At 33.1% G+C, this 68,737-nt stretch overlaps 2 protein-coding genes across 2 annotated transcripts in view; both read left to right on the top strand.

Moving 5' to 3' along the window:
• Positions 1 to 8,485: 8,485 nt before the first annotated feature.
• On the top strand, positions 8,486 to 35,590 carry LOC108912872 (multidrug resistance-associated protein 4). Its single transcript, XM_018718286.1, has 12 exons — positions 8,486 to 8,730; positions 8,792 to 8,930; positions 16,102 to 16,335; positions 18,721 to 19,151; positions 19,843 to 19,999; positions 20,050 to 20,687; positions 20,758 to 21,346; positions 21,401 to 21,737; positions 21,829 to 21,979; positions 25,751 to 25,981; positions 28,601 to 28,909; positions 34,943 to 35,590. The coding sequence occupies exons 2-12, from the start codon at positions 8,854 to 8,856 to the stop codon at positions 35,548 to 35,550; spliced, it is 3,762 nt and encodes a 1,253-aa protein (XP_018573802.1). The 5' UTR covers positions 8,486 to 8,730; positions 8,792 to 8,853; the 3' UTR covers positions 35,551 to 35,590.
• Positions 35,591 to 58,885: 23,295 nt separating this feature from the next.
• The window catches only part of LOC108912876 (probable multidrug resistance-associated protein lethal(2)03659), a 23,705-nt gene continuing 13,853 nt past the window's right edge, over positions 58,886 to 68,737 (top strand). The window contains exons 1-4 of the mRNA XM_023455420.1: positions 58,886 to 59,133; positions 61,746 to 61,982; positions 62,048 to 62,475; positions 65,694 to 65,850. Coding sequence (XP_023311188.1) covers positions 59,057 to 59,133; positions 61,746 to 61,982; positions 62,048 to 62,475; positions 65,694 to 65,850 — 899 coding nt within the window. The 5' untranslated portion in view covers positions 58,886 to 59,056. The remainder of the gene's footprint in view (positions 59,134 to 61,745; positions 61,983 to 62,047; positions 62,476 to 65,693; positions 65,851 to 68,737) is intronic.

Raw genomic sequence — 68,737 nt, 5'->3', positions numbered from 1 at the left:
ACACACACACACACATACACACCCCCCATACCCTCCTTAACCCTCCCCTCCCGCGCTAGCCTAAGGGCCACCTTAGCAAAGCGCATCCCAGGCTGCATAGCCGCACTACCCTACCCAACCATACCACACATAAACATGACACTACCCCCGGGGTTTACACAGACGAGCCGGCGAAGCAAGAAGAGCGCCAGAAGAAAGGGCCCTAGCCGGCGGGGCCCAGCCAGGACAAAAGGAGGTCCCACAAAGCGCCTACACCAGCCGCATTTGCGGTCGGGTTAGACGACGGATGGGGCCCACCTACGAAGGCTGTCCAGGCCTATATGAGATGAGGCAGGATAAAGAGAGATAATCCCTCTCGATCCCAAATCATTGATGCCAATTTCTAGCCATGGAATAATGGCGTGTCACTTTTTACCTCAGAAAGTGCGTCGTTGCTGATCGGATAGAAGGTGAAAGTTCCGTAAAGTGACATAAGAGTTACATCAAAATTTGCATTAAAAACAAGAAACGTATAACAGATGTCTGTCATTAGAAGTTTTTTACGTTTTGACGCTTATATTTTTCATCGATTTGACAGTATTATGGATGGAATGTAGAGAGAGAGAGAGAGAGAGAGAGAGAGAGAGAGAGAGAGGATAAGGAGCCAAGTTGTAAAGTATGATGAAACTAGCCTCATGTCACGTGATTTAGGGATTATCACGCGCGACTTGTTATAATCCATTACATGCTGTTACCACAGCTTATACAGCTCCCCAATTGTCTTGGCGGGCACGGTTAGTGTCGATTCCGACGCGCAGTGTTTATGCCCCGCCTTCCAGCGGAAAAGACGGCTTTGGCGTTCGTTCAGGCGAGTAACGACAACGGGTAGTGAGAATTGCAATCATAGGCGTGGGTATAATTTCGTTTATTTATTTTTATTTTTTATAATAATGAAAATGAAGATACCTTATTTGGACAATTGCAAATGCCAAGCGATAACTTTGTTGAGCTCATTTGTAACACTGAAAAGATATTTCAAGATAATTTTGAACAATTATCCTCAAAAAATAACATTTGTAGCACATTTCTTGAATTAATTAAAAGACTACCTTTTAGTCATCCCTGTCATTCTTTTCCGAAAGAATTTGTACATGGTTATATTTAAGGGTTAGAATTTATTATACGTTATAAACTATAAATCAAAATTTTAGGAATATTCAAAAAATAAACTTATAATAATGGAGAAATCTGTAATGATTATATTTTTAATACTATATATTATGTTATTATATTTTTTTGTATATTATATTGTAGGTATGTTTTATAATATGTATAAATATTAGTCCTAGCTCCCGCTAGGAACATTCTCATTCGATTTTTTTCCATAATCTTACTAAAAAATGACCCTTGAAACATATCCGCATATTGCCAGACGTTACTAATGGTCAAAAATTGTTTAAACAATTTTTTTTTAAATAAATTCGTAATTTTCAATTTTTTCGCTCATTTTTAAATGCTCTTTGGGATATCCTGAACAAAAAAGTTCATATGCAACTTTTCTCTAAAATCTACCGTTTTCGAGATACTAACGATTTTTTGTGCGAAAAAAACGCGATTTTAACCATTTTCTTCTCTAAGGATTACGTCAGTAAACAGGAGTTTCCAACAAGGAATTTTAATTACTCTTCAAGTTTTCTTTTAATAATCCGTATTAACTCCAAGACAAAACCTATTAGGTACCTATCTAAAAATACCCATTTTCTACTTTTAATGTCGTACCACCTAATATTTTAGTTCAAATTTCATATTATTAAAATTACCTACTACATTACTGTCAAGTAAAAAGTAAATATTTTATTTCAATAATAAAAATTCTTTTAATCCAGCCCCGACAATTCCGCTTAATCTGAGAGAGTTAGCACGATTCCGTCTCGCTTGGTTCTCGACCGCCACATCAAAGGCGCCGACATGGACTCTTCTAGATGTATTAAGCTGTGGTGTTACTGGGTATTTTATATATAAAATTGACATTCATATTTTTAATTGTTGTACCGAAAAAAGTCAATTTCCTAATCGGAAACAAAATTTCTTTTTAAATCAATGTCGCGCGATTTGTAACCTAGGTCACGTGATGAATAGTGATGAAAGTGAGGAAGAAAACATTCCATTCGATACCTATTAAAAAAGCGGCTACAAAGAAATTCAGGGAAAGGTACGAGAAAGCATATAAATTTTTTAAAGTGACGCAAAAAGAAAAATGTAACGGTAGTAAATTAACATGTTCTTTTAGCTTATTTAGCTGAAAATTCAACACGCTTAAGCTATCATGGGTATGGAATTTGTATTCAATGCTCAAAACAATGTTAATATGTAAGAACATTGATATCAACAAATTTCTCAAATTAATACCTGTTGTAAACAAAAATTATTCAGATATAAAGTTTCTAGAAGAGAAGTAAAAAATTTTTTATAAGCCTCGAATCACGATTATCTTGTTTTGAAGGTATGTTGAACACTTTTATTGATTGCATTCAAAATTTTGTCAATTTAATTCTTGATAGGTTATACTAGTAATTAGCTTGGGTGGCACATGTCGTCGTGGCGAGTTAATAAAAATGACCGTAGATGATGTGGAAGAAAACGTTTGTCGTTATCGACAAATTTAATTTCGAATCCAAAGAACATCACTGATCATATATTATACATATATACTATTTAAAAACAACAAATGTACTACTTAACATATTGGAATGCTTTTAATAGGAAATATTCCTTGCAAAATAGCTACCTATACACCCAAAGAATTTACTAGTCACTGTTACCGCAGGACTTCATCCACATTACTAATAGATGGAGGTGGAAACCTCAGTAACACCACGGATAATGGAATGGAAATTGTACTTTCCATAACTTTTAAGAAAATTAATTACCATTAATTAATTTAAGGTTCGATGAATGTGAGTTTTGGTATTTAATATATTGCTCTCTTCTCATCTGTAGTATCATGAATAGTCATTTTAACTAATTCTTCTCTCCTACAAGACCTGGTTACGCCCTTTGTCATTACCATCTAAAAATATATAGACATTCACCTTGCATAGTCCTCCTAAAAATCAATCTATCCTTCCACTTTCCACATCAAATTTCATCATTTCTTTCTTAGTGGACGTGTTAGATGTCTTGTATTTCACTTTTTCAGAAAAGCTAATCGGGCACAATTTGAACGTTACCCTTTGAATACGTTGTTGTTTTTAGCTTCGAATATTCAGCCTACAAACTTGAAGGAGATATTAAACTGGCACTGTTTCTTACAAAACACGCTAGAAAATTTTTCTCCTCATAAATTACACTATTTTTCTCGAATGTTGGAATCCCTATATCCACTTTCATATCTTTTATGTGATTATAGTGGAATTAGCTCTCCAAACTACCCGAGATTGGTCAACATATTCTGCATCATTAGGATTTCTTCCTCAAACATTTTTAAATCCATTCCGTATTTTAGATTTATTACTGAATAAAAAAATACTGAATAATTGGAATCAAATCAAAACAAAATTGTAAAATTAACCAAATACAAAATAAAAAGTTATAGTTAATATAATCACATAATTTCAAATTGTTGGAAATAAATGATGTTGAATGCTCTATACCTCTACCCATAATGGATCTTAATCAGTACCATTCAAGTCTTGTAAAGCTTCTTCTTCTTCTTCTCCTAGTGGTTGGTCCTAATAAGTCCCATAGCACCGCGGCCTAATTAGGCCTATTGTGCGTCCCACTACTAGTCCTATTCAGCAAGTAGATTTGTCCCTTTTTCCAAAGTCTAAAAGCTTGCTTGCTGGCACTTCTCTCAGTTTCTTGGGTTCCAAATAAGGTCTCCCCAGGAGCGTCATTCTGCTACGTGCAAATCCCGGGCACTCGCCCAGGATATGCAGAGAAGTTTCATCCGCCGATTCACATCCTCGGCACACCGGACTGTCTACAAGCTTTAGCTTATGTAGATGTTTCCTAAAGTGACAGTGCCCCGTTATGAGTCCTGTCACTCTCCTGAGCCGGATTCTGTTCAAGCTCAGTAAATCATTCGCTCTTTCCTTCGAAGGATACTCCATGAGCTCCTTAGAATGGCTATGTCCTGGCCTTGAAGTCCAGTATTTCCTGTGTTCTGTCTCAGTCCATTTGCCCAGAGCCCGCCTGACCACACTGGGAGATGTGCCACAGAAGGGCTCCGGGCCAATGAACTCTGTCTCGGATCCCTTCCTAGCAAGTTCATCCGCTTTCTCATTTCCACAAATGCCTTTGTGCCCTGGCACCCAACACAGTCTGACTGTATTGTTGGTGGCCAGTTCAGTCAGCATTTGTAAACAGTCCCACACCAGTTTTGAACTTACCTTGTGTGCGGCTAAAGCTTTAATTGCAGCTTGACTATCAGAGAATATATATATGAGTTTACGTCTATAACCTCTACGTACATTCTCTGCCAGACACGCCATTATCGCGAAGATTTCTGCTTGGAATACAGTAGGGAACTCCCCCAGACTGTAGCTTGCACTCCATCTGGGTCTGAGTCCATATATTCCTGCACCCGTCCCTCTGGTCATTTTGGAGCCATCTGTAAACCATACTAGGCTCCACCTTTCCAGGGTATTAAACCTTTCCTCCCACTCGCTTTGATCCTCTATTCGAGTCTCAAATGGCTTGTGGAAGTGAAACTTTGGAACCATCTTGTCGGATACCATCCCAAGAATTGGTTCCGACATAGATGTATCTTTGATCCTGGAGTGGGAACCACCCCTCCAGTCATTATTATTCCTGAGTCGATATGCTGCTAGCCGCGCTTCTCTCTCCACCACTATATGCAGCGGTGGCAGATTTAGCATGACTTCTAGTGCAGCTGTCGGGGTCGATGCCATCGCCCCCGTTATACCTAAACAGGCCAATCTCTGAATTCTATTCAGTTTTTCCTTCGCTGTGGTCTGTTGTGTTTTCTGCCACCATACCACCGCGCCGTAAAGAATCCTGGGTCTTACTATCGACGTATACAACCAGTGTGACATCTTTGGTTTCAGTCCCCAGGTTTTCCCAATAAGGCGGCGGCATACACACAGTGTCTGCTTCGCCTTACTCACCACTTTTTCCAAGTGCGCATTCCAGGTAAGCTTATTATCCAGTATCACTCCTAGATATTTTACTTCCCTGGAAAATGTAATGCCCCTCTCCCCTATTATAGGTTCAGAGAGTCCAGTTAAATTTCTTCTCCTAGTGAAGGGTACTACGACCGTTTTGTCAGGGTTTACTGACAGTGCCTGCCCCTTACACCAGTCATCTATCCATTTCAAAGCCTCTTTCATGAGTTCTGAAACGATAATATTATGTTTCCCGACTATGAGAACGACTAAGTCGTCCGTATAGCCTTGTGTATAAAATCCCTTTCGATTAAGGCCCTCCAGTGCGCCGTCCACCACTAATCCCCATAACAAGAGAGACAGTACGCCTCCCTGGGGGCAGCCCCGGCTTACCTTACACTTGGATGTCTCTGGTAGCTGTTACTGTTCGGTTTCTCAACATGGTATCTATCCAACGACATAAAGTGTCATCAAGGCCCTTGTTGCGAATTGCCGAATTAATAGATTCGAAAGGTGTATTATCAAATAATAATAATATTCTTTATTCATACATAGCATAAAAAACAGACACATGTACTAAATACAAATATATGAAAGGGCGAAGTTCAGCTGTGTCGTCCAGTGGACAACACACTGTTCTTCCACTTAACCCATGCCCCTTCAATATCTAAAAAAGCTGCCAAAGCTAGATCTTTGTCGTCCATCGCCCTCTCTATCCTAGAGACTAGGCTGTGAAGGGCTGTGTCGACTGATCTGCCTGCCTGATAGGCGTATTGGTACTTGTGTAGAGGATTTACCCTCAACACTCCGTCCCTTATATGCCTATCAACTATTCTCTCCAACGTTTTCAGGAGGAAAGATGTTAAACTTATCGGGCTTGTAAAGCTTAGTTTATCTCTATAAGAGATTTTTATTAATTAAACTAGCGGCCCGTCCCGACTTCGTACGGGTGGACATTTATTATTTAATATTTTTTTTGGGATAAACGTATTTACGAACGAAGACGGAAACGTTAAAGCTGGTATAAGAATCCATTGGATTGGGATTTGAAAGAGAAGGACTTTGAACACGATTGATCAAAATTTTCGTACCACCTTAGCCTCAGCAACACGTGGTGGTTATGCTATTAAATTGTAGCTTATATGAAACGTTTGTATTTTTAACATAGCGCCATCTATTGAATACTAATTGTGTAATTGTCAAATAACAGACAAATAATTTGCAATAAAATAATATTGTGACTATAAATTGAGATGTAAGCTATCCTATCTTTCAAGTTGGATCAAATTGCACACAAACGTGACACGTAATTTTTATATATATAAGAAGATAACAGCAAGAGAAAATTGCATACTCAAAAATGTCTTAAACAAGTTACAAATTTTAAGCTGGCTGAGCGAAAAAAATTTAAGAAACAAACAAACTTGTGGTTGTTTAAAGGATTTTGTTTATTCTACACGTTGAAACAATAATCGAATAATAGATGACTACGAGTTATTGGACCTGACGAATTTTCCTTTTTGGTGAAGAATAAATTTATGCCTTAGAGAAAATGGTGGTCATTTTGAACAATTTATCTTATAACTAATAACCTAATAATTTATTTCTGTACATTTAAATTACATTGTTACCATAACTATTTTGTTTTCTTATTAAATCGTTTTTACTGAAATCATTCTGTATTTTCAAAAATATGCGTTAGTTTAAAAAATTGTACTTATTTCTTAAAAGAGAAGACTGAAATTAAATTTGTACTTGTTAATTATTATGTGATAAATCTGTAACTCACTATTGACTTTCTTGGCGATTCTAATTTACAGAGCTAGTAAGGTATACTTTGATTAAACATGTTTTTTTTGGAAAATGGTGAGAGGACGGTTTCAAATTGGCCAAAGGGCAAACAAATCCATATGCAGTAAAGGCTGAGTTCTCACTAATTATTATCTAAATACCGCATACCTCAATGATCTCATAATCAATTTATAATCCTTAATGCATCTAAATTGTATACCAAATTTGGTACTTCTAAGTTAAAGCGTTGCAAAGGTATTAATTTTTTTATGAAATTTGGAGCCGCATTTTGGAGGCCAATAATGCCGACTGGGTGCAACTTCGTATATAAAGGGTGTCCCAAAAGTAACACATTGAATTTGCGCCATTTTCATTGCGAAGAGTTGGCAGCATTGTGCAGGGGAATCACTTGTTGTAGTAAACACGTTGCGGTTAGACAAAATGGAGCACTATACGACGGATAATAGAGTGAAGATTGTGAACATTCATTTCCAAGTATGGAGAGTATGTAGCTGAGACTGTGCGGAAATTACGTAGAATTTTCAGTAGAATGAACGCCTCGAATGAAACAACTGTGAAAAGATTAGTTGCCAAATTTGAATAAACAGGTTCGGTTGCAAACAATAAAAAACAAACCGGCCTCGTAACCTCAGTGCGCCGTCGGTCACTGCAATTAAACCTTTAAAAAGCACAATGCAGTGGATTTTGACAAAATATCTGCATCTAGACGTTGGAGAATCAACAAGTGGACAGTGATTTAGCTGAGAAAATCACCTTTAGCGACAAGGCGCAAGAGGGACAGTGTGGTGTACATTTTACTCTGGTGGGGTGATTGGTCTTTTTGAAAATGAGGCTGAAAACGCAGTGACTGTCAATGGAGAACAATATTGAGAGCTGTTATTGAACTTTTTGTGGCCTCATTTGGATGGCATGGATTTGAATGACATGTGGTTCCAACAGGATGGTGCCACCTGCCATAGGGCATGTGAAACCATCCACTTGTTATGGCAGAAATTTAATGGACGACTGATCTCACGTAACAGTGAAGTGACTTGACTACCACTATCATGCGATCTTACGCCATGAGACTTTATACTTAAAATAAGTCGAGTTACGTCAAATGCGTCTCGGAAGACATCTGTCCGATATCGTCTTTCATATTTAACGGCAATGTCTACCCTTGAAATACATGCAACAACTTTTTAATCAATAAAATCTTTTTTCGTCATATGAAATCCTGCTTTTTATTTGGCGCACTCCTTCCATTGAGATTGGTTAAATTACAATATTTTGGAAAGCATTTTGTGACGGTTCTTATACGGGACACTCTTTGTACATATTTTTGCTGACAAACCATACCTACATTTGACACCCTGTATCTCCAGAAATTTCCTTTACACTCTGTACAGGTATTAAAATCGTTGGAAGATGATTTTAAAGCTATTTTTTAATCAAACACATTTGACTAGTCCTGCTACAGCCCTGCTGTTGTGTGACAAATTTGATGATAAGGATAACAATGATTAACAAATTATTTAATATTTTCAGCACAGACGCGTACAAGTTAGTCAATAGACAGACACTGTTGATGTCTCAACAAAAATTGAGTCCTCTCGAGTCCAAATTATTCTATTATTCGTATATTTGAATGCCTTTACATAAAATTACTTAATTAGGCAAAATGATACACGCTTCTCGCACTTCACCGCTTGATTAGTGTTTTCTGCATTCTCTGTGTGTATTCACATATTTTTGTTGCTCATTGTGAACAAAAATTGAACAAATAAAATACCTACTAAAATTAATTTAATGAGAACATAAAGGACTACTTACGGTTAGATATACGTTGTATAATATCTTGTTTACTTTATATTAAGATATCGTTTTATTGTTAGGCTACATGTGAAACTTTGATTTAATTGTGTGAAAATATTAGAAGTGTGACATAGCACAAAATATGGACCACGGACAGAAAGACCAAAGGAAGGTGCATCCATGGCAGAGGGCTAACCTGTTCTCGAAACTTACATTTCTGTGAGTATGACAAGTGTGTTGATAACTTAACAGAAAAGCGCAGGATAAATTTTGTGTTAAAACTATGATTTATAATGAATGAATATGATACAATTACATCTGGTGGTCCATTTTGGTGATGCATATATTGGGATCTGGGGGGTTGTTCGGAGACTGGCGCTAGCTGTTCAGCTTTTCGAGATATTTCGAACATTTTATTTGCACAAACTTTTGGGACCTATAAACACTAAATTAAATTATAAATTCCTTAAATTATAGTTGTATCGATTAATTAATGTATTCAAATTTTTTAAAGGAACATATATTTTTTATGAAATTTCTGTTTATTTGTAAATGATTAAGCAATTATAAATATTTAACTTTTTCATTTTATAAATTTCTGTTCTATTTCTAATTCAGCTGCTAAAAGTACGCATATATATTTTCTGTGTACAAAAGGAATTAAAAAGACATTTGAAATGGAATATGTAAAAGCGTTTGATATAATTATTAAATTTTTTACGCTAAACATAATTTAGAACATTTAAGGTAGGCTATTTATGCGTAAACCTGTTGTGCTGAAATATTAAAGTGCCTACCTACATTCTCATAAACAATATTTGTATGTATTTTTAAATTACTTATCTCATATTTATATCTTTAAATGATATTGCAAAGAAACGAATTTGTATTAGTTTCTATATAGGGTCATTTGGTCAATGACCTCCCACATAAATATACGATAATAAAGAAACATTTAGAAATATACAGGGTGTCACAAAAAGATCCAACGCCCCCCCCCCTCGATAACTTTTTAAGGTACTAACAAGATACCAAAATATGCTCTTGGGATTGGATTTGACCTTGACCTTAAGTGTCAAGGTCAAACCAAGGTTGAATTGAAAATATTAAAAGGAATACCCTATTTTCCATAGAAACAGTTGACAGAACGCAAAATTTGGGATCACAAAATTGGGATGTCCTTGCAAGTTATTTGAAGATCAAACTCATTTTACTTTTAATAACCCAACTAGATTGAAGTTGCAAGGTCTAACTAAGCTCAATTTAATATTAAATGGAATATCTTATTTTTATGTTAGTAACCGATATAGTACGATGTCAAACTAATTTTTCACAAAAAATAATGGATATAAAAATAATAGAATTTAATAGATGTTTTATTAAAAAACACATATTTTTGTTTGTTTTGCTACATAAAAAATGTATCATTTTATTGATTAAAATAAAATATCGTCACTATCTTTTGTTAATTTGTGCTTATGCTAATTTGAAATTTGAGGGCATCCCACTCATTGAGGCTTATTTCAGCACAAATATGTTTGGAAAATATTATGTGTTGTCGTACGTGGTTTTATTTTGAGATTTTTTCAATTTGACAAGTTTTTTTATTTTGCATTTTCTGAAATATTAAATATCTACTTGCATCTTGTAGCATTTTTTACGAAATACTTGGTATATTTGATTTCAAAATTATATAACTTTACTTGATGGGAGTAACTGTGACGAAATACTTAAAATATTTCGTCACAGTTCTGATACTTTTAAGTTGTAAAAAATGTACCTAATTTTAATAAAGATTAAATTCAAAAGTAGGTAGGTAAAAATAATAATTCATATTAATTTAGAAAGATTCTTAACTCTTTCAGTTTTATGTTTTAAAATTTCGTTCGAATATCTACTAATTAGACAAAGATAGGAGCAAGGAGTTAATTTCTTTGAAGGTTTGAATTTAATTTAATGATTTCAACAGTACACCAGGCTTATTAACAATACATTTACATAGTTAATTTATTTTTCAATTTTAGTTCAGTATTAACCTAATTGTTATCCGTTGCTGTTTGTGGTGGTGTATCGTAGACAATTTAATCTGTTGCTATTTAATACATATTGCGTACGCCTATGTTCCGCGGCTCAGTTCTGACACTTCTATTATATGAGTCACTTTTTATTTAATTGAAGTAATAAAAATATTTAATATTTATTTTTGTAATATAAATATTTATAGGACATATCCTAATAAATATTTTGAATATGCCTTAATATGCTGAGTAATACAGGGTGGTCCCGAGGTAATGGGCCAAAATTCATGGATAGATTCCCCAAGTAAAAATATTGCGATTTAGCCGAACTTACCTTAGTCCAAAAGTTGATAGTTAAAGAGATACAGGGTGTTAAATGTATTATATTATTTTAGTTTTTTTTCATTTACTTATTTCTTAATAAACGCAAATATTTACACAAAATTTTGAGGTTTGAGGTTCTTTGGGCCGAGGAATTGAAATCTGTTCACATTTTGATTGAATGTGTTAACTTTTTTATACTTTAAGGTATCTCCTTTTTGGTATCAAATTCTTATTTTCCAATTTTTTACATAAAAAAGGTATACTTTATGAAAGTAGCTGCCTCGCACCGTTTCGAGATATTTGGCTTTGAAATTCCAAGACTAATAGCTTAAATAATTAAAATAATACATTTATCAACGCATTTAATAAAAGATTGTTTATTTTAAAGTATAAATCCTTATCGCAAAAAACCTGCTGCAAAAGTTCTTCCTGGGTGTTTATAGTTTCTCCATAAACAACTGATTTCGTGTTACCCCAAAAACAAAAGTCTCGGCATTCTATCTCACATTTATGTATACATATACAATTTAAATTGTAAACTAAGATGTAATTTTAATTATACTGAATGGAATGTAGCACACAAATGACAGCAATAAGACAAATGGAAAACGTCAATTATTTAATTTTCGTCCAAAGCCTACTTAAGAAATTTTACCACTAAATTAATAATAGGTACTAATTGTAATTTAATTCAGCATCATTGGAAATTTCAAAGCCAAATATCTCGAAAACGGTGTGAGCTCGACCCAAAGAATCCCAAACCCCAAAATTTTATGTGATATTTATATTTATTAAGAAATAAATGGAAAAAAGTAAAATAATATTTTACATTTAACACCCTGTTTCTCTTTAACTATCAACTTTTGGACTAAGATAAGTTCGGTTAAATCGCAATATTTTTGCTTCTGGAATCTACCCATTACCACGGGGCCACCTTGTATATTATTCGGTTAATTAGCTTAGATTTATATTTGTGGATACAAAAAATCCTTGAATTTTTTATTTTATTTTATAAAAATCTGAATATACACTAAACACTTCGCCCTCGACGAATTGTCACATAGGGTATAATTGTTCCAAGCAAAATTGTAATGAAATTGCGGTGTATGAATTAAAACCGACAGTCATATCTACCTCAGTTTTGGAATAAGGTAAAGGACGTCTATATTTAAGTACCTACAAGATAAATAATGACCAAGAAATTGCAACAAAACTTACTCTCATTATATGGATATAAATATAAATCCTCCTCTAATATATTCTCTGATCTTACAAAGTATAGACAAATTTTGGAACTTGGCAAGGGAAACTTCAGCACCACTGTTTGGAAAATAACTACCTTACAGTGTTTTTCAAGTAAATTTCTTCACAGTTCTTGTTTTTGTTACCATTTGCCAACCTCAATAACGATCCTTTATATTTGTTTATTCTACTAGTCACTAGCATAGTATAGTTCAAATTAATAAGGACATAAATTTTTTTATAAATCGGTTTTATTTAGTTGTGTACTGAACTATTTGGTGAATGATGAATGTGGGTCAACCTAGGCGAGTTACGATTAAAAAAAGTCCTTCGACAGAATATGTAAATATACAGGGTGGTCCGAATTTTAAGCAGGAAACTTCGAGGGCAGATAGATCTCTTTAAAATAATATGTGCTTGCCTTATAAACATTGGTTTGGAACAGCCCCGTTTTAGAGATACAGGGTGTTGAATTTGTTAAATAAACATTGATTTTTTGTTTATATCTCCGGAATATATTATCCGATCTCACTAAAATTTGGTACGGATAATCTATGACAGTAGGCCTTACATTCCCTAAAATATGAGCTCTGAAGGTACAACCAGTGGTGTACAACTGGGCAGGGGTCATCTCCTTTTTTATAAAAAACCTACGCCACTGGATTTTTTACAAGTTATTGTAACGGATTTATATTCTAATGCACAAAATACGTAAAAAAGGTAACTTGAATTTTTTCCCTAAGATTCGCCGTTCTCAAGTTATGTATACCAATACAATCCCCTTGTGCAGACATTTCTAACCATAATATTACAATTATATTTAGGTTTATGCTTAAAAGTAAGTGGAATTTGTAAGCACATCAACAAAATTCTTTACACTCGTTTCCACACCACCTGTGAGGTAGAGTTCCTTACTCGTTTTAGTTGCCCCTGGAAGCCTAACCCACTATCTTTACAAATAAGAACTTAAATCAAAATAATAATAAATGTACATTTACCAAAGGCGAGGGGTAGCGAATTTTCACAATCTGCATATTTGGTCACCAGAAAATCCTCATGAAATTCGGACAAGATCTTTTCAACACGAATTTTCTGTGAACGTGTTGCTCGGAATAATTCGCAATAAAGTTTGTGTACCTTTCTTCTTGTCAACCCGTCTAAATTCCCAGTCATTTCTAAACTTTCTAGAAAACCATCTATTTGAATTATTAGAGGATGTTCCATTAAATATACGATAAAATAGAATACAATGGATGGTGCTCCTGCGCATTCTGGGAGAATAATATAAGAATGGCTTAATGAAAATTATATGGGGCGATGGATAGGTAGAAGACCAAATGCCAATGTCAACTATAATGGTGCAGAGGGTCCAGTATCTAAACCCCCTGGACTTCTATGTTTGGGGTTATTTGAAAACTAAAGTTTATTCTACTCCAACAGATACAAGACCACAACTACTGCAACGAATAGAAGAACGGGTGTAATGAATTAAAAGAAAACCACCACATGATATTAGCTTCAATTAATTCCATTAATAGAAGATGTCAGAAATGTATCGATGTGGGTGGTTCGCAGTTTGAACATTGTTGTAAAATACGTAATGTTAATTTTGCTTCTTATTTAGTTGCTGTTGCTTGGTAAATATATTTTTATTATTATTTTGATTTATATTCTTCTTATTTGTAAAGAGTATTAGGCCTCCAGGGAAAATGAAACACGCCAGGAACAGTACCTCACAGGTGGTGTAGAAAGGAGTGTAAATAATTTTGTGCTTACAAATTGCACTCACTTTTAAGCATAAACATAAACATTCTTGTAATATTATGGTTAGAAGTGTCTTCCACAAGGGGATTGTATTGGTACGAATAACTTGAGAACGGTGAATCTTAGGGAAAAAATTCAAGTTATCTTTTTTACGTATTTTGTGCATTAGAATATAAATCAGTTACAATGACTTGTAAAAAATGCAGTGGCGTAGGTTTTTTTTGTAAAAAGGGGGTGACCCCCTGTCCAGTTACACACCACTGGTTGAACCTTTAAAACTCATATTTTATGGAATGTAAGGCCTATTATTATAGATTATGTGTATTATGTGTGTATTTTATTGAGATCGGTTAATAGATTCCGAGGATATAAACAAAAAATCAGTTTTTTTAACAACTTCAACACCCTGTATCTCTAAAACGGGGCTATTCCAGACCAATGTCTATAAGGCAAACACATATTATTTTAAAGAGATTTATCTGCCCCCGAAGTTTCCGACATAAAATTCGGACCACCCTGTAGAGTGATTCTTTTTTGAACTATTTATGAGACTTTTTAATATACACCGTATATACATATACCGCTATTAAAGTTTGAATAAAACAATTCTAAGACGGTATTAGGAAAAATTTCCTTTTCCACAACAGTTTAGCCTACATACAGTATATTGTAAGATTCTTGTAACAATTTTTTTTAAAACTATTTATTATCTATTATTATTTTTATAATGAGCAATCAAGATCTTGCAACTGTGGCCTGTCAGTGTTAAATGTTCGACTGTTTCCAAAACTAAATGAATTTCTACAATTAGTTCAAAAGTTATCTGTGTGACCAATGTAAGTTGTAAAAATTCATAGATTACTCTGAATATCTACAAATTTTGATCTAAAACAAATGATCGTTTTGTACTGCCTAGGTTGCCCCAAAACAATATGTGTAGTTTACCACGAAACTTCCTGTACAGAACGTGTATATGAACGATTAATTCCTTTTGTTTACTTCATATGTGTTTTTTATCTCGGATTTTATTTTCAGACGAGTATTGTTTTAGTTACCAGGAAAAGATAAATATTGCACATTTGTTTTTTAGCCACTACCACACCCAACACTTAAAATGAGTAACAAGTAATCATATAATAAAAATAAGGCTTTGTTTGATAAAAAAATTAAGTATTATAAATACCAGGAAATTATATGTTTTGAATAACACTCCCAATAAAGACAGCTGGTGCAAGAGGCACTAATTTTAGATATGATTTAATTAACATGGATTCACTTTCACTTATCAGATCAATCACTTCAATTTTTCCTTTTTGTAGTTCATCAGTTTATTTTATCATATTTTTATTCTTATTTATTTCTCTCTATTTTGTTTACAAACAGCACCTTAGATATTTTATTATAGTTGAACTTTGCCATGTCCTGCTCGTTATCATTTTTTAAAGACCAAATCAATATTCAGACTGTTTGGTCCCTGTGGATACTTGTTATATTTTGAAAACAGTTTTGTTATATTATTATCAATTTGTTATGTAGTTGTAGCCTTCATCGTTATAGTTTTCTTGAAAATTGTGAGGCAATCATACAAATGTCCTAATCTCAGTTGAAGAGGTTTCGCGGTTTACTTTAATTTGAATGATGGAGTTTTTTTTATTCTATTGTCTCGCTATTCACATAAGATCTTTTTATAGTGGAACAACTTTGAGAAAGATAAATACAGTCGAAACGTTGGTAAATTTTACGAAAAATAAAATTTTTGTTGATTGTCCTAAATTCATAATGTTAACAAACGAACATATTTTGCTTTATATCGTACACAATTTTGTAGATATTTTGACTATATTATCTGAAGTTACTTAGTGATTCTGTATTGGTCGCAAACGTTTATTCATTCATTTTAATTTTTACGCAGATCATAAAATAACTACCTAATGAAGAAAACAAATTGACTCTATTGAAATATATTTAATAAAGAGGTGGATTGCTGACTGCAAATTCATCCTAAAACTATGTACTGATACTGATTTTAATAATATTTTCAGTTATACTAGAGGATTGTTCTGGAGAACGTATGTTACCAACAAACTAGAAGACGATGATCTGTATGAAGTTCCTGCTTGCTACAAATCACAAAAACTGGGTGACGAATTGGAGAAGAAATTGGAATTAGATTTGAAGAACAATGTTGCATCGATTTATAGAATTTTATGGTCGTGTTATGGGAAGGAATATTTAATTATAGGTCTGATTCAACTTTTATCTAGGACAATTGTGGTGTGAGTATTATTTTAAAATCTTTAACAGGTACAGTCATCAACGAGTTCAGATGGTAGGTAGGTGCATACGTTGAAGATAACGGGTGTCTCAAAACTAACACACGATTCGAATTATGCGCCATTTTCATTCCAAAGAGTTGGCAGCATTGCACAGGGTCATATGAGCCCTTTTCTTTTATTCATGATTTCGGAATCATAACGCTTTACGATCCGATGGAAACCAATCAAGTTCTAGATTTCGGATCGTAACGCGTTATGATTCTGAAATCATGAATAAAAGAAAAGAGCTATGTTGTAGTAGACACGTTGCGATTAGACAAAATGGATGAACGAGTGAAGATTGTGAAAATTCATTACAACTACGGAGAGTGTGTAGCTGAGACTGTGCGCAAATTACGTGGAATTGTTGATAGACTGAACAACAGTGTAACTTCAATGTAACAACAGTGAAAAGATTAGTTGCCAAATTTGAACAAACAGGTTCGGTTGTAGACAATAAAGAAATAGTCCGCCCTCGTACTGGCTGTTCTGCCGAAAATGTTGCTACGATGAGTGATAGTGTGGTGGAAATTCCCGTAACCTCAGTCCGCCATCGGTCACTACAATTAAACATTTCAAAAAGCACAATGGAGTGAATTTTAACAAAAAATCTGCATCTGTATCCATTCAGGATTCAGCTAACCCAGGAATTGAAACCAGACGACCATTTAATGCAATGGACATTCGTTGATTGGATGTTGGAGAATCAATAAAGCATTTCCTTCTTAGTGGGTATGTAAACGAGCAAATGTGTCGAATTTGGGGCAGAGACAATCCTCGGGTTATTCAAGGACGACCACTGTATATCCAAAGAGTGACAGTGTGGTGTGGATTTTACGCTGACGGGGTGATTGGTGCGTTCTTTTCTGAAAATGAGGCTGGAAACGCAGTGAGTGTCAATGGAGAACAATATCGAAAGATGCTATTGAACTGTTTGTGGTCTCGTTTGAGATGGCATGAATTTGGATGAAATGTGGTTCCAGCAGGATGGTGCCACCTACCATTCGGCACACGTAACAGTGAAGTGACTTAACCACCAAGATCATCTTATACCATGCGACTTTTCCTTGTGGGGATTTGTAAAGTCCAAAGTTTATGATCAAATGAATACCATTCCTGAATTAAAGGCAGAAATTTCTAGAGTTATCAACGAAATTCAACTGTAGGTATACGAAAGCGTCATACAAAATTTTCTTAGTCGAATATGCCAAATGAGTCTCGGAGAACATCTGATATCCGATTTCCTCTTTCATTTAATGGCAATATCTACCTCTTAAAAATATGTAAAAACATGCAACAACTTTTTAATTAATGAAATCTGAAATTCTGCGTTTATTTTGAGACACCCTTTATATACGGAGTGGGTACGATATATCTTCATTTTCCACTACGATCTTACGTAGGTTATTGTGGAAGTATACGATTTTATAATTGCTCATCTAGCTTTAGTCTTCTAGTTAGCTTTTGACAGTGGCTCCTTCACATAAGCCTACACATTCACACATGTATGGGCTCTCTTCTTCCTGGTACAACTCGCTCAGGTTGTCACATTTCATTAGTCAGATTTTTCTTAAGTATGCAATATCTAGTTAGCAGTCGTACTGATCTGCGACTTTGGTTAAGTAGATCTACCATTAATTCATTTTTTAAGAACATCTGGGCTTGCCTCTGTCCAAGGGTTTCTTTCCACTAATCCGATCGTTATACTTCACCTATTCCCGCAAGTCTCAATCGTGTCACAAGAGAATTTCGCTATAGTCTGTTCTGATCAAGTCATGAGTCTTTTCAGTCCTCTTCTTAACAGGCCCAGCTTCTTTGTCTATGCCCTCTTCTGTGTTTGTCTTTGAGCTGTTCGTATATTAGACTTAAAACCTAAGGGCGTAAGTAAGAGACAGAATGATTCACAATTTATCCAAAAAAATTTGGGAATAGATGAGGCATTAGAAATGGAGTCAAATGGTAAAAAAATTTGTAAAATCCTTATAGTTTCCGAGAAAAAAATTATTGAGGTTGTAGTACTTTCAACCATTGGACAATTGTAGTCTCTAGCGTCATTCATAATACGCGTGGAGAGCCACGTGGCCTCAGCGACTTCGAATAATGAAATCCGATTTTACGGTCGTCGTTGCCATAGTGTTTACAATTGTTTTTTAGTAGTTAGTGTCAAAAATGGTTTGCGTATTATTCTCAAAGCAGAAGACATTCATGTAATGGAACAGGTAATTTTTTAAGAAGCAAAAGCGTTTGTGCGGTTTATTTATAATATTGACCATTTAATCTGCTTGCAAAGCAATAAAACTATTAAAATTTTTCTACCGAAAAATACTCTAAGGTTTATTTTTTCAGGATGACTATACCGATGACACTTTCAAAGCTGGTCTTATATTTTCAACCCAACCAGAAGGAAATAACAAAGCAAGAAGCATACCTTTATGCAGTTTTATTAATCGGTCTAAATCTTATGAGCATAATTTATATGCACAATTACATGTTGGTCGTTGCAGCATTAGGGGTAAAAGTGAAGACTGCATTTTGCTCGCTGATGTACCGGAAGTCTTTGAAATTAACGGCCATGTCTTTGTCGGAGATACCTATTGGGAAAATTGTTACCCTTATGACTAAGGACGTGGCGGCTTTTGAGAAAATAATTTTGTACTGGAATGATATCTGGATAGGATTTGTGCAGGCGGCAATGGTTTGTTACTTAATATATGAAAAGATGGGAGTTGCAGCGTTTGCCGGAGTTGGATTTCTACTTGTTGTAATACCGTTTCAAAGTAAGAACTTCAACCTAGGTATTAAGCAAATATCTAGTACATACTGCAATCACTCATGTCTACTGTAAAAAAAATCAGAGAAAATTCGCTCTTGTTTTTAGAAATAAGGTGTTGAGGTTAGAAAAAAATAATTTTTGGCATTAGCATTAAATTACAATTTTTGATTTACGATTAAGAAATTTCGGTGACGTAGATATGAAGAACCTAACTTAATCCATTCTGTTTCACCCTGTACTTAAACATGTTAATTTATTGTGAATCTAAATTATGAGATAAAACTTCGGTTTTAGGCAACAGATTTATATTTTATAGTAACTCGAAAGTAACTTGAAATAGTATCAACAAATTAAAAGTAATCTTATTGAATAAAATTGATATTTTCGTAATAAGTTAAGGACAAAAATCGTCACTAGATTTTTCTGTTTCTACTGTTACATGCAAAATCTATTTCACATTTCAGAACTAACATACTTCCAAATTTTTTCAGTTGTTATATGTTTCTTTGCTAGAAAAATTATAAGTAAATTATTTACCTTTAAAAACTGTTGTGTCTCTTAACGGAAATTATTAGATTGCAACACAATTTTGTTAACAAAAAACCTTACATTAAAAAAACTGCAAAATATTAAACTCATAACAAAACTGCAGAGTAATTTAAATTTCTCGCGACAAAAATATTTTTCATTTCCAGTTTATATTGGTAAAAAGACTTCCAAGTTGAGAATGAAAACAGGAGAGAAGACTGACGAACGCCTTCAGGTTACTCGGGAAACGGTCTCAGCCATTAAATTAATAAAAATGTACACCTGGGAGAGTTTCTTCAGCAGAAAAATTTTGGATTCTAGACAGTAGTGATAATAATAAGTGTAAATATAATTTTCTAATGGTAATTTTTCAGGAGCGAAGTTAATATAATCGTAAAAATATTTCTAATAAAAGTAACAATTCTGATGATCGGTGGGCTAACATCAAAAATTGCGTTTTATTTCTTAGTGATGACTTATGTATGGCTAGGACACACAATTTCTGCCGAGTTGGTATATTTCATTCTTACCCTTTTCCAAAGGCTAAGGCATGCTCTGAGCGTTGTCGTTCCGTCGGGTATAACAGAATCTGCCGAACTACATGCATCAGTAAAACGAATAGACAGTTTACTTAGAGCTGAAACAATTGGTAGAAATCCGGAGATGATAGCGATTACTCCTAAAATCAGTTTAAAAGAAGTGACAGTTGCTTTCAAAGATAAAGAAGTTATTCAAAACGTAACAGCAACCATGGAATCAGGTTTAACAATCCTAACAGGGCCTCTTGGTAGTGGCAAATCCTTACTTTTGAAGACGATATTAAAAGATTGCGAGCTTAAGGAAGGTACGGTCAGCGTAAGTGGAAGAATTTCATATGCGTCTCAAGAGCCTTGGATATTCCCTTCAACTCTTAAGCAAAATATAGTATTCGGAGAAAAATTTAACCAGTCTAGGTACGAGAAGGTTTTGAGAGCATGTGCTCTTAACTTTGACCTCAGTTTTTTCACAGAAGGTATGTTTTTTTTTTGTTTATCTGATAAATGTTATTTGTAATTCAATAAAAATTAATATATGCTTTCAAGGTGACAATCTAATAATTGGAGATAAAGGAGTAAATTTAAGCAAAGGTCAGAAAGCCAGGATAAACTTAGCTCGTGCTATATACAAGGACTGTGAAATATACCTTCTAGATGATTGCCTGACAGCTTTAGATGCTCATGTGAAAGACCATGTTTTCAATGAATGTATAAGGAATTTCTTAAAAGATAAGTTAATAATTTTAGCCACCAGCACGGAATACCTCCAAGCTGGCGACAATTTGATGTTAATGGAAAATGGAACAATAAAGTCAATTATAAAGGCTACTAATAAAGATGTAGTTGGCCTTTATAAATATCAAAGTCCGAATAGAGATAAATACGAATATCAAGAATATTATGAAAACAGTAAAAACGATAATGTCAGTGAAGAAACAAAACTCTTGGAGAAAGATAAAAGTTCCGGAAGGAGAAATATATATCATGAAGTAAAAAAATCTGGACGGGTAGGAGGGGAAGTTTATAAAAAGTATATTTTTTATGGAGGGGGCTTTTTTATGCTAAGTTTTATAATGATATTCTTTATATTGACTCAGTCTTCAAAAAGTTATACAGAGAAGATGGTAAGCCTCTGGTAAATTCAAAAACCTTAATGTATTACAATATGTTAATTTTGCTTTACTTTTAGGGTTGATTTAGAAGAAAATTTATCCCAGTTTGAGGCAAATAATTTAACTAATACGACAAAATATCAAGAACTGACCGCAGATCATTCACTAATCTTAATTTTGTTTTCCTCGCTGATTTTAGCGACTACTATTTTGTATATTGTAACTTCATATTTGTTCTTTAATTTTACACGCAGAGCGTCAAATCGTCTGCATAAAGCAATGGTGGAAAATATTATAAATGCCGTAATGACGTTTTTTGATGGTACTCTCATAGGAAATATCATAAATAGATTTTCAAATGACTTGGCGATAATTGACGAAAGTTTCCCATTTGATGTGTATGAATTCATTGAAGTAAGTTAAATCTGGATAAAAGCATCGACTTTCATGGAAATGAAATTTAGAGGGTTAATATGTATATTGTATATTATACATTTATTTTCAGATTTTTCTGGCATTATGTGGAATAATCATTATATTGGCAACAGTAAACGTAATATTTTTAATTCCTGCTGCATTTATTCTCTTGGTTTTGTTTTTTATTCGAAAATATTACATGCCCACTGGAAGGAATCTGCAGAGGCTGGAATCTGCAAGTAAGTTAAAATATAAAGCGTGTGTTTATGTTCAAACTGGAACTAATACCTATATGAGACTTGAAGATGAACCTCTAGAAAACTGATTATATTTCTTGGGCTATACAGGGTGTTTGGAAAAGTTTGTACAAAATTTAAGAGGGTGAAAGTAGAGCCAAAAATAGTAAAAAAGTTCCTATAAACATTGGTCCTCCGGAGCACCGTTACTGTGATATGGCCCTCCAAAGGGGTCATGTGGATATTTTTTAAAATAACTTTATTGCTGATTAAGATAACGGAATGAAAATTGTAGGTAATAATCATACCATGAGGATCTTTAACTACCATAAATTTCATTAAAATCGGTTATAAATAAGGATAGTTTTGTAACTACTCTTAACACAAATTTTTCGAATTTTTTGTATTCCTTTGAATTATCAAGCAAATAATATTATTTTTTAATGAATTAGACTTTTTTGAAGAAAAAATATCCCTACTTTTTTTTCGAATTTTGCGTAGTTTAGTCAGAAATAATTATTTTTTAAATAATGTATGGTTTAGAACAGTAACTTTTTTTTAACATTTTCACATAGTAGGCATCTTTCATGGTGACAGTTTCGTTGTAATGATACTAATGATTGTCACTTTTGCATGCTATCGTTTAATTTCTTACGTTTCTTTATCTTCTTAGTTGGTATATTTGTGCTTGACTTTGCATTTCATTCGATTTTTTTACAACCATGAACCATCATGAGTTACACTCGCAGTAGGATTACGTTAAAAAATTCTTAAAATTACTTCATCTAAATCAAACCTACGCCTCCTTGGACGGCCACATTCACGATATCTTGAAGTTAGGATACCTTATTCCATAGCTCTTGCATGAATTTTCCGAAACAATCTTGCAGAAGGTTGCCTTGTATTAGGGAAATGTTGCCGATACTCCCTTTGAGCCGCCAGATTTCCATTACAGAAACCATAAATAAAATGCATATCGGCATATTCACGGTTAGTAAAAGCATGATGGTTCATGGTTGTAAAAAAATCGAATGAAATGCAGAGTTGAGCACAAAGATCACAACTAAGAAAATAAAAAAACATAAGAATTTAAATCCTAGCATGCGAAAATCACAATCATTAGTATCATTATAATGAAACTGTCACTATGAAAGATGCCTACTATGTGAACATGTTAAAAAAAAGTTACTGTTCTGAACCATACACTATTTAAAAAATAATTATTTCTGACTAAACTAAGCAAAATTCAACAAAAAAAGTAGGGACTTTTTTTCGTCAAAAATGTCTAATTCATCAAAAAATAATATTTGCTTGATAATTCAAAGGAATAAAAAAAAATCGAAAAATTTCTGTTAAGAGTATAAAACTATCCTTATTTTTTATAACCGATTTTGATGAAACTTATGGAGTTAAAGACCCTTATGGTATGACTGTTACCTACAATTTTCATTCCGTTATCTTAATTTTGTACCAACTTATCCAACCACCCTGTGTATACTACAACAAATATAATATTGTTTTAAATAAAACTCTGTATATTTATTAATAATTTTGAGAATTATTTGAGAATCATTTAGGTATAGTCTTTCCGAAGTCAGTTGAACATGTAAAAAAACGCCTGGCAATAAAATTTAATGATTTTCATAGGCGTCCCTAAAACATTTTCTGCTAAAGGTAAAAAAATTATAATAATTTGTATATAATGTGTAGAAAATTTCTATTATATGTTTATTTGGCCAACTACATATTTTAATTATTCATGTCCTGAAAAAATTTTATTATATTGTTGGTAAATTTCGTTTTTTCCGTTTCAAAAGGTCTCCAAAATGCCATGTTGTAATAATATTATTTCTCCCTTTCGTAGTTGTAATATCAGTGATTAATAGAAGGTGCTTATAATAAATTCAAATTACCTGAATCACACCCCATTGCTGCACTGCACTGTTGGGCAATTTGCTAACCATTTGTCAACAGCTGAGATTTATTGTCCAGTGGCCCAATGCAACTGTGTTTATATTTCGTTTGCCCGCGCTCGCATTCTATCACCTCCATGTTTAGTTCGACCAGACCTGTATATGGGCATGGTTAAATAAATATGGGTACAAGTTTTTCAAATATTTCAATGCCGAGTTGCTACGTCAGCGACCGAACCTGGTACATACTGTCAACCTCTTGGTTCTTCAATTGACATCGGAAAGACTATACATTGAGTTGAAATTGTGATGTCCTACGACTAAATGAATGTGAAATTTGAATTATAATTTTAAGTACTTGCACGACTCACTGATGTCTCTATTTGGGCGTCAAATTTTGTGACAAGGAGCGTCACTAATAAATTTATCGGCGGTGGTGGTCGGCGGCCAGAGGCAATGAGTCATAGGGACGTACTCCGAATATTATATTTTACGTGGGGGAAACTTCACGTGAACCTCGGTCTAGATTAAAGCACTCGGCAGTTACAGTGAAGAAAGTGAAATTCCAGAGGTCTGTTATATTTCTTTTTTGTTATTAGTAGTTTTCTCAGTGTAGTGTAAAATTAATTCTGAAATGAATAGAATTATTCGTGTATCTTAACAAAACAGTACCAGACTATTTACTTGATCGGAATTTTATCAACCTTATCAGAATTAAAGATTAATGCAACCAATTATTAGAAATTATAATTATGTATAATCAAGTAAATAGTAGTGCCCATAAGTGAATAAAAAGCACGGTTTTAAACGGTACTAGAAGTAAAGACAGTATTAAACATTAAATAAAACAACAGTTTACATAAAAAATTCTTATACAAGTGCTAAAAACAAAGACAAAACTAGATATTAAATATATTTACAAATCAATAATTTAAATAAAACATTAAATGGTCTTAAACAAAATATACGGTTTTAGTCGGTGCTAGAAACAAAGACAAAGTTTAGTAAATTATAACTGTTCCATATGGTTCTGAATATAAAGCAAAACTTATAGATTATACTAAAACTACTTCATTCATTCAGCGCTTCCTACCCAGCAAGCAATGGAAATCTAACAATCGGTATTTACTAGCAACAGGGAGAAAGCTCAAGCTGTACACTTCACTGTACACTTCACTAACACTTTCGTGTGGATTGAGGATGGACGATGGACTCTGCAAGTTACCAGGAGTATTCTTCTCGGGCCGCAGAAATTCCACACTTAAAAGCGTACAAAGCTTCGGTAGAATTGGATAAATAAGTAAAAAGTTCGCCTGGGTCCTTGGGTTGACATTGGACCATAGTAGGTTTCAGCTACTGGTGCTGATTCCTGGAGCCGTTGAGTGAGAAAATATTATTTACTCACTCAACGCTGAAGTTGAGTTCTGCCTACGAACTGCCGCATGTCGTTTCTGAGTTGGAGTGGGAGTTGTACAAACTTAAATGGGGATTCTAAATCGTTAATAATAAAACTGACATAACTACTCATAAATAACTATAATCAAACGGCAAATCTTACAGCCTAAAAGTGGTTCACTGCAAGGTTCATTATCAATTTCTATATATTCTAGATCGATTTGATTGTCCTGATTATTTTTTTATAAACGTCAGATTACACAACTACACACAAAAAAATGTATTTGCACTTTATCGTGGATTTTTGCCATTTTTGACCAGTTTTTTGGGGTTAGGAAATTCCTGTGATGTGATGATCAATTCTGACACCGGCTTCGTGAGGAGGCAAAAATACTACGGATAACATATGTCGCATGAAAAGTGTCGCTGTGTTATCATATTCATTAAAAATACATTATTATTTTAGCTCGAAGTCCCATGATGGGTTACTTGAATGCCACCTTAGAGGGTTTGACGACTGTAAGGGCATTTCATGCTCAAAAACTGTTAACTCAAGAATTTGACAGGCATCAGGATCTATATACATCAACAAGTTTTACCAACAAGTGCTGCACAAGAGCATTTGGCTTAGCCTTGGATACGTGTTGTACTGTTTTCATTGCTGTGATTATAGGATACTTTCTGGCTTCTGAAAATGGTAATTTATTTACATAAAATTTCTTATGAAGACAGTAGTTTTTTTTTGCTAAAGAATTATTCATTATTAACATTAAATATTTCAAAGTACAGGGTGATTTATTTAAATATGACAAAATATAAATTAAATGGATGTAATATTTATAAATGTAAAAGGAAGTGCAATAAAATAAATAATACAATCCTGAGAAACCCATATGGATGGGCCGCTGGTGGATATCATTTGCTTAAAATCAAGTGAAAGAATAAGTGCTCTAATTAAGAATGTTTGAAAGTCACCTATTGCATTGCAATAGTATATTTTACAAATTATGGAATAGCTCATATTTTTCTACGGTTCACGAGGGTGGAGCATGATATTCTAAAGATTTTTGAAATTCAAAAATATTTTGCGTATTTAGGAAACAATTTTATTAGAAACGATGTGGCAAACATAATAATACTTATTACATATAAAATAAATAGTTTAACTATACAGGGTGTCCCGTTTAAAACTCCCCAGCTGGATATCTCGAAAAAGGAAAAAGATAAATGATTTCTGAAATATCCACTGTATAGTTCAATAAATGGCTTTACTTGTGAGTACAAATCCCGTTCCTATCAGAGCAGGTATAGAAGTCGCTGCAATCCGAAAACATATTTTGTTGACAGCAGTTTTGAAAAGCGGCGCACACGAAAGATCTCTAAATTATAAGCAACTTTTGTGATATAAACAATTTTCGAAAAGCCACTAGTTTCCGAGATACTTGGATTTGAGGTAATTTTTTTCCAGGAGGAAGATTTTTTTAAAGTTAAATTTGCAGGCATAACTACTGCAGATTTTCGTCGTATTAGATTGCTTTGAATAAAACAGTGATGAATTAATTTTATTTAACTAATAGATATCACAGGAAATTGCTTCATTTAATCTTGTTTACGCAAATCATAGTCTTTTCGATCAAGATAAAGTAATATTTATTTAACAAAAACTGATGCAAAATTAACAAAAATTACAAGTAAATGATACTAAATTAACATAATACACGAGTCACAATAAGTGTTCAAAATTGCCGCCATTCTCATGAATACATAATTCATATCTTTTTCTAAGTTCGGTATCAGTTGCCCGTAATAAAACATTTCGAGGAATAGATGCACAGCTCGCTATTGCACAAGTCAGCCATGTCTTCAATTTCTGTTTGGTAAATTAGGTTCTTTAGATAACCCCACAAGAAAAAATCAAGTGGGGTTAAATCACGGGTGCGGGCAGACCACCTTATTGGACCATTGGTGCCTATCCATCGCCCCTGAAAATATTCATGAAGAAAATTTTGCACCCTCCCTTCGTTATGAGCTGGTGCACCGTCTTGTTGGAGCCAGATATTTTGTCTCATAACTAAAGGAACTTCTTCCAAATGAACATTTAGTTGGGTTTGAAGGAATTGTAAATAATTGCGACCGTTCAAATTTTCCTCATATAAATAGAGTCTAATTAATATGCCATTAATAATACCATAGTAGAGAACGTGGTTTGGAAATGTCTTTGGTCCATCTAGGGTTACTGTCATGCCAGAAATGGCTATTATGTCTATTGAAAATGCCATTTTTTGTAAATCGACTCTCGTCAGTCCATATAATGTTATTTAAAAACTGGTCATATTCTTGAGCCTTTATTTCCATTTCTGCAATAAAATTTAGTCTTCGTAGCATATCACCAGGACGTAAATTATGTAAAAGATGCACTTTGTAAGGATGATGCGTATTTCGCTTCAAGATATTATGGACCGATGTTCCGGAAATCCCCGTTTCTTGTTGTATATCTCGCACCGAGGTATGTGGATTAGTTTCAACCTTACCTAATACCACGGCAGTGTTTCTATCATTTGTAACAGTATTTCTACGATTTGTTAAAAGAACCACAATGAAGCAAATTCGTCGATAAAGACAAAAAGGTTTTATGACCGGTATGTCGACGGTTTGGGTAACGTACCTGATAAAGTCTTTCTGCTTTTCTAGAATTTCTACGACATTCACCGAATATTAAAATTATGTCGAGCTTTTCTTTATTCGTGTACTGGACCATACTGAATAAGTGTCAAATATGTCAAAGTTGAAGGTGTAGACTTATAGCTATGGTAATAGTAATATGTATCAACTTTGACACTTCAAGAAAAGAAAAGAAGTTTCAAGAAAACGACCAGTTTTTAAATAACATTATATGGACTGACTATGGATATTATTTGTAATTTTTGTTAATTTTGCATCAGTTTTTGTTAAATAAATATTACTTTATCTTGATCGAAAAGACTATGATTTGCGTAGGTAAACAAGATTAAATGAAGCAATTTCCTGTGTAGTTAAATAAAATTAATTCATCACTGTTTTATTCAAAGCAAAACTGCTGTCAACAAAATATGTTTTCGGATTGCAGCGACATCTATACCCCACTGAGAGGAACGGGATTTGTACTCACGAGTAAAGCCACAGTGGAAACTATACAGTGGATTTTTCAGAAATCGTTTATCTTGTTCCGTTTTCGAGATATCTAGCTGGGAGTTTTAAACGGGACACCCTGTATACCTACTATCTACACAATGACTTGTATAATCTCATAAGTACATATTATTAATATTGATTGCAGATACGTCTGTTGGAAATGTTGGTCTTGCCATAACTCAAGCTTTCATGTTAAGTGGTTTAATCCAGTATGGTATAAGAAAGTGGGCGGACATAGAAAATAAAATGACATCTGTCGAAAGAGTTCTAGAATATACAACAAAAGAAAGGGAATTGAAAGGCAAGGGATCAAGGCCGACAGATTGGCCGAGTAATGGAAGGATAGAATTTCAGAATGTGTCATTGCTGTATTCTAACTCAAATGAGAAGGTGTTAAAAAATGTAACCTTCACCACAGAAGAAAGAGAAAAAATCGGTATTGTTGGTCGAACAGGTAAACGACACACCCCTAATAGCTGTTTTACATTGACAATTTATTCATGAATAAATTGACGAAGTTCTTCATGAATTAATTCATTAATTTATTGGTAAACAGTATGGTTTTACACTGCTACAGACAGACTTTTCAAGTTTTTTTACGTATGAATCAGTTCTACCAATGAATCAAAGAAGCAAATAAATTTAAAAAATGTCACCTTTCCACTCATAATTGCAGTGATACAACAGCGGTACCGTTCTGACACATACTATATAAATATTAGCTTTTGTAAGTAACAAATCAGTAAAAACAATGTCAAACTAGTACGACGCCACACAATTATTTACATATTCCAACAACATAACCTCATTACTGATCTGAGGCTGGAAATCTGTTGGGTTGGTACTTCTGAACTTCACGAAGAAATTGACGAAAATTAGAACATACTCTAGAAAACGGTTTTCGAGATTTCAAACTGACTTGAGTACTCACTGATTGCAAAAACATTGGAATTCATAATCTCATTGTACCATAAACCTATAACCCTATAACTTCATTATATTGTAACCCCATAACCCCGTAACCTGTTATTTGATTTTGATTACGATTGTGATCGTAAAAACTCACGATAACTGATTGTACAGTCAAGGAAGTACTATTACGCTTTTTCACTGTAGATACAAAGAGAAAAAAACTCCGGATGAATTTGTAACACAAATCTATGTGCCTCAGATTCTAGATTTCAGGAGCTTGCATGTCCTGCTGTTTACTGAGTTACAGAGTCAATTCCTCAGAGTTTCGTAGATATACATCCTGATACATCCCGGATTGCTTATGAGGTTATTGGGTTATAGAAGCCTGCCATCTCACAGTCACGTAGTTTCGGATCCCTGATGTAAGAAATCCATGTTGGTATAGAGTTTCGTGGTTATATAAGTTCAGATTCAGTGGGTCAAAGTACTGTGGGAGGTCTGGTCCACGATCCAACTCACTTTTTGTGTAGCGCTGCGTAATCAACTCAAAATTTGCCTTAAAAAGTGAGCTTTACTAAAATTTTTTGAATTTTAAAGATTCAGAACATTATCTATTTTTCTCTTTCCGTTTTGTAAATCTCTTAAATGTAAAATTATTATTACAGTTTCAGAATTTAACCGCTATTTGTTATGGGAATACAAGTTTTTTCTTCAAATGCTTCATAAAAAAAATCATGATCTGGATGACTGACCATGGTATTCCTATGTATTTTTCAACGCTGAATCCTACTCCGGGGTCATAAAAATTCGTACACCCGTAAATAGGGGTAAAGTTATGAATATCAGTATCATTACGGAAATGATTATGAATGGGCGCTTCACTGCACTGCAACCCTCGTGCTCTCATTTATTCTTGCCAAGGACTCTCCCGAAGGGGTTGATACGCCTCTACACCTCTTCTATACCCTTCCAGACATAGATTTTAGTCATGAAGACTTCTAGCTTACAAGCTCTTGAGAATGCAAAGGAGACATAGAGGAGGGTCAACTCAGCCAAAGAACCATGATACTAGAGGTGTGAAAACTACTCTATCTCTGCTGGACGGGTTGGAGGAAGCTCTGGGAGAGAGAATACATGGAGTATGAGGTCGGACAATGGAGACTGAGAGACAGGCTGTCGGCAAATGGAAGAGTATGCAGCGAAGACAAGAAGGCAGAGAAAATAAGTGAGGAAGATTTTGAAGGTGTTTGTTAGAAAAAGGGTGTGTTCAATTAAAATATAGAACGCAGAGGTCGGGTAAAAGATTAAGCCAGACAAGGTGGAGAAAATATGCGTGGTTTGGAGAAGGGATAACAGAAGGTGTGAAACAAATTAATTTTCCTACATCTTTCTGCGCCTTCCTGTTTCCCACTCATCGAGAGATGTTCTTTACCTGCTTTAAGGGTTGGTCTTGCTGTGCAAACTCAGTATTGTTGGCAGATTTCTCTCAGATTGAAAAACACTTGCATATTTTCGGTCTCAAAACTTTTTCGAATACTTTTTGTGAATTTGGGGGTAGTTTTCATCCATTAGACGGGTACAGGCAAAGCAGTTGAGGGCTGCTCAGTGCACTGCGACTATTACACAGTAAAAACAAGAAAAATTTGCTCTCCCACATATTCCTCCACAGCGTCCAGCAGAGGGTACTTTTCACCCCTCTAAGGGGTTAGTTCTTTAGCTGTGTTCACCCTGCACCATGTCTCTCTTGCATACTCAAGACTTAGTAAGCTAGAAATTTTATGACTCAGATCTATGCCCGGAAGGGGTGTAGAAGGTGTACCAACCCTTTCGTGGGAGCCCTTTGCAATAAGTAATGAGAGCATGAAGTTGCAAAATGCCCATTCATACTTCATTCCGTAATGATACTGATAATCATAACTTTACCTCTATTTAGGGGATGTTTTTGGCTCTGCATATAAATTTAAGGGGTGTACGAATTTTTTTAACCTCGGATTCAGATTTAGCGTCGAAAAATACATAGGAATACCATGGACAGTCATCCAGATCAGAACCTTTTTTTTTGTGGGGATGTCAATAAATGCATTTGAAGAAAAAACTTGTGTCCAATAACAAATAGAGGTTAAATTCTAAAATTGTAATAATAATTTCAATTTCGTGAGATTAACAATTCAAATATGTTTTTTATAAAGTTGCTTTTTAAATTTACAAATTTAAAAGAATGTATGGTTGTTTTTTCAAGAACCAGCAAAACTATAAAATTCGGTAAATATTTCAATATTATTTTCAATCCAAATAATTTTTCAAATTTATTTTTGAACTCGTACAGTCCCATTTACAGGTGTAACTAACTAATCAGTAAAAATAAATGAATTTAAAATAAATATTTTTAAGAAATAAATCCTAAGAATGTGCGTATTTAGAAACTGTAACTTCCTCAAAATTGTAAATCTCGAAATTGATACGATTTGTTTTCAGGAGCCAAATTTTTGAATATGGTACATATTTGAATTTTTTTGTATCTGAAATCTTATCTACATCATTCTACACCCTTCAAAATAAATTACACCCGAAATATCTAGTAAACTGCAGCGTCAGTAATAATTAGATACATTTTTTACAAAGCCTCCTAGATTGGAACGGAAACCTTATAAATTTAAAACCTTAAATCTGTATAAAAAATATTCTATACAGGGTGTCCGCAAATTTCATCGACAACGTTTAACTGCATATTCACGACGATAAATAAATACGATCTACGAAAAAAAAGTTAAATAAAAACTTTTTGGTTTCTGAGTTACAGGCCTTCAAAGTCGTCAAAAATAAAACTAATTTAATTAAAAACTTCATAACCCTGTTACCGATTGGGTTAAAATTTGGTACATTTATTTGGACTATTATGGCGCTTTAGTCAAATCCATATACTGGGTGATAGTTTTCTCCGCTTACTTCTCCCTTTTAGCGGTCAAAACTTTTACAGTGGTCGTATTTTTTAAAACTAACAGCAACACTGAAAAGGTCGTTTCATGAAAAAAAAATATTATCCCTTGAGATAATAGCCTACAGAAAGCCATTCTTGAGAAAAATGGCATTATTTGCAGGTCTGTGCGTTTCGGTTTGTCACGGATTTGAAATTTTGAGTTCAGTAGACGATGAAAACAAGATGTTGATCGCTGTGGCTATCAGATAATGTCATTATTGTCGCGTTTCTTTAGGATTCTCATCACTCCACACATGCAAATTATGAAGTGTCCGCAGTGTATCAAGACAATTAAATGTATGTAAAACTAATGTTCACAAAACTTTAAAAAAGCAACTTCTTCGGACATTTCATTTAACTCCTGCTCAAGAATTTGAAAATTTAGATCCCAACGCACGTTTACAATTTTGCCACTGGTTGGTGAATGGCTTCGCAGAAGATAATAATTTGCTTAAAAAATAGTTTTATACAAACAAATCTTGTTTTACAAGGAACGAAGTTATAAATTTTCATAATTTGCACGTGTGGAGTTATGAAGTTATTAATTTAATAAGTTTTAATTTTGACAACTTTGAAGGCTTGTAACTCAAAAACCAAAAATTTTTTATTTAACTTTTTTTTAGTAGATCGTTTTTATCTATCGTCCTGAATATGCAGTCAAACGTTGTCGGTGCAATTTGCGGACACCCTGTATATTAAATCTATGAAATTTGAGGTAGTGGAAAATGTAACCTGAGGTGTTATTTAACGACATCAATTTGTGAAAGGGAGCTCATAATTTATCATTTGTACTTTAATTATGGTACGTGGGAACTTAGAAATGTACGTTCAGAGAATGAATTTCAGGCATTTACGTTCTTTTGCTCACCTAGCGTTTAATCCATGGGCCGGTCGTACAGGGTGTTACACTCTTACTCGACTCACTTAATATAAAGAGAAAAAGAAATCACCAGAACTTCTTAAGGAAGGTTTTTAATAACAATGTATAAAATTGACAAAAAAAACAAACCAAACAACTGCACGCTACAGCGAGATTTTCGAGATTCAGGAAATCGCGGATATGTGGCAGAATTTGGAATCAAGATATTACCCATTAACCCAGTTAACCCCGAGACTCTAAAGTTAAGTAGACTCGACTGTCTAGAAACCCAAGGAGAACTGCCTTACGGGGATCCCATTAGATTTCGACAATTTTAATTCGACCCCGCCTATTTCAGGTTGAGAAGTTTTGTTGTCATCTTATTTGCCAATTCAGACCTTTAAGGGCTTAAGTACGTTTTATCTTGTCTGTTCGACCCTCCTCCTGAATCTTGGGAACGTTCTAGGAATGATTTTACCATTTCATATTGATAATTATGTAACAAAACTGAATTTACACATATGAAATCGTATATTTTATACCTTCCTTCGCCGGACACCTCTGAAGGGGGAAAGCCTTTGTTGACCTAAATGTCTTGTTTTTCCGAGCAAGAAGGGAACTTCCGAAAAACTTTCTCTATTAATTTCGACATTAATTGCCGTAAAACATTATGACAAAATATGGCACTGTTTTGGAATTCCTACGTCCATTCCGTTCTATTTTCACGGGTAGATACCTGAGGGGCCCGTGATGAACAAATATCGATATTTCTCTTCATTTTGTCCTGAAAAGATGCTTACTAGACGTCTAGAAATGTTACAAAGTAGACTTATTCAATATGCTTTCTAATTTTTATGATGTTCATGTTCTAAGTAGCAGCGACGCTAAGTTGTGTAAATGTAATTCTTGCCGTCTCGTCAACGAAAGAGTCCATGTTGGGAGAACGCTGGCCTTCAATGGCCTATATTAGAGATATCCCCCTGAGCAACGTCACCACCTTTTTCAGTGCAATAGGCTGGCTGGCGGCTCAGGTGGATTGATCTCTCTAATGGGAGGGAGTACAAGGGTCCCAATGGGGCCTAAGTGCTGTAGCTTTGCTACCCTCTCCACAACTCCAGAACTCCAGAAATGTAATTCTTTTTTTTACAAAAGTTTTCCAGACACGGTCCTCTTAATGACTTCATCTGGTGACTTCCAAATGTACTTGAAACACTTTATTTCCCAAACCATTCCAAAACTGACTAATAAATTATAACGCGTTTGGCTTTTGCTATAAAAAAATATTTTCCCAATAATCGTTTCTAAAAATATTGCAGCAGGTTGTAAATATCCTTAGAAATTAGTAAGTCATTTGTAAATAAACCAGAATGTGCAAGTTACTCTTTACGGAGAAAATACACGAAATGGAGGTTAACTTTTCGAAACTGCGCCTAAGGTAAATTTCAAATTATTGTTGCTTTAAAGAGATATTAAAATTTTTATAGCAAGCAGGAAATCAGAATTTGCAATTTTTCGTTAAGGGGATGCGTAATAAAGAATATTGGTAATGAGTGAACCAAGTACATCTAGAGGGCCACTGTATTTCATTAAAATGGCGTGTTGCAAACAAAATTTAGGGGTACTTGTGGTATACTCACAAATTGCTGACAAAATGTTTTTAAATTTGATTACAAAGGCGGGGCTAACATCAGTAAATAATGAGTTATTGTAGATACCACATTACAGTTTCCATATTTCAGGTGCTGGAAAGACCTCCATCATATCCGCTCTTTTCCGACTATATGACTATGATGGAAAAATAATTATCGATGGAGTTGATACTGAAACCATTGAGTTAGAATACCTCAGAAAGAAAATAGCGATAATCCCACAGGATCCCATCCTCTTCACTGGAACTGTGCGTGGCAACATAGACCCCTTAGGAAACTACAACGATGCAGATATTTGGTCAGCTATAAGAAAAGTTAAACTCGATCATGTGATAAGTTCTTTGGACGCGAAAATTACTGAGTCTGGCACTGATTTAAGTTCCGGGCAAAAACAATTGCTTTGCCTGGCAAGGGCTATAGTGAGTAACAACAAAATAATAGTCTTAGACGAAGCTACAGCCAGCATGGACGAGGAGACGGACGTCCTTATACATTCTGTATTAGAAGAAAATTTCATGTCTTGCACTGTTATAACTATAGCTCACAAGCTTCAGTCTGTTTTGAAATGTGATAAAGTAATGTTGGTTGAAGAGGGGGAGATAGCAGAATATGATAGTCCAGTTCATTTATTAAGAGACAAGAACGGGCGGTTTTATAAGATGATAGAAAAGGCTGGTTTGTTAGCGTCAAATGTATAATTTCGAGTAGTAATTATACTGAACACTAGCTAGATCAAAAGAAAAATTAAAGATGTAAAATTATCGGTTATAATTTGGTGTAATTCTTGTGCACAAATGTAAATAATCATATTGTTAACTAACAGATCAAGAGATAAAATTCAGTGTTATTATTAAATATATGTTCATGGATGTTTTGATATTATGTATTACTATTGATAATGTGTTTTTTTTTGTTATTTTAAACACATACTTGTTTGATCTCTTTTTGTGTATTGCTTTTAATGATTCACTGCAAATATATTATTTATGTACACAATGTAGCACATTTCTATCTGTTATATATCATTTTTTTATTGTTTAATATATAAAAAATGTCAGTCTTACTTTTGTATTAGATATATTTTTACTGTTTTATCTAGAGAAAAATGTGAAGTTGAAGTTTGGCATTTCAATTAAGGGATTTCCTGTTTTGAAAAAAAAATTGCCTTTAATTCAGGTTTGGCAGATCGTTAAAAATAATGCGACTTTTTCCTGTAGACCAGTAGGTACTTACTGAAACACATATCGTTGAGAATTATTTTTTAAAACCAAATTTAGGTCTTTTTTTTCAAAAAATATGTGGCATTGAAATTAANAACGCAACGCAATGTGTGTGTGTTTGTATACCAGGGGGGAACTATCGCACGAAAAAAAGGAACTTTGGGACCTGGATCCTCCTCCTAACTCAACTCCACAATAATTATTTAATAGTTTTGTCTTTATTTTTTGAAAATTGTATAAAACAAAATCCAGTTTCACTTACATAAGGGGAAGTCTAGCCAATGGCTACTCTACTTAATCTTATAAAAAATCTAATTCATTATACTTATATTAAATTATTTCGGATTATGTACCCGTCTAAACGTATACAATGCGTACAAAAAAGGTATAGGTATAAAAATAAAATAAAATATTACACGAGCATAATAATTTTTAATTACAATATCACTACATATTATAAAATAAAGTACTCCGCCGCGTCTGTCTGTCCGTCTGTCTGTTCGCGATAAACTCAAAAACTACTACACCGATTTTCATGCTGTTTTCACCAATGGATAGAGTGGTTCTCGAGGAAGGTTTTAGTATATAATTTGTTAAGTTTTTGTATACATTAACGATATTTGTTGGAGGTGTCGGAAAAAAATAAGCCGTCTGGGAGCTTTCAACGAAAACGCTGCCTAAACCCTTTGAGATATAACAAAATAATGTATGGTGGAATTGTGTATCTTATATAGGTCTACAGAAAAGTCCGCGATGGCATATGTCTATCTCTTAAGGATAACATACTATATCCATTTTAATACTTTAAAAAATGGGCAATTATAAAGCGGTAATTGGAAAGCTATTTACACAAATACGGTATTAATCCTTATCATTTTAAATACGTTAGTTGGCTTGAGCATTTCATGAAGATTATTTTTTCCCTTTACACCATGCAAATTAAATGAATACCTTAGGAGATATAGCAAAATCAAAATAATGCGCAACGAAATTAATTTCGTGTCGCCGTGATTCGACCGGGCCGCGCGGGCGCCCCGTGACCCCGCGCCTCGCGTCCGAGCCGGGGGGGTCCGAAAGTTTATGTAGTGTATCAATGTATGGTGGAATTGTGTATCTTATATATGCCTACAGAAAAGTCCGCGATGGCATATGTCTATATGTTAAAGATAACATACTACCTATATCCATTTTAATACTTTAAAAAATTGGCAATTATAAAGCGGTAATGTAAAAGCTATTTACACAAATACGGTATTAATCCTTATCATTTTAAATAAGTTAGAGGCTTTAAGCATTTCATGCACATTATTTTACTCTTTTACACCATATAATTTAAATGAATATCTTAGGAGTAATCGCAAAAAAATTACGGACGCGAGAATAAAATTCAAGCGCCTCGCTTCGCTTGATGCGATCGCCGACCCTCCCCCCGCACCGTCTTGCCTACTGTTTAGCTAATAAGCCGAACGATAACGCGCGCGTGATCCTTTAATAAACTGACTTGGAGCGAATGGAGGTGACGACTGACGACTGTGTTTTCTTTCTGGGTGTTGTTGGAAAGTTATAATTGCGTTCGATATTTTAAGGTCACATTTTTGTTTTGTATTTGTTGTCTTTAGGTAGTCGGAACATACATAGATACTTGCAAACATACTTTTATTTCATTGAGTTTTAATAATTTGTTTGTTTTTTTCTTATTGTGAATCATTTAAAACTTCATAGTCGCATTTTTGTTTCGTGTTTGTTTTCTTTAGGTAGTTAGATACCTAACTACTTACTTATTAATTAAAATTGATAGTCCTGAACATAGGTACTTTAATTTAATTCGTTTTGTTTTCACATTGTTGGTAGTTACCTATATTGTTTTAAATTTAAAGGTTTTGCATTTTTAGTTTTGAGTTCGTTTGTTGTCTTTAGGTATATAGATATATCGTGAATTATTTTAAAATTAATATTAGGGTCGCATTAGATGAAAGATGATTGATTTTTTGTTTGTTACGATTTAACTCAAAAACTACTCAACCAATTTTACCGAAAGCTACATCTCCTCGGAGTAACATAGGCTATTTTATATTTGCCCGTGCGAAGCCGGGGCGGGTTGCTAGTTAAAATTAATTGACAAAAACAAAATTAAAAAAATGGATATAAAACTTAAAACAGATTAGTTACACTATAAAACTAGACGCAACAAAATATAGAATAAAGGCAAGTTTCAGCATTTTGAGAAAATGCAGTTTACACATTTTTTTAAATTGAATAAGTGTTAGATTTTTTCTAAACTGTTATAGATTATAACAGCATTATAAGAAAACGACTTACGAAACATGGATGTCCGATATTAAAAGGAAATTACAAAAATATATGAAAAACTGTTTTTCAAGATACGTGGAACTGATATATTTATGTGATAATAATTTAAGGTAAGGATATCAATTCGTTGTTAGATTTATTGAAAGTAATTGTTGTTGCAAACATAGGATAAAACATGTAATTCACAAGTATGTACCGAATTTTGTTTTCAGAAACATCTGTCTTGAGGCCGTTGGAAGGAACTTTTAGTTGCATTTTAGCATTTTTTATACTCAATAGTCGAAAATTACTTACCTGACATGTTTAATTTTCATATGTAAAAAAACTGATGGGGTTAAAGAAGTAATATTATTTTTTTAATTGATTTAATTTTGTTTCGATTTTATTAAAATATGTTAAAAGTACATGTCTTTTTGTCAGTTGTATTGTTATTAGAAAATGCGAAAATTCGCAAAAATCTCACAAATTATAAGAAATAGACTCCTCAGTAAAGTTAAAATTAAATTTAGCATCTGTCATTATTTTAATATTCCATTCGAAAAAATCATATTAGTGATTTAAAACTTTGAACTTCTAAAGTCCGTAATTATTATTAAGTAAATATTACAGAAAACACGTTTTGTCAACCTTGAACGAATTGTAAAATCACTTGGTGTTATGTTTAAGTTTAGGAGATATTTGATATTTTTGCGGGTACTACCAATGTCATTTTCTTAAAAATATCAAATAATACCAAAATGCTATGTTTTAGACTCAATTCTTGTTATATACAATAATATACAGTGTTCCGTTTGAAAATATGAAGTTAGGCAATGTCTAGGAGAAATGGGGAACTTTGCATAATTGAAAATAATTTTAAGATACGAAGAAATTGATTTGATGAACTGTTGAACGGTATTTGAAATACTTTTTTGTCGATGGGTGAGACATAACCTATAAAGTATAACTCATATTTTAAATATCCTTGCTACTCACAGCCTACTGGCATAAAGCGTTGGTTTCTATCTACTAGCAGAGAGTGATCTATTTTCAAAAATTTTCTAAGAAATCTTCCATGAAGCACCCAGTCGTTTCCGATCACTACCGTAGATAGAACGACCTCCGACGATACGCGGCGAACATCTAAAAATCAACTCAGTTTCGAATTGCGGAAACTGAAAAATTCTCCAAATATTACGAAACTCAAACCATGCTGCAACATAAAACAAACTACCACACAGGTCGACTCGTTCGAGGTGAACAAATTCTAAAAATGGGTAAAATCCTAAGTAACCCAATTTCTACATCTGAGGCGGGAACTACTGCAGAGTCTCTGCGGACTCATCATCGCATGTGTTCGAACGTCGACCCTGATACCTAACAACTTATATTAACCAGGGACGGATACCTGGCCAGTACGTTTAGTACACTCCAAATTTTTACAATTTGTTGAAAACATCTATTCTTTCTCTTTGCAAGCACGTTGCTCCCGGCCTAGACCACATATCTATTTGTCAAACCGCACAGGAATTTCTGAACCTGCAGCGGAGATCTTACGGGATACATCAATAAACTACCAAGCCAGGTTCTCTAAGGAAGCCTACAAAAATGAAACTCTAAGTATCTTTCAAATTCCAAGCACTCTCGGGAGATCTCAAACTAGCGCTAGGCAAAGTAAATCCCAAGAGATAGTACTATACAGAGTGTTCCTGAAATAAGTGCGTCCCTTGAAAAGGGCGATAGAGGGCACGAAAATGAGCAACTTTTATTAAACAACTGGTGGTCTAAATGCTACTGTTTTCGAGAAAATTAATTAAGAAAATTTATCATAAATGTAAGCCGAGCCTGTGCATTTTGTGCACGCGAAAAGCAGTTCAAAGGTTACGGGACACCAGAAATGTCTACCTGACATATGAAGGTCGTGGACGGGAAAGACCTCAACATGTTTTCGATAACAAAAAAAAATATAAACCTCATTGAGGTAGATTCGAGGCGAGTGGCGTGTACTACTGGAACAATTTTTACACCCCTATCATGTACAAAGGTTTCAGGCATTAAATAACAATGATTTTCAGCCTCATCTGGAATTTTGCCAGTAGTTTCGACATCAAATAGAAGAAGATCCGGATTTTATAAGGTGCTTTTTAAGAAGGAATGTTGTTTTACTAGAGACGGCATACTAAATTGTGTGTTGTTTTTGGTGACATATTACTCGGTCGGTATAGTGTTACCTGTACGTTTAAATGGTGCTGCTTATTTAGAGTTTTTAACAAACGCCTTACCATTTGTTGGAAGACAAATCCGTGCCCAAATGTTCTTCATGCATGATGATGCCCCTCCCCATGTTTGTCGTGCAGATTGTGCATACATACCAACTTTCCGGAAAGGTGTATAGGATGCATTGGCCTTGTACGTTGACCAGCACGAGGTCTGGATGTGAACCCTTTGGACATTTTGTTTGCGGGTGTATGAAACAAAATGTATACCGAACGCCTATTGTCGATGCAGCAAATCTGCAACAGCGTATTTTTACTGCAGCTAAAGAAATTCGACAAATGCCGGGAATATTTGCACGTATGCGGACTAATTTTAACCGTCAATTGGATGCATGTTTATTAGCACATGAAAACAACATTTTTTTATTTTTGTGTGTGTGGTGTTTTGGTGTATTGTTCGTTTATTCGTTTAATGCTTATGTTACTTTTAAACGAAATTTGAATAAATTTGAGCATTTTCGAACATAATATTTAAAACCGTCAAAACCTCCATCAGCGCTTTCGTACTTCGGCGCGCGGCAACTTCGATATCAAAGGTACCTACGGCTGGGTGCCGCACCAGGGTCGGCTTTAAATTTGTTTAAACCTTTATTTCTTTTTCAATATATAACGTAATCTTTTAGACCATCAGTTGCTTAATAAAAGTTGCTCATTTTCGTGCCCTCTGGAAAGCATTTATTTCAGAAACACCATGTATACAGGGTGTCTCATGAAGAGGGCCCAGTAAGATTATCTCAAAAAGTAGTCAGAATTGAAATCTGAAAATTTGTATACAGGGGTTTATAAAAAAGATCTCTTCAATGAAAATAGTTTCAACTTCCTCGCACTTCCGGTTATAAAGGAATTCATCATCAACTCTGTTATTTCAAACGGAACACTCTGTATATTTATACATTTTTTAATTCTACGGCAAATTCTAGACTATTTTCATATAAGGTACTATAGGCCAAAAAGTGACAGTTTTCAAGTTATTATTTTCGAAAAAAAATTGAGGGATCCATCGCCTTGTTTAATTTAATATACTGAATTATTGTTTTTGATGAAGGTATAACGATAATAAAAGTTCATTCTTTAATCCACCGTAGATTTTTCTGTGTTAAAAAAATCAATAATTTCCAATTCACACAAGAACTGTTAATTTTGGGTATAGGGAACATTTTAAAGTAAATTTAATAATGCATCCATTAATGTAATAATATACAGGTTATATCATTTGGAATATTTGAATAAATTCAACTTTAACGTCAAAATATTGACCCCACGTTCTTAAACACTCTGTATGAATTTTTGCAAAGACATAAACTGGTTGAATTCCATTGCCTTTAAATTATCCATGCCAAATTAATAAATGAAGCTAAACGTCGGAGTTATTCTGTTTTCAAAACTCACCTGCATTCCTCAATTTTTTTCGAAAATTGGTAATAACTTAAAAACTATCACATTTTGGACTATAGTACCTAATATGAAATTAGTCTAGAATTTACCGTAGAATTAAAAAATGCAAAAATATACAGAGTGTTTCATTTGTAATAACAGAGTTGATGATGATACACACACACATACACACTCGAAGTGTAAAAAAAACTATTTTAATGCTAAAAGGTTCCAATAACATCCCGAGAGTGTATCAAGAGTTCATGGAGAATGAATTTGAGCGTGGGTCTTACCAAAACGCTTCGCAACTGATGGAGGACGATCGACCAGCGCGACGCATTCTAACTCAAGCATCCAATAATGTTGGTGAGATGAAGGAGGTCCCAAAATCCCCTTCGATTCTTTGCAAGCGACAAGGAGGCAAGATCCCCAACACCGTAGGCAATAACTGACTATCTCGGTATACATGCCAGTAATCCCCTGATTAGGTACGGAAAGAAGAACCACAAACTTTAACAACTACTATAAAAAAAATTCGTCAACACTGAATAATTATTTTTTACTTACTACAAATTATTGTAGGAAAAATTTAATTAACCAAATATCTTCAAAAGATAGGCACCGATAAATAAAAAAAAAATAATGTTTTCAATGCCAATAGTAAGTTTTCGGGATGATTGGATAAAACTGTTCACAGTTAGCTACTCTCTCATATATTCACGTTAATCTGTGATTTTAAAAAAAATTGAAAACAATATTCCTATGAAGTAATTTCAGGCACTAGTTTCAACATTTTGTTACACTTAAGGAAAAATCGGCTCCTAGACGTATGTATTCCAATTTTATTTTAATAATTTATACATTTCTCTAACTGATAGATCTAGACCTTCATAAGTAAGTAAACGTGAAAGATAAAGTGATAAAAATAATATTTTATATAAAAGTTAATGTTATGAAAATATTGTTCTCATCCAAATACAAAATTCCATTCAGTTTCAGTATGTTATTGCACCTCATTGGTACTATTTAAATTTGTATTAGTTGCTACAATAGGTTTTGTTAAAATAATGTCTACAATTTAGTGTGGTGGGAGCCACGTTAATACCTCGTCTGTAGATAACAATAATTTCAATTCAAATTCGTTAATACTTTACCATTATTAACGAGCAAAAGAACGAGTTACAACATGTTTTTTATAAGATTACTTAATTTTGTTAGGATTAATTTAGTGTACACTAAAATAATACCCGGACTAGATGTGTCCATTTCTAGTTTCTCTTTAATACCGTATGACATACCCATTAAAATATATAATCTTAATTCATAGACAATGCATTTGTTACATAAAACGTAACAACGTTACGTTTTCGAACCTATAAAAAGAAAGGTAAATTCCCAGTGTATACATTTATTTGACAAACAAAAATAGAGCTGTCGGAATGTTTCGTGCACATTATGAATTTCTATATTTTGCACTCATCTACATCTGTCATTTTTGGTGAGATAAAAGAAAGTGCTAAATATAAGAGCTTTGTAGCGGTTATTCTAAGCTATTTGGATATTGTCTGAAATTATTTATTTCTAGCATAGTATTCGTTTTTTTCTTTATTTTTTGGGTGAGAATATTTAAAAATAAAATATTTAAATAAACCCTTGCACCAAATTGATCAGTCAAGGGTTATTTTTATGAAAATATTGCGCACATTAAAAAGGTCGTTAACCTTTCGAAAATTCACTGTTTTCGTCTTCTGAACATTTTTTGACTTTGTTTTAATAGCTTTGAAAGTTTAAATTTTGTCTCTTTCTATATACAGGGTGTCCCTGAAAAGGATGGACAACGCTTGACCACAGGTTTGAAAACAAGACTATTTAGCCTAACAAAAGTTCACGTCTACTGAGATATAGCCTTCTAAATATAGAACAGATAACCTAGTTTTTTTCAAATAATTTGAAAACTGTTTTTCTTAGAAACTTCAAATTTGGTACACATATTTTTTATATAAGGGCAATGAAAATATAGAATTTGGTGAGAATACATATACAGGATGTTCTCTTTCTAGTGCCTGTGCGCCACTGGCTATCCCGTAACTTTTTTGTATGTACGCCAATGACGACAGAATTTATATTTTTAAAAATAAGCACTATTTTAGAAGATTTTTTGCCTCTTACAAAATTTTGATATCGTTTATGGATTTCGAGTAAAATTGGCATTTTTTACACATTAAATAATATAAAATCAGTTTAAGATAAATAGAACATTCTAGTACGAGGTGCCATATAACAGAGAAACAAATTCATAACAATAATTAAAAGGTTCTGTGTCAAGCTAGCTGTGATTTAATTTTAGCTTACTTTGTTTTTTATTGCAATTTATACTTTTGCTGAACAAACTGATATGTTAGTAGTTTTGGGTTAGTGTGAAGGAAATTGTTGTGCTACAGTTCGAACATATGCTAAAAGATTTCCTAATCGAAGAACTCCAAATCACAAAACATTTGCTAATGTGGAGAGACGCCTTAGGGAAACAGGACGTTTTTTATTTGTAATATTAAATCGTGGATAATGTACGGCAGGAATTATTCAGCTGGAGGATCAAATTTTGGAAAGGGTCGAAGAAATTCCTCAAGTAAATAAAAGACATTTAGCAGCTTTCAAAAAGTTCCTTTAATAGAGTATTAAAATACCAGTTATTACAGGTTACAGGTATTACAGGGTACAGGTAGGTATTACAGGTTATTAAAGGTCTAACAGGTGGATAGGTAGAGGAAATAATGCCCCTTTAAAATGGTCACCTCGATCCCCGGACCTAAACCAATGTAATTATTTCATTTGGGGAGCGTTGAGGACCACAGTTTAAAATAACTTTTCAGTAAATACAGAAAACGAATATGGGAAAGAATACAACATGAAATTAGTGTTATGAGAGGTAATGCACAATTATTGGATAATTTCTAATTTTCGCAGAACTAATGTTTGCATTTAAGAACAAGAAAGTAACTTTGAGCATTTACTGTAATATTATTATAATGTGATTACAAATATCAGTTTATTTAAAATGTTAATGTTGACTTTCTTACATTATTAGTTGATATTGTTTATTTAAAATATTAGTGTTGATTTTTATTTTATTGATTGATAATACTAATACCAAAAATGGGTAGTTATTTTTTTAATGTGACGTTTTGTATTATTCCCTGCTTTGAGGCTGCAGTTATAAATTATTTTTTATAAATCGGAATTTTTGCCTATATTTAATGAATTTTACTAGAAGTCCATAAACGATATCGAAATTTTGTAAGAGCAAAAAAATCTTCTAAAATAGTGCTTATTTTTAAAAATATAAATTCTATCGTCATTGGCATACGCACAAAAAAGTTACGGGATATCCAGTGGCGCACAGGCACTAGAAATAGAACATCCTGTATATGTATTCTCTCCAAATGCTATATTTACATTGTCCTTATATAAAAAATAAGTGTACCAAATTTGAAGTTTCTAAGAAAAATTGTTTTCAAATTATTTGAAAAAAATAGGTTATCTATTCTATATTTAGAAGGCTATATCTCAGTAGGCGTGCACTTTTGTATATAGGTAAGGTAGGCTAAATAGTCTTATTTTCATCCAAAGAACCTGTGGTCAAGCGTTGTCCACCCTTTTCAGGGACACCCTGCATACAGGGTGTCTCATAATTAGCTGCCAACCCTGAACAGGCCGATTCTATGATCAAAACTAAGTAAAAAAGTTCATATGAACATGGGTCCGGAAATGCTTCCTAAGGGCACAGGGACCCATTGAAGAGGGAGGAATGGAAATAATTTTTTTACAATATCTCTCAATCGCGTTGTGATAAATGAATGAAATTTGGTATACACAGCTAAATTTTGATGAGCAATTTGATGGACTAATCCATTTATTTCCACAAGGTCCATTGGGGTGGGTACGGGGGGGCCCTTGGTACTTTGCGTGTGTAACTTTTTCAGCTTTGACTTTTTAACAAATTGGACAGCAAATTCCGTTTTGCCGAACTGTTTTACGTTAAAAAGGTACTCTTGTTTCAAATCGTTATTTTTAACGGTTTGCTGTTGACGATTTTATTAATTTTAAGGATCAAAAGTTGTACTTTTTTGGGTATGTTTTTTTCAAATAACAATTTCAATTTTTATTTTATGAAAATGACTTTTAAAGAAAGAAACTGCTGGCATTTTTTCACAAATTAAAAAAAAATGTTTTTCTACGACCTTCTGGAGCCGAGATAATTTTTTTATTTAAAAAAAATTTAGAGGACGCAGTTAACATTTTACAGCGATGCGCTTGATGGAGGTTATATTGAATACTTATATATTAAAAAAAAATAGCAGGATATGTTTACTTGATTTTTAGTATTAGTAATTGAGTAATAAACTGAAGCGTACAAGCGCTGAGTGCGTCAGCTGGAGCGGNACTTATATAAAAAAAAAAATAGCAGGATATGTTTACTTGATTTTTAGTATTAGTAATTGAGTAATAAACTGAAGCGTACAAGCGCTGAGTGCGTCAGCTGGAGCGGACGGAGAAGTAGGGGGAAGCGGCGCACGCTCGTTCGGAAAACTGATGACGTGCAGTCATGATTTGATACCTCGGCTTCTGGACCACGTACAAAAATTCTTTTATACTTAATCTGGGGTAGCTAAACACGAATAATACAGTCATTTTCGCCTTTGAAGCAAAATAGTCCCGTAAATGTTTAGTTTTTATTTAATTTACATTTTTTTGCATTTATCGTCATTTTAATAATTAATAATATTACAGTATTTTTCGTGTAATACCTTAATTTTTTTGCTTCACTAATCACACTGACGTTGTACTTGTTGCTGGCTTTTTAACAATTACTTCATCATTTCAATAATTAATTAATTTTGGTGTAAAATAAGTTTAAAGAATTTAATTTATTTACAAAAATATTTAATAATTATACAACTATGTATAAAATATCTATAAAATTATTNGTCTTCATTGAGTTCCTGCACAAGTTGAATTTTGTAGGGATGATATTTTTCCTTCCACAGGAACAAACAAACAAGTATCTTATATAGATAAAATTATTTATCGAATGAAATTCTTCTTTTCTTTATCGGATTGTCTTTTGATTCATTTTCTTGTTCGTCGTCTATATTTTCTATATAGTCATATTTTTTTCTCCGGGTAATAATTTCTGCAAATTTAATGTTAATCCGTGACAGAATGCTTGGACTATTAGAATCTGTAGCCAGCAAGGATCCAAGTTCTCAGAATAATTTGATACACATCTATCACCATTCAACAAAATAATCGTGGTTTCTTTTAATTTTCTTTTAACGGTATTATCTTCCTTTTTCAAATTCTGGTTTTTAATGTAATTTTTGTGTTCATTTATTCTAATATTCACAGGTCGAGAAGTCTCTCCAACATAATGTTTATTGCATTCACAAGGAGTGCTATAAATACAATTTTTTTAATTTTGAAAAACATTATTTGGGCGTGACTTTGATAATAAACTTCGTAAATTATTAGTTGTCTGAAAAACTGTTCTAATGTAATTCCTTTTTGTTGTCTAATAAAACTTGTCTTATTTTCAATATCTCTAAAGACTGTTATAACAAAATTCTTAGGGTATTGATTATTTATTAGTACATTCCTTATGAGTTTTAACTCATTATTAAACATTTCTTTTTTTGAGGAAACTAATTTGGTTCTATCATACAAATATTTAACTACACCATCAGTATGATGATTTGAATTAAAATTTATGTATATGTTACTGTGAGTTGGTTTTCTATAAACACTTGTTTCTAAATAATTGCCATTATTTTAAATTAAAATATCTAAAAAGGTTAATGAATTATTGCTTTCTATTTCTAAAGTAAATTTAATTGTTGGTTCCTTGTTATTAATATTATCTAGAAATATATTTAATTCTTCAATGATAAAAGGCCAGATTGCAAAAATATCGTATACATATCTCCACCAAACAGAGGGCTTTTTATTTAAATTGTTAACATAGTTTTCTTTAAAGAAATCCATAAATATATTACTTAAAATTGGTGATAATGAAGACTCCATTGCCATCCCGAACTCTTGTTGATAAAATTTATTATTTAATAGAAAATATGTAGTTTTTATACATAAACTTAATAATTCCATTATACATCCTATACTTATGTTCGTTCTACTTGCCAAATTGCTATTATTTTCTAATTTATTTTTGAAAATAATCAATGTTTTATTTACTGGTACATTAGTGAATAACTAATCACATCAAAGCTTACGTATTATTAAATGACTATTAAAATTATTTAAAGAAAGTTCTTCCAAAATACTATTTTTAATGAGTAAGAATGTCCAAATAAAGGTTTAATAATTTCCAATAAATATTTTGTCAATTTTTCAATATTAAGGCGAATTAATGGAACTAACTATTGGTCTAAAGGAATATNTGACTATTAAAATTATTTAAAGAAAGTTCTTCCAAAATACTATTTTTAATGAGTAAGAATGTCCAAATAAAGGTTTAATAATTTCCAATAAATATTTTGTCAATTTTTCAATATTAAGGCGAATTAATGGAACTAACTATTGGTCTAAAGGAATATCAAGTTTATGAATTTTTTTTGTAAATTATAAAAGTGTCGTGGTTTACTACAATGTGGATTTAAAATGTTTCTCTCATTATATGTCTTTATTTAATTTTGTATAATTTCCTACATTAATTAAATTAGATATATTTGGACCGTAAGTTGTTTTGTTTAAAATAAGCATTATCTTTATCAACTGGCAAAATTTTAATATTATTTTCCATTTTTAATGAATATATAGATTTCTTTTCTTTTAATGAAAAATTATTTCTAATTATATATTTTTTCTCGAGTTCAATTTTTGATCTAATTCTGTATTCATTTGTTATGTTTAATGGCAATTTTTGTGTGGTCTATTTATTGGTGTTATTATGTCAAATTTAGGAACATTTTTTTGTGTTAGAGTATAATTTAATCCTTTGCTAAGAACTAATTTTTCAGACGCTCCAAGTTGTTTATAGCACATAATACCGCGCTTCGCGCCACAGTGCTAACTCAAGACACCCATTGAATTAAATACATCCTCGTCTTGCACCAGACTGTCATATTCAAGTTTCGAGCGGATTACAAATTTTTATTAAACTTTCTAACAGAAATCACGAAACCGACTTGAATCACTCTATGCAGGGCGAATCCCTGCCAAAGTAGGAACACATGTTCGAGGAGATCCAAACTTTTTTCCACGAGAAGCAGAACGTGCGACGCCGAAAAATAATATTTTCGAATTGTAGTATAACAACCCCAGGTTCGATAAAAAATAAACGTAAACGTAGTTGTGGCCAGAGATATGTGATCGTCATAAGGAATACCTACGTTGTATACATATATTTTTTTAATTGACCGGAAAGCGCTGGCTTTTTTTGAGGGGATGTTTGGTTTAATTTTATAAAACAAAAGCAGAGTAAATACACCTAACTTTATTATTTACATACAACAGTCTTCAAATCAAACATGTGACAAATAGAAAGAACAACAAAAACATTAACAACCATTTAACATAAAATGCCAGGCTCACCTAGAGCTCCTGCGGGGAAAGAGCATGGCAGAGAAACCCACGATCGTTGCTCTTACCACCCAAATACAAATACAAAACAACCGCCAACCAAAGGTACAAATTAAGATCCTTTGCTAATGATAAATAAGACCTGTGTCATTTAATGTGTTACTAAATGTCATCTTTTACCTCATATTAGTCATACACACTTCCAAGTAAAACTGAAGAGGTTTGGTGTTAGTTAGCCGGCAGAGCCGGAAGGTACTGGAGTCCCATACGGGAGGCAATCCAGCTATAGATGAGATTTCGGAAGATCCTTCATAACACTGGAGTCCCATACGGGAGGCAATCGAGCTTAATCCAGATTCGTTCCGCACGGGCGAAAATGTTGGTTAAACTCAACAAGGCTCGTATAGACATAAAGTGAGCACAAGAAATCAAAGAACAACCTAATCATGATAAAACAAGTTAAATGTGAAACAAAGAAGTCGTTAATGCAATATCTGGGCAGTCACGACAATATACATATTTTAACATGTAATAAATAATGAGCAATCTTTAATAATAATTGTAACAATTTTATATTAGAAAAATATACGCCCCTGAGCGTAAGACAATGAAGGCCAAACATATACAGAATTATTATTATGAAACATCTATGTTTTTTGTATAACGTAATCATGACAAAAACAAGTTAGATGTGAAACAAAGAAGTCGTTATTTAAAGTCGGGGCGCTCACACAGTATATATATTTTAACATGAAATAAATAATGAGCAATCGTTAATAATAATTATAACAATTTTACCTTAGAAAAATATATGCCCTTGAGCATAAAGCAATGGAAGCTAAACATACAAAGAATTATTATCATGAAACATCTATAACCATCACAATCATAAGATTACATAGAACAATTAACAACAAAGTACTTAAAGAATATTACCTGCTAACTAATACCGGTTAAACACTTAATTTTTCACTACTTCTATATTTTTCACACTACACTGATCGTTTTACTTTTCACTCCGTGCTGTTCTCACTTCAACTGCCTATCTTCGACTATTTAGGCTTCCTTCCAGAATTCCCTACCTAAGCGTTTGTTTTTTTGTGCTCCCTTCCACCGACCGTTAATATTACCTTTTCATTATTATACAACACTCATGTAACAGCTGACGTCGAAGTTGATAAGATAAGTACGGTTTTGCACAGAATATATCTCCAAAGTTCTCTACGAAGTTCACAGTCGCCCCCAAACACGGAAGACGCAGCAGACGATACCATTGAAGGGCGATGCTGTCGGCAGAGTAGTTGCCGATAACGTGCTGCAAAGTTAAAAAAATCAGTTTCGGATTTGGAAAAATAAAAACTTCTCCGAAAAGTACGAAATTAGAACTGGGAAACCACGACACAAAAACACACTACCATGTCAGACTGCAAGGTGACCACCAGTTCCAGGCGACTACAATCTAAAAATGGGCAAAATCCAAAGAGGATCAAACCTAAGGCGAATATCGTTACAGGACATCTGCGGACACATCAAGGAATGAGATCGAACGTCGACTCTGGTAGCTTGCAGTTCAGTAACTAGCATCGGAATCTGTAAAAAATGAGAACTGGTATGATTTTTTAATGTACCTTGGACAAACAATGTGTCTTCCACTATTTGCTACTGTTTCACGGCAAATTCAGATTATTTAAGTTCACCTCATAAACTTAGTTACGGAAATATTCTAATTACGTTGCTGCCCACCTCGTAGATTTAGATAGACATTCATTATTATCAGATATGGATTGGTTGATGTGAATTTGTAACGTTGGACGCGTGTTCACAGTATTTAAACTACAAGGATTATTTTAAATTAAAATCAGTGTATACGAATTGTACGTTAACAATGTTCAAAATCTAATTGAATGAATAATACGGGCATGACCAGAAGTAACTAGATTTTTGTTAGAATTTGTCTCTCAGTTTAATTGTTTTCATTCTTACTATAGTTTCAAATATGTTTCTTTATTTTCTACTATTGATCTGACAATTAACATCTTGCATTTACTTTGAATACTGGATTTACTACTATCATTTTGTTATTGATAAATATGCATAGTTAATATGGGTAATCCAGAATTTGTATTTATTTATAACTATTAGTGTTATTACACAAAGTGTTTATACACATCAAAATCAGGAAATTATTCCACTAAGTACATCATATTAATATAAAATAATTATTGAAAACATGTAAATGCGGGTATCCACTTGTGGCAATGCTCTGTAACGTAACAATGAACATGTTACGGCCTGTTGCAAAATGTGACACGGTTCGCTGCGAAAGTATGTGTGGTTTTGGTCGTATCATTCATTCCGTAACGTAACAAAATAAGGTTTACGAGACGACACAGGAACATAAACACGCAGTATGAACCTGACTGCAATAATGGATTCGTCACTGCAACTGCAGTTAGCAGCAGCGACATATATTTTATTCATCATACAATTTTGAAGAATAAGAAACGGAAATCTTCGGAATTTTTTTCTTTACTCCACTTCATGGCACAAACACAGAAAAACACACTCTTCCTAGTCACTGCAGAAAACAGACTGACCCTAGACCATACAAAAAACTGACGAAACAAAAAATAAGACAAAATCACATGTGCAACAGGCAACGTTACGACCATAAGGGTAACCCCGTTTCAACATATGGCAGAAAGTACTGTTGCATCCCTTTGATGCGACGACTAAAAACCGACAACTGATGGTTCGTCCCGGATTAGTTACGCGTGTCAAATTTGTTACACGTACCATGATGCAACAATTTTCCATCTCCACTAGCTGTAACGTAACATGTTCGGTGTTACGTTACGGGGCATTTGACACAAATGGATACCCGCCTTAAGAGTATATAAGAGAACATAATAGTATACAGACAAAAGTAAAATATTAAAGTAACAATATTATATAGGGACCGTACAATAATATAAATAAATGGTTTAGAATGAGATAAAATTATATAAATTAAAATACAAAAGTAATATAAAAGTAAGGCAATTAAAAAAGGACAAAAAATTAAATATAGTTAAAATTACTTGTTAAAAACTGTTCAATGTTATAAAAGGCATTTTGTAAAAGATATTTTGTCATTTTGTAATTCAGATTCACATTCAATGGGATAACATTAAAAAGATGTACACCAATGTAACCAGTTCTAGTTTTACTCAATCTCAAAAAATTTACGGAAAGGATATCCTTAGATCTAACATTATGAGTGTGAACTTCACTTCTAGTCTAAAAAATATTTAAGTTACGTTTATGTATAGCAAACATTGCAGTATGTACATTGATTGAACTGTTAGAATATTTAATTTATTAAATTTATTTTTGCAGTCATCTCTATAACTAAGACCTGAGATAATCCTAAGTGCTTTTCTGTGCTGCGTGAGCACATCCATAGTAGAAGTAGCATGATCCCACACAGTAAGTGCATACGAATGAATACAACCATAATATGCTGCCACTAGAATGTTCACTGAGATCCTTCTTGCAAGGCTATGAAGTAAGTACATGTTCTTCGACATTTTTTTGCAAATATAATTAGTATGATGTTCCCAAATCAATCTAGAAGCCAGATAAATTTCCAAGAATTTAACAGCCTCGGCGTTAGCCTCGCACTCAATCTCTCGCAATGAAAATATCATGGTCTCGGACTTAGATATATTTAAGCAAAGGTTATTAACGGTAAACTATTCATTAACAGTTAACTGAGTCTAAGGGATTGTATTAATTAAATCTAAGAGTAGGTACCTATTTTACTTCTTACTGACAGACATGTGTCTTCAGCAAACAAAATTCCCAGAACATTATTTTCCAACAAGTCATTAATATAGGCTAAAAATAGTTTGGGCCCCAGTAATGATCCCTGGGGTACTCTGTGTTTAATAGTTTTCAGATCGGATTTTACATTACTGTAATTCATTAATTGCTGTCTATCTGTCAAGTAAGAACTCAACATCTGTATACTGTTCTCGGTAAACCCTTAAAATTGTAGCTTTCTAACAAGAATATTATGAGATACACAATTAAATGCTTTTGTCAAGTCTAAGAACTGGTGTAGCTATATATTCACCATTTTCAAAACCTTTATTAATGTACGAGAAATACTCGACTTGGTACTAAGGTTAATTAAGTTGGTAATTGGGATTAGTATTAAATTAATGATACTTTTCACTATTTGTGTATTTAGGTTATAAATATCTTCACATTTTTTATTTTTTAAAGTCATAATGACATTGGCTACTTCCCAGGGTGTTACCTCCATAAATTGAAATTTATTTTCTCCATCACTACTATGTAGGTAATCTGTGAATTGCAGATTACAAGTACGTAAATTAATGAAATATATCGACAAAGAAGTTGTTAAATTCTTCGGCTGTAACAGTAGAAAAAGTAGGGCTAGGTTCAATTTTAAAACCATTTATAATGTTCCACATTGCTTTTTGCGGATTATCATGATTCCTCACAAAATTATTATTAAACTTTACCTTAGATTCTGATATTTTCTTGCGTTATAGATAACGGTAGTTACTATACAGTGTAGGAAAGTACTGATGGTCTATCAGAAGTTACGTGAGAGCGATAAAGTAAGCCATAGAAATCCATGTGATAGACAAGGATGGCTAGAATGAAGGCGTCTAATAGTCAACGCCCATTTCGCCCTTCCACAAATAAGAAGTGGATCTTATTTGTGGAAGGGTGAAACGGGCGGTGACTATGAGAGGCCTTCATTATAGCCATCCTTCTCTATCGCATGGATTTCTATGGCTTACTTTATCGCTCTCACGTAACTTCAGATAGATCAACGGTACTTTCCTACCCTGTAGATGGTCCTATTTACTTTAGTGGGATTGTTTTTATAAAAATCATGAAGAAAATTTGCGCATTTGCTTCAGATTGTCATCAAACCAAGATAAACGAGTGTTTTAGAAGCTGTCTATTACTTTACTTTTTACAGTAAAATATTCATCAACTGCATTAACAAAACAGCTATTTTTTCTAGAGGTCTTTAAATCTATGAAATGGGCCAAATGAATGAAACATGTTAATTAGTAGTAGCATATTCATCATTTTTTTCATAAAAATGAACGTTAAAATCACCGGTAACAAAAACAAATTTATTATTTCTTATTGGTAAATTTTAAGCCGCATTAAGTCTATCCAGCAATGTATCAAAGTTCCCATCTACAGATCTGTAAACTGTCATAAGTCTAATATTTTGATATCCAGCAGCCACCATTTCACAATGAAATTCTATCGATAGATCATTTACATCATCAAGACATAATTATTCATCATTTTTAAAGCATATATCGCTACCCCATAATGTATATGATCGCACCTGCAAAATCTAGAAATAAGATTATATGGAAGGCTCAGAAGCCAATCAGTGTAAGTCACTTCTCTGGAAATTGAGTTACCTATTGAAGGTTTCTTCTTAAAGCTTGAAATATATGTATGAAATGTATGAATGTATGAAATGTTACCTATATTTCAATAAAAATAATTTATTAATATCTTTACGGGAATCTCCTTATTTTATTACAAGTTTTACAAATAGCCAATGTTCTCATTTTCTATATTCACTGGCTTACACTAATTGGTTTTTGAGCCCTCCATATGTAATTACAAATACATAAAAAATCAATTTCGTCATATTTACACCAATGTTGGTTAATAAATAGAAAACCAAAATTATAGTTTTGTAGAAAAAATTCAGATTCACTTATCTTGTTTTTCAGAGTTTGTATATTAATGTAAAGCATATTCAATTTAAAGCGTTTAATACTTGAACAGTTTTCAAATACTTTTGTGGTATATTCAGATATCAGTATTAGGTAATGATATGCGAAGGTTTCAGTAACTTTAACCATAAACTTTTTTCACGCGAAATGGCTAAATCTGTTACTTTGTTGATAAAATTAAATAATACATTTAACAGCAATGATGGTTTATTAATGTGCATGAAATGAAAGTAGTTAAAACACAAGAAATTATAACTAAAAATGGAACATGAAAAAGTAATAACTATCAAAATGATAATAAATTCTTTAGAAAGTGCTTTGTCCAAAATGATTGCATCGGGTTTGTAAGCAAACTAGACTTCTCCTAATTACGAAACTGGTGGCCGACCGTCACTGAAGTGGAGTTCATTCTTGAAATGCCAGGACTATTCTTTCTCTTACATTTTCGAAGGTATCGACTGGCAATTTTTGTTTAACTGCACCGTATAAAATAATCCATTGGATTTAAATCAGCCTACTTATATTTCCTTAACTAAAACCAATAACTATTAACAAGTTTATGAGAGAACCTAAATAAACTGAATATGCCATAAAGCGGAAGCAAATACGAGAAAACACCAAGAGACAATTATTGTCCAGGATAAACTTTAATAATAATACTACAATGTACGTTTATAATACTGCTATCAACGCTTTGAGAAATGTTAATTCAGTGTATGTCGACTGCCTCTCGATAAGGTTGATTAAGAGTATAGCACCACATGTGTTGATAATTACAGACCTATAACTGTTCAAACTGTAATATGCAAAATTATTGAAAAATGTATTTATAAAAAAATTGTCTCATTTGTAGCGAAGTATAATGTAATAACATAACATCAACATGGTTTTTTACAGGGAAGATCGACACAAGTGGATCTATCGCTCTCTTTAATTTTATTCATAGCTCATTAGATGCAAGAAAGTATGTAGTGTATGATTCGGTTTCGATCTATCTAAAGTCTTTTTACCTAAAATTTGTGTTAATTTTATTACATATATCTATTAATATCCATAAACTCTAATAAAAATGAAGAGGGGAAGTGAATATATAAACAATTTAGATCTATCTTAATATTCACTTGGCTCCAAAATAAAAACTGTGTAGGTACAATTTATATGATCTTATTGTATCTGCTTTTGTCTTTAGTCAAATTTCAAATAACTTACCAAAGTACTTTATAATACACTGCAACATAATTATTTTTGTACGTACCAATTAGTTATCATATTTATCCTTTTACAGTTGATGTTCCGAATTAAAAAAATCCTAAGTTTTTACAAGTAAACTATACAGTAGTTTTTAGTCTTGAAAGAATTTTTTTCGGTGTTCGGAGTTAAATGGAGGAATAAAAGGAAAGGAAGACGAGGAAAAGTTATTCGCACAGAACTTTTGACATAACATTTAATTTTAAGAAAAATTGTCGTTTACAAAAATATTAAAATCACATTTCGATAGATACTTATAATTTTCAATTGCTTTTCTAACAATCACATCAATTTGTAATACAACAATAACAATAAATTAGTCCTTTTGAAGTGAATACAATCAATTAAACTAGAAATTTAACATATTTAACATAGTCTTTTTCTTGATGATAAATTTAATAGCTCTGCTTGAAGATTGCATTCAAAGTTTGAGTCTTTAAAATGTGTACTACAAATATGTCCAGTATTGTCCAGTTATATGATTAAACAAATCGCGTCTTTTGCACCGTTCCACAGCCTTTTATCCTTAGGCAACACATTAAATAAAGTTTTTTAAATTGTCTTATTTAGCACTATAATAATTATTATTGCAAATTACAACACTACACCTCACTCCTGGCATTTTTACGTGGTAAATTAATAGTTTATATTAAACACTACATCATCAACTTATTAAAAACTATTATCAATAACTAACTAATTACTGCAAAATACCCAAACAACTAGGAAAGATTTACTTAAATACTTGGAAAAATGCAAAATTACTACTTAAGTCGCATGTAAACAAACATGAATTCTAATGGTTAGACATCTTGTGACGTAGTATGAGATAAGCCACGCCCATAATTTCTGTCTATTACTCGACCGTCTTTTTTACGGACCGTGACTTCATTATATACATTTTTTTATTTATTTTGACCAGAGGAACACGTTTCCAAAGTTTATCGACTTAATTCTGAAACACCCAGTACAAAGCTCTTTATAAGTCAATTTATTTATTGCATATCACTTGTTTTTCCAATAAATTCAAATTTTTAATAATTCAGTTCTATAGCTCCATCCACACAGGCATTGTCTAATCCTGTAGTGAAGATATCAAGTGATAAAATAAGTCCTAGAAACTTCCCAAATCTATAGGTAGGTACTCGTAGAAGGTCTTCACAAGCTCCAAAAGAAGCTTCCATATTTCGGGTACTCGCAGGAAATCTCATAAATAGTGCTAGGCAAGACAAAGAGATAGTGATACAGATACAGGAAGGCGTTCGAAAACCTCAGAGTTCCAGAACCGTAGGCAATACATGGGGATCTTGGTCAAAACGTTAGTTCTCCCCATACTAGAGGTAATCCACTAAAGGAAAATAAAAATGGTGAACGACAACACGACCATTAAAGGTCACCTTAGGCGGAAACCACTTACCCTATTCACTGTCTAATAAAGCAGCAAAGAAGATTCAAGTGGAGGATCCCAAGTAGGTTGAAATAAGCAAGATGAAGCCTCAGGTCCAGCTGCGTTTACAGTTAATCTTCCCATGTCAAGGGAAGAAAATAAGGTCAATAATACTGTGTCTGTTAATATATATGTCAATATTTTATAGACAAGGACTTGGATGGGTCAGCCACGAAGTGCGTTTTTACTACACATGCATGCACTTTAGTCCTGTGGTACTTAATATATAATTTTACACTGGTATCTATTTGGATCAATGTTAATTACACTATATATTACTTGTTACAATCTCCTTTAAACAATGTTAAAGTGCATTATCTTATTCTTTAAAATAATTTATCGAAGTATAGAAAATATTCGTGTTAATAAACTCACTATCATGTTGTTATTAATTATTTTTAAACTGCTACCACTTTTTTCATAAACTAAAGATTTCACTTCATTAGTTATCGTGCAGTATATAAATAATATTTTGACATAATTTTATACTGTGACAATTTTACAAGAAACTATTCTTTAAATTTTAGTAGTGCGAAATAAATAGGTGTGGATCTGCTACTCCATGATATATTATTTTAAGGAAAAGTACCCTGTGACGACACAGGCAAATATGAAAGGTAAAAGTTATTCGTTGAGGGATAATAAATTATTTTGTCTTTTATAAACTCTTCAAATAGTAGAAATTTGTAGGCTTAGTACTATTTGGATTATTTTAGAAACACAATTTTAAAATAAATATCTAACTACTACTATTTGTACAAAGATATTGTGATAAATCTGAGAAGAAGTGCTGACAATTGAAATGTTCAATTAGTTGGGTGCTACACCTAGGCCAAGAATGTATTTCTACATAACTGGACACCATTTTTTAATCAATACGTGAATAGGAGTCAGTTGCTTTTCTCTAATTTTTATGGGTTAAACGTAGCTGAATTAACTATTCGTAGAAGTGAATAAAGATATACAGAATGGATCACTGTGAACAGGAAAACAGGGCGAAGAATCCCAAGGAGACTTCTAACATCATTTCCACACTCACATTTGCGTAAGTAATTTTTTAAAAATAATTTTTTGACAATTTGTGAGTAATTAAGTAATGAGTAACTAAAAAAAAATGCAGATAATATTTTATTCTCTTCTAACATAAGAGGAACTATAGTAGACATTAATATTTTTATTGAAATTGCACATATACAGAGTGTTCATTGCAGACCATGACATTTTTATAGCAACACACAATCAAATATGTTAAAAGACTAAAAAAAAGGATTATACTTTTACATCTACAACGCAATAACTCTATTGTGAATATTTTGTAGATGGAATATTTAAAAATTTTTCTATTATCGTCTCTAAAATTTGACTTACGTTGTATCAAAGTAAATCTTAGATTTTTCAGTATTAATAACCGTCGCGAAATTAAAATTGTCAAACTAAATAACCAGTAATAATTTTATTAAATTAAACTACTATAGAATGTGACTTTAATGTGGAGATAATATACAGGTTGTTTCTAAAGTGAGTGCAAAAAATATAAGAGGAGATAGAATATAGAAAAAGTAATAATAATAACACAATTATGTCCTATGGGCAATGAGACTACTATTTTTTATTTTAATCTATATCTTTTCCAAGCAATAATATGTTGCATTGAAAATTGGTAGAGGAAAATTTTCGATGATGTTGATGAAATATATCACCGTCGTTAAATTTTGGCCATTTGTTTGAGGCCGCTAGTTACTATCTCTGTCAGTGACATTTTAAGACATATTTTTTTTGAGGTTAGCATTTTTATAGTATACAGTGTGTCCAAGATAAAGATGAAACGTCAGATTGCAAAAAATGTTGACGCCATTGGATAGAGAAAAGTGTCACTGTAAATATACAATTTATTTTAAAACTCGTTTTAAAATATAGCCACACAAAAATAAAACGATTTTGCAAAATTTCTAAACGGCGTATTCTTAGGTATAAAAAAACAACTTTTTTCTAATTTGAGCCACCCCGTATATTTGACCGTTTCCTAGATCCTAATGCTATCCCAACCCTATCTTGGACACACTGTATATCGCCATTGACTGTTAACCAGCTTCTATTTCTTAATATACAGCGTATCGGGAAACAAATGGACCGTACTTCAAAGATAGCTTCTTTGAATAAAAATACGTCGATTCAGATTTAAAATCTGAATTGTGCCAAAGTAATTGCCTGGATACAATTTTGCTTTCTTAAAATGCTACAGGCCCTGAAAAAAAAGATGAAATAAAATATTTTTTTGAGGTTCCATTTGCAAAATTATAGGAATTCAACTTGATGTAAATCGATTTATTTTCATACTATTCGGTTTCCAAACACGCTGTATATTATGAAATAAAAATTGGTCGGCTTTGGGACTACCAATTATGTTTTTCTCAAAAAACAGTGCATTTTGAGAGATTTTAACAAGTTTTTTTTTGTGTAAAATGATATTTTATATTGTAATTAATATATGACGAACACTGTGAAAACCCTAACCTCAAAAAAGTTATGTCTAAAAATGTCACTGAGAGACATATAAGCTAGTGACTTCTAGCAAAAACTAATAACAGTAAAGTATTTAGCACTCCCAAAAATTTACTTGTATTGATAAAATTTAATTTTAAAAAATCTCTAAATTTTTTTTCTCTCTTTTTCGGAACACTCTGTACAACTAAGTTTTATTCAAATGGTCAGCACTCGTTCTCAATTGTTTATTTGAAGGTACAAATTAACTCATTATTATAATAGAGTAATTAAAGTTTTATAAAAACATAATTCAATTGTTTGTAGAATGCACTGTTTTCGAGATAAATGAGCAAAAGGTCGTACCATCAAGCTATTTTAAAATAATGATAATAATAATTCCATTGATTGCCTTATTTATGATTGATATAAAGTTCAACTTAGCCTCTTTTTGCATCTTGAAATAAACCCATCACTTTTAACATTCTCTTTCCGGAAAAGTTCTTGGCGTAATATGTGCTAAAATACTAAACTTTTATTTTAAGACACTTCGGTCAAATAGTGTTAATATTTTAAATTATCGATAATAATATTGACCCATGTGAGAATAAATATTGATAGACTGTCAATATTTTTATCAGTAACCATGGGAATTTATTTACGTCGACTCTAGTTTTGAGAATGGCAAAATATTAAAAATAACAAAGATGTAAAAGTCTGTACCTACTCGTATTAAAAACAAATAATACCTACTACCTGTGTATTTGCTTATCATTTGGAACATTTAGAAGAGTACCGGATAAGATAACATCTTGCAGCTTAAACAATTAAAAGATGTATTTTTAAATGGTGCAATCACATCTGGATAACAGTTAGATATTTGTTATTGACAAATAAATATTGTATATGTTCTATTCCTATAAACTTATGTCATGTGACACATGCATACGATATTTACATTAAAGCGTCGTAGTATCTTTGAAAATTTAATACTTGGCAAAAGAAAATATTACTTATTGTTAGACATAAAAACTTAATATTCTGAAAAAATTTACCAATTCTTAACTAGTTTTAGTAAGAATAAGTTTTTAGAATTAGTTAGGTCTATAATAGCTCTTTAAGGAGCAAATTTATTTATCTTAAAATTGTAATGATTTATTACCATCACCTTTTTAGATATACAGGAGAAATATTTAAGAAAGGCTATAAACACTCCGATCTAGAGGAATCTGACTTATATGAGGTAATAAAAAGTTGCAGTTCTAAAAGTTGTGGCAACGAAATCGAAAAACAATGGATGATAGAAAATAAAAAAGATTCACCGCCTTCTATAAATCGACTTCTATGGGCTAGATTTGGTTACAGATATATGTTTTTAGGGCTTATTAACATGACATGGAAAGTATTCACTAGGTATGTTAATAGTCAATATATTTTAATATAAAAAATAATCAAAATGTATATATTTTTTTAATTAGTGTAGTGGAGCCCTATGCCGTTAGTTCCCTGATAGCTTACTTTAAACCTCACTCGCAGATGACGAAATTTGATGCCTACTATTATGCAGCTTTGATGATGCTAGTAAATATATGTCAGTGTTTCTACATCCACAACTACATTATTAACGTCCAACAGCTTGCTATAGAAATTAAAACGGCATTTTCTTCCCTGCTGTATAGAAAAGCTCTGAAACTTACGCCGTCAGCTCTGTCTGAAATCAGTTTGGGAAATGTCGTCACACTTATTACTAAGGACGTTCATACATTTTATCTGTCAATATGGATGATCAATGACACTTGGATAGGAATCATACGTGTCGCCGTTTCTTGTTACTTGCTTTATTCCAAAATTGGAGTTACTACTTTCATTGGCCTTGGAATTTTGTTCAGTATCTTACCTCTACAAAGTAAGTTGATGCTACAGTAACCTGAACAATTGTTGTTAAAAGAAAGTTTTTTTTTTCATAATATAAGTATTTGCGCTGATCATTCAGTCATAAAACATTTGATTAGCAGTATGTGCGAAAAAAATTCTAATTGATATCTTTAATTTGTATACAGAGGTTCCTTGATGATTTTTTACTGCTACACCTAAAGTGGCTATACAAAATTTTACTCAAAAAATATGTAGCATATCCTATTGTTAAAGTTAACCGTTTCAAAAATATTTGCCAATTTGTAAAAAATTTTGATAGTTAGACAAAGGTCTGAATCTCCGTAATTTATATCGAATAATGCTAAGGCCCGGAATGGGATCAAAAGGTATTTCAACTTTTGTAATAATATAAGTCAAATAATAATATTTCATTCTATTTTTAGAAGTTTTTGTTGTTGTTTTGAAGGCGACATAGTTCTTCTTCTTCTTCTTTTCCTAGTGGTTGGTTCTGATAAGTCTCATGGCACCGCGGCCTTATCAGGCCTATTGTACATCTCACTACTCAGTTCTGTTCAGCAAGTAGTTTTGTTCTTACAAAATCCAAAAGCTTCCTTGTTGACACTTCTCTCAGCTTCTTCCAGATAAGCTCTTCCTAGGAGCGTCATTCTACTACATGCAAATCCTGGCTACTCGCCCAGGATATGCAGAGAGGTTTCATCCGCCGAGCCATATCCTTGGCAGCCCGGAATGTCTACAAGTTTTAACTTATGTAGATTATGTTTTCGAAAGTAACAGTGTCCCGTTATAAGTCCCGTCACTCTCCTGAGCCGAATTTTATTCAAGCTCAGCAACTCCTACTACTTAAGTTCCTTAGAATAGCTTTGCCCTGGCCTTGAAGTCCAATATTTCCTGTGTTCTGTCTTAGTCCATTTGCCCAGAGCCCCCTGGGAGATGTACCGCAGAAAGGCTCCGGGCCAATGAACTCTGTTTCGGATCCCTTCCTAGCAAATTCATCCGCTTTCTCGTTCCCATTAATGCCATTGTGTCCTGGCACCCAACACAGTCTAACTGTATTAGCGGTAGCCAGTTCAGTCAGTATTTGTAAACATACCCACACAAGCTTTGAACTTATCTCGTGTGTGCCTAAAGCTTTAATTGCAGCTTGACTGTTGGAGAATATATATATGAATTTGTGATTATAACCTCTACGTATATTCTCCGCTAAACACGCCAATACCGTGAAAATTTCTGTTTGAATTACAGTAGGAAACCTCCCCAGAGTGTAGCTTCCACTCCATCTGGGTTCGAGTCCATATATTCCTGCACCCGTCTCTCTGGTCATTCTGGAGCCGTCCGTAAACCATACTAAGCTCCATCCTTCCAAAGTGTCAAACTATTCCTCCCATTTGATTTGATCCTTTATTCAAGTTTCAAATGGTTTGTGGAAGTGAAACCTTGGAATCAGATACCATCCCAGGAGTTGGTTCCGACATAGATATGTCCATAATACTGGGATAGGGACTATCTCTCCAGTCGTTATTGTTTCTGCGTCGGTATGCTGTTAACAACGCTTCTCTTTCCACCACTATATGCAGCTGTGGTAGATTTAGCACGGCTTCTAGCGCAGCTGTCGGAGTCGATGCCATCACCCCGTTATCGCCAGTCTCTGGATTCTATTTTTTCCTCGCTGTTGTCTGTTGTGTTTTTTTTTTGCCACCATACCACATCCCCATAAACAATCCTAGTTCTTACTATCGATGTATACAACCAGTATGATATAAGGCGACGGCATACACACAATATCTGCTTCGCTTTAATCACCACCTTTTCCATATGTGCATTCCAGGCAAGCTTATTATCCAGTATCACTCCTAGAAAGCCGAAAGCACCTCTCCCTTTAAATAGGTTCAGGGAGTCCAGTCAAATTTCTTCTGGTGAAGGATACTAAGACCATCTTGTTAGGGTTTACTGACAGTGCCTGCCCCTTACACCAGTCATCTATCCATTTCAGAGTCTCCTTCATGAGCTTTGAAACGATGAATTATCCGCTGCACTCAGATTGTGCGACACTTTATGCATTAAAGCAGGCCCGTACTTCATGCGAGAGCAAGCATTAGCTCTGTTGAAATCTCTCTAATATCCAGAGGTGACAGAAATACGCCTTTTTACTATTAAACACCCTGACAATTCAATTTAGGTGCTAGTTTAGATGTCCATGACCCGTTAAAAGTTCTGCGACAGACCCAATACCGTTTCTACTGACTAACCTTCCGATTTGTTCTATGACAAGCCTGGCTTGTCGCAGATCAGATTCACCTAACCATTCTTTCAATGACTTTTCTTTAATCCTGTTATTAAAGAATCCTATTTCGTAACATTGTGGTAACCCGGGTACTGGTTCAAGTCCCATGAATATACTGCTTGAGCCCTGTTGAGCCCTTTCATTGACAGTCACATTACTGTTACCAGGAATCCAAGTCAGGTTCGCACGATTATCCCGCCCCAACAGGGCTAGGGCGTTGACAAAATCCAGGACTACGCGGTAATCCTGCGCGTCAAAAACTCGTGCAAAGCTGCCTGACTATTTGTGCATATTCGATTATGCTGGTTCCTATATCTTTTCTGAAGATTTTCTGGAAGGACGTAACATCCTTCCCCAGAGGATAAAAAAAGACCACAGATATCCGCTCCTGAGCATTACTGATTTTTTGAGATTATATTTATATTTAATTTCAATCCTGAAAAACCTATAACTTTTTCTTCAACTATTTGAAAAATTAATTTTTCTTTCATTTTATACATGTAAAAACAAAGTCGTAACTTGAATTTACTTTGTCTGTTTTAGATAAAATTAAATTTAAATCGAGCAACAAATACAGGATTTTGAAATAACAAATGTTTTCGCAGTTTGAAAATGATGAAATGTAGCCGGGTAAATGCAACACTTTGTATATTATTTTCAAACTGATATTGGTTACAAAAGGTAGATAACCTTATGATCTCACGCCATCCAAAAATTAGGTATTCATATGCCATTTGAGAAAATTATTGAGATTCTCGGTAGTTGTCAAAATTTTTCCGTATTATACCAACAAAAGTATCTACAAATAAATAAAAATCTTTAAAGAATGTTTAACATTTATTGGTCACACCTGTACACATAGTACTTTCTTGTACGATCAAAAAGAGATAACTAGGCAGGATAGCATATAAGAAATAAATTGGACTATATGATATGGGATTTTTTAGTATATATTGGAAAAAAGATTAGTGAGTTGAGGTTAAGAGTGGGTAAAAAAACTGATCAACGTCTACAAGTGACGCAGGAGACTCTATCAACAATCAGAATAATAAAGATGTATACGTGGGAAAGGTTCTTTAATGATAAGGTGACAGAAGCAAGAATGTAAGTACTAGTAAGTAGGTATATTTTACAGCCACAGACAAAAAGAAAGTTCGGTACCAGAGACATAAATGCATACATTTTGTGTATTTTTTACGCTGAATCTGAAATATCCCCAAAATAGGGTGAAGTAGTGAGGATGAGGTAAAGCTTTATAATGAAAAGCAACAATTTGTAAATACTTCGAGAATTTTAAAATAATATTTCGAGCATTAGAAAAAAATATATCCAAATTAAATCCGCATCCACCACTCCTAACACCAAATAACGAATGTTAGTGTGAATGTGTGTGAAATGTGAAAAACTATAGCCTTGTATTTTATACTACCAAATATTAGTTACTTCAAATTTAGATATCATAGGGTCCTTGATTGTTAGGGATGTTGTTGGTGTTTCTGACCATTTTCTGGTTTCATGTGTTGTTACTTCTATAAAACTTAAAACTCGCAAAAATTGTTAACATTTCGTGACTTTAGAAATTTCGAGGAACATTTATTTTACAATGATTTATATTTTATCAATTTACTTTGCAAAATGTGGATGACATGATTAATTTCTTTAATTTGAATTTACTGCAGCTATTTAATACTCATGCCCCTTCACGCACAGTTAAAATTACAAAAAAACGTGCCCCGTAGCTCACAGATACCCTAAAAGAAATGATGAAGATACGTGATAAAGCGTTTCTGAAATATAAAAGTACTCGCTCGAATACAGATTGGGTACTGTAAAGATACTATACTATAAAGTAAGTACTATAAAGATTTGAGAAATTATATCACTACTGCAGTGCGTAATGAAAAAAAGCATTTCTTAATGATACATTAAAAAATAAAAACAGCAAATCCTTCGCTAAGATTCTTAGATATAACAGGATTTGCCGGAAAACTTGAAAGATGCAAATGCTATAAATATCTATTTTAATGATATTTCACCACCAATGCCTACTGTAGAACAAACTTCGTTACTTAATAAATATAAAGTCTACCTTTAACAACGGTTGCACTTTTTCCTTCACTTCAGTTTCCTCGCAAGATGTCTCAAAATACATAAACTCGATTAAAAGTCACTCCATCGGTTCTGATATGATATCATTTGCTATGATAAAGTTGATTAGTGATTTTTTATTAGAACATATTACGCATATAATTAACACATCTATACATACGTCTACATTTCCTAGTGCTTGGAAGTCTGCTAACATCATTCCATTACCAAAAAATAGTAATCCGACTGAATTAGATCATCTTCGCCCTATTAGCGTACTTCCTACACTGTCTAAAGTTTGTGAGTTAGTTTTGAAAAATCAGATATCAAAGTATATATTTGGTAATAATATTATTCCATATTGCCAGTCTGGCTTTAGGTCACAGTATAGTACTACTACTGCATTATTACATATAACAGACGATATTGTGAAGGCTACTGATAAGGGAAAAGTGACTTGTCTTGTTTTGCTGGATTATAGTAAGGCGTTCGATACTTTGGATCACGATATTCTCATCAATAAGTTAAAATTTTATGGATTTGATGATTCATCCGGGTCTCTAATCAATAGTTTTTTGCACGATCGTAATCAAAAAGTAATTTCTGACTCAAAGGTGTCAGACGCCTTATCAATAAATTTTGGCGTACCTCAAGGTTCTATACTTAGCTCCTTATTATTTTCGGGTTTTAAATATATGTAATATTCATCATTACGCTGATGATTCTCAAGTATACTTCAACTTTTTTATTGAAGATTTACAGTTCACTAACGAAGCAATCAACAACGATTTAAATTCCTTACTAAATATTTCAGTTGCTCATAAATTAAAATTAAATCCTAAGAAATCTAATATCATCCTTTTCGGTCCCAGAATTAAAAGAAATTTAATAAAACAATCTCTAGACATTAAAATAGCAAATGAGTCTATAAAAATTAGTAATAATTGTAAAAACTTAGGTCTGTGGTTTGATGAAAGTTTGAGGTTTTCCAAGCATTTAAATTATTTATGTCAAGTCTCTTATAGAGTTTTAAAACAGCTGTACCCTAATCGAGACCTAATCATCTCGGAATTAAAACTAAACCTCTGTAATGCTTTAATAATCTCAAAAATCTCATACTGGGATACTGTCTATGGACCCGCACTTTTAAAGACTGATTCNATTAGATTGTCATTTACGTTGGGATAATCATATAAATTATATTATAAAAAAACTTCAGTCAATAATACATACCTTTAAGTATCTCGGTAGTTTGTTATCCATGCAGTATTTGAAGACCATCTATTACTCCTTAGTGGAAAGCCATATAAATTATGCTATATTAGCCTGGGGCTCTGCTGTTAAGAGTCATATTGAACCTCTTCAAATACTGCAAAAAAGATTTCTAAAGATAATATTTAAGAAGGAACAAACTTACTCTACTAGCGAATTATTTAGTGAAGCCAAAATGCTCGATATAAGGCAACTATACTATTATAATTGTATCTCTAGATATCATTTAGTAGAGGACAAATGCGAATTAATCACACATCACTATGAAACAAGGAAAATAAATAAATACTTACCTCCTTTGATGCAAAAAAATATAGGTCAAAGATCCAATATGTATTTGGCTCCAAAATTATATAATACGATACCTGATTATTTAAAAATTCATAATGCGTCATTTTCTTCATTCAAGAAAAAACTTAAAATATATATATTGGAAACGCCTAGAGAAGTGTTGTATGAATATTTTCATTAGGTTCCAGCAGACTAGTGCACCTAGTTCGTTGATGTAGTTTGTGTATTTTTTTAGTGTACTGTATTTTTATGCAACTGTTGGTTTATATGTAATATATGTATGTTTATTGTGAATATGCACTGAAATTTCATTGTAAGTACTGTATTCCTTTCCTTTTAT

The sequence above is a fragment of the Anoplophora glabripennis genome, unplaced genomic scaffold (genome assembly GCF_000390285.2).
Source record: "Anoplophora glabripennis isolate ALB-LARVAE unplaced genomic scaffold, Agla_2.0 scaffold681, whole genome shotgun sequence".
In the NCBI taxonomy this organism is placed as follows: Eukaryota; Metazoa; Arthropoda; class Insecta; order Coleoptera; family Cerambycidae; genus Anoplophora; species Anoplophora glabripennis.
The sequence above is the reverse complement of the archived record's forward strand: the minus strand, read 5'-3'. Positions and strand labels throughout refer to the sequence as shown.

Excerpts from the sequence above, each read along its gene's own strand:
- LOC108912872 (XM_018718286.1), top strand. The coding sequence starts at position 8,854 with ATGGACCACGGACAGAAAGACCAAAGGAAGGTGCATCCATGGCAGAGG. Across the intron at positions 8,931-16,101 it reads TTCTCGAAACTTACATTTCT|TTATACTAGAGGATTGTTCT; the intron begins GTGAGTATGACA and ends TAATATTTTCAG. Across the intron at positions 16,336-18,720 it reads TTATCTAGGACAATTGTGGT|GATGACTATACCGATGACAC; the intron begins GTGAGTATTATT and ends TTATTTTTTCAG.